Below are 72,089 nucleotides of genomic sequence, written 5' to 3' on the forward strand. Positions count from 1 at the left end.
AGAGCAAGAAGACGGGAGGAGGGAGGGAAGAAAAGTACAGGGTGGTAGGTGATAGGTGAAACTGGGAGAGGGTAGGGGAGAAGTGTTTGCTATTTCCTCAAAGAATCCTAACAGATTTGTCAAGCAAGATTTCCCCTTAAGGAAACCATGTTGACTTTGGCCTATTTTATTATGATCCTCTAAGTACCCCAAAACCACATCCTTAACAACCAACCCCAACATCTTCCCAACCATTGAGGTCAGGCTAACTGGCATATATTTTCCTTTCTTCTGCCTCGCTCCCTTCTTAAAGATCGGAGTAACATTTGCAATTTTTCAGTCCTCCTAATTCATTCCAGAATCAAGTGATTCTTGAAAGATCATTACTAATGGTTCCACAACCTCTTCAGCCACCATTTTCAGAACCACAGGGTATAGTTTATCTGTTTAGCTGACTTATCCACCCTTAGACTTTTCAGCTTAACAAGCACCTTCTCCTTAGTAATAGCAACTGCACTCACATCTGCCCCTGACGCTCTTGAATCTCTGACATATTTCTAGTGTCTTCCACAGTGAAGACTGACACAAAATACTTCTTAAGTTTGTCCACCATTTCTTTGTCCCCCATTACTACCTCTCTAGCATCATTTTCCAGCAGTCTGATATACACTGTCATCTCTGTTTTACTCTTTATATGTCTGAAAAATCTTTACGTATCCTCTTTGATATTATTGGCTAGCTTACCTTCATATTTCATCTTTTCTCTCTTTATGGCTTTTTAGTTGCCTTCTGGTGGTTTTTAACAATTTCCCAATCCTCTATCTTCCCATTATTTTATGCTATGCCCTCTCATGTATTTTTATGCTGTCTTTGACTTCCCTTGTCAGCCACAGTTGCCTCATCTTCCCTTTAGAATACTTTATCTTGGGGATGTATCTTTCCTGCACTTTCCAAATTTCCCGCAGAAACTCCAGTCATTGCCTTTTTCCCATCATTGCTGCTGGTGTCCCCTTCTAATCAGCTTTAGCCAGCTCCACTCTCATGTCTCCACTGTAATACTGATAAATTCAATTTTAGCTTCTCTTCAAACTGCAAGGTGAATTCTATCATATTATGATCACTGCCTCCGAAGGATTCTTTTATCTTAAGCTTCCTGATAAATCTGGGTCATTACATAATAGCCAATCAAGAATTGCCATTCCCCTAGATGGCTTATTAATCTGATATGTTAACTCTGTTTCTCTCCCTACAGATGATCTCCGACCTGCTGGGTATTCCAGCTATTTTGATTTTTTTTTCAGAATTCCAGCATCTAGTAGTTTCTTTATTTTAGTTTCAGTGCTGAACATTTCCATGCAGAACCAAATGAGCTGAACATTCTGAAAGGCATTGCTTTCATGTCTGATCTATGACATTGTTTGAAAAACAGGCAAATGTCTAATTCCTCAATATCTATTTCTTAGTTTCCACTGTCAAAAACAGATTATCTGGTTATGTATTGCTTGTAGGTCCTTGCTCTGTACAGATGAGCTACAGGGATTCCCTGGAATATTAACACTGCCACATGTTGATCAATGCTTAGGACATAAAAAAAACATACAAGTACAACACTTCCTCTCTGAAAGTTAACCAAGCTATTGAATGCTTTTTGTGAAACGTATATTTAAACAGAGCCCAAGTTAGACCTGCTCTGTAGCAAAATCTCTGACCAGTCATCACTTTTAGTCCTGATTAACTAAATTTTAGACATTTCAGTTATACCATGCCTTGGAATGATGTACAAGTGTAGTTAATGAAATAAATCATAAATTATGCCATGAATGTATTAAAATGAATAAATATACAAGAACTTATATTGGCTGGACATAAGAATCAGCCAATCGCTTTCTGGCAAATTACTAACAATGTTTAATATTAAAGTACTGAAATATATGATGTTCATCATCAACATTTTCCAAGGTTATTTTTGATTTAGTGCTGGCCTCCATCATCTATCTGCTATCAGTACTGATTACTACCTCAAAAAGAAAAAGTCTCTCTGGGAATATTCTCCAGCAAAACTAAGGGGAAAGATAATCTTTGGCTTGGCCCTGTTGAACCAAACATATTTGGTTTATCTTTATTTTCTGAATTTTATGCATTGGGGAGGGTGCTTTCTTGCTGAATCAATGCAAGTGGGATCAACTTCCAACGATAATAAGTTCTTTCTGGGTATGTATCAGTTAATCTCAGAGAAACTGGAACTGTCCTGGTCAGAGGTGCAGAGGTGGAGCCTGCTCATTTCATCACTCCAGTATTCTTGTTGAAACTGTATATTGGTTTATCAGATGTCGAGGTCTTAAAAAGGCTTGTTTGATTCCATGAAGATAAGTCTGTAGACCAGGGAAGATGTTAGGCTGACTTCAACAAAAAGAGTTACCACAACAGCAATGCGAACCATTTTAGAATCAGCAGGCTCTAACGTGTTTCTATGGACTGACTGCTAGTGATATTATGTGATGTAAAATTTAGGATGGGGCAGATCATTCAGCCCCCGACTCTGTTCAGTTATGCACTTGGAATCATCTCATTTGTATCTCTGTTCCCTCTTCATTCAGTGCATATTTATGTATGTTTATGTATATACAACTTATATTCAATTTATGAACACATTTCATCAAAGAAATGTAAATTTTCAATTATATTGCTGAGAGAAGTGAGCAGTTTAAACATCAGCAGATTCTATTTACGGATGTCATCAAAACCAATAGCATACATTTCATGGAATGAGTGTAAAGACAATAGATATCAAGATATGAAACAAGAGGTGTAGCCAAAAGAAACAAAACAAACTGCATCAGAACTGAGCATGGAGATGGAAGATAGCTAGTCTGCAGAGGAGAATGGGAGTGTTGAGACAAGAGCTGGCAGGTGACAGGTGAGGGAAGAACGGAAGAATGAGCCAGGTGGTGAGAAGAGGAGAAACAGAGTGTGGAAGCGGAGGCAGGTTGTATGAGGCGGAGAAGGAGGCACAGTGAGGGTGGAGACAGTTACACAAAGGCTACCAGTGCTGGAATCTGACAAGTAAGGAAGGTGATAATGCGAACAATGAAGAGAGAGATGAAGAGCAGATTGAACCATATAAAAGAGGAAGCCCAGTGGGATGAATTGCATGGGTGGTAGGTGGATGGAACCAGGAGAGGGACAGGAACAAATGTTAGCAATGATGACTGCATGAGCACATGGAAAAGGGAACAAAAGCAGGAGGGCTGGAGCTGGATTGGAAAGGAAAACAAGTGAGGGAATAGGAGATAAGGGTTCCTGAAAATAGAAAATTAGTGTTCATACTATTTAGTCTTTCAATTCCATTAAATAGACGTATTGCTATTGTAATTAACAAATAATTATTAGAAAGAAGAAAAGATTTATGTGCAAGAGATTTTTCTCACTGTATAATTATTGCCACTGTTACCTATTTGTGTTCTCTGAGTATTCCTTTTTGCATTATTAACATGCTATTAGTGAGATACTGTTGACATCTCAACCTCATTAACAGAAGAAGGGTCATCCTGCAGATGACTGAAAAAAGAAAATACATTTTCATGCAACTGTAGATTTATTTGTGGGCTTTGAAGTATTGAATTACTACAGGATATATTGCAGCAGGAAAAAACAGAATTAACCTTAGGCCCCCTCCATGCATGAGTTCCCTGAGCCAATCCATTTACTTATCAGTTTGAGTACACCAGACCAGACTCAAATACTATGGTGTCCTTTTCAACAGACTTGCAGTTGATACTCAAAAATTTTCAGATGTCAGATTTCACATTCCGTTGTCCCTCAACATAGTTTTTAAAGTTGTGATTTTTTTCCTTAAGATATGACATGCCTCTGCCATTCCTTTTCATTGAACGAACATATCAGTTTCCGAAACTTTTAAAGGATGTTTGTTTCTTAAAAACATCTAAGAGTTAGAAACATAGAAAATAGGTGCAGGAGTAGGCCATTTGGCCCTTCGAGCCTGCACCGCCATTTATTATGATCATGGCTGATCATCCAACTCAGAACCCCACCCCAGCCTTCCCTCCATACCCCCTGACCCCCGTAGCCACAAGGGCCATATCTAACTCCCTCTTAAATATAGCCAATGAACTGGCCTCAACTGTTTCCTGTGGCAGAGAATTCCACAGATTCACCACTCTCTGTGTGAAGAAGTTCTTCCTAATCTCGGTCCCAAAAGGCTTCCCCTTTATTCTCAAACTGTGATCCCTTGTTCTGCACTTCCCCAACATCGGGAACAATCTTCCTGCATCGAGCCTGTCCAATACCTTTAGGATTTTATACGTTTCAGTCAGATCCCCCCTCAATCTTCTAAATTCCAACGAGTACAAGCCTAGTTCATCCAGTCTTTCTTCATTTGAAAGTCCTGCCATCCCAGGAATCAATCTGGTGAACCTCCTTTGTACTCCCTCTATGTCAAGGATGTCTTTCCTCAGATTAGGGGACCAAAACTGCACACAATACTCCAGGTGTGGTCTCACCAAGGCCTAGTACAACTGCAGTAGTACCTCCCTGCTTCTGTACTTGAATCCTCTCGCTATAAATGCCAGCATACCATTTGCCTTTTTCACCGCCTGCTGTACCTGCATGCCCACTTTCAATGACTGGTGTATAATGACACCCAGGTCTCGTTGCACCTTCCCTTTTCCTAATCGGCCACCATTCAGATAATAATCTGTTTTCCTATTTTTGCCACCAAAGTGGATAACTTCACATTTATCCACATTAAATTGCATCTGCCATGAATTTGCCCACTCACCCAACCTGTCCAAGTCACTCTGCATCCTCTTAGCATCCTCCTCACAGCTAACACTGCCACCCAGCTTCGTGTTATCCTCAAACTTGGAGATGCTGCATTTAATTCCCTCATCCAAGTCATTAATATATATTGTAAACAACTGGGGTCCCAACACTGAGCCTTGCGGTACCCCACTAGTCACCGCCTGCCATTCTGAAAAGGACCCGTTTATTCCCACTCTTTGCTTCCTGTCTGCTAACTAATTCTCCATCCACATCAATACCTTACCCCCAATACCGTGTGCTCTAAGTTTGCACACTAATCTCCTGTGTGGGACCTTGTCAAAAGCCTTTTGAAAATCCAAATATACCACATCCACTGGTTCTCTCCTATCCATTCTACTAGTTACATCCTCAAAAAATTCTATGAGATTCGTCAAACATGATTTTCCTTTCACAAATCCATGCTGACTTTGTCCGATGATTTCACTGCTTTCCAAATGTGCTGTTATCACATCTTTGATAACTGACTCCAGCAGTTTCCCCACCACTGACGTTAGGCTAACCGGTCTATAATTCCCCGGTTTCTCTCTCCCTCTTTTTTTAAAAAGTGGGGTTACATTAGCCACCCTCCAATCCTCAGGAATTAGTCCAGAATCTAACTAGTTTTGAAAAATTATCACTAATACATCCACTATTTCTTGGGCTACTTCCTTAAGCACTCTAGGATGCAGACCATCTGGCCCTCGGGATTTATCTGCCTTCAATCCCTTCAATTTACCTAACACCACTTCCCTACTAACATGTATTTCCCTCAGTTCCTCCATCTCACTGGACCCTCTGTCCCCTACTATTTCTGGAAGATTATTTATGTCCTCCTTAGTTGAAATTTAGTCTTAGAGCAATTTGTGTAATCAATGATAAATGGAACAAGTGATACGAGTAAACTTGGTTACTAACAATATAGAATAGCAGCATATGCAATGCATTCCAAAAAAAATCAGGGTTCAACGGTCTAATCAGTACCGAGGGACAAATATAAATACAAATGAGCAACAGTTCTAAGTCAATTGGCTTTTCAAGCTTGCTCCCTGTTCCACTCTTCCAAAAGGTCATGGTTGACTCAATTGTAGCCTCAACTCCATGTTCTAGACTATCCCTGGAAGCTTTTCAGCCACTGACTGACTTTCACAGATAATATTTTCCAGGGAAGGTATTAAACCAATGCTACATTCAACTCATAACCATAAGACCATAAGGCCATCAGACATAGGAGCAGAAGTATGCACTTCGTTATGCACGTTAGCAGAAGAAATAAACCGGCAGATTATTAGCTAAATGGGGAGAGAAGTCAAAATTCTGAGATGCAATGGGACTTGGGAGTCCTCGTGCAGGATATCCTTAAGGTTAACCTCCAGTTTGAGTCCGTGGTGAAGAAGGCAAATGCAATGTTGGCATTCATTTCCAGAGGAATAGAGTATAGGAGCAGGGATGTGATGTTGAGGCTCTATAAGGCGCTGGTGAGACCTCACTTGGAGTACTGTGGGCAGCTTTGGTCTCCTTATTTAAGAAAGGATGTGCTGACGTTGGAAAGGGTAAAGAGAAGATTCACTAGAATGATTCTGGGAATATGAGGAACGTTTGTCCGCTCTTGGATTGTATTCCTTGGAGTTTAGAAGAATGAAGGGGGACCTCATAGAAACATTTCAAATGTTGAAAGGCATGGACAGTGTGGACGTGGCAAAGTTGTTTCCCATGATAGGGGAGTCTAGTACAAGAGGGCATGACTTAAGGATCGAAGGGTGCCCATTCAGAACAGAGATGCAAAGAAATTTTTGTAGCCGGAGGGTGGTGAATCTATGGAATTTGTTGCCACGGGCGGCAGTGGAGGCCAAGTCATTGGGTGTATTTAAGGCAGAGATTGATAGGTATCTGAGTAGCCAGAGCATCAAAGGTTATGGTGAGAAGGCAGGGGAGTTGGACTAAATGGGAGAATGGTTCAGCCCATGATAAAATGGTGGAGCAGACTCGATGAGCCGAATGGCCGACTTCTGCTCCTTTGTCTAATGGTCTTATGGTCTTAAGTAGGCCATTTGTCCCATTGAATCTGCTCTGCCATTCAGCCATGGCTGATCCTTCTTTTCCCTCCTTAGCCCCACTCCCCAGCCTTCTGCCCGTAACCTTTGATGCTATGTCCAATCAAGAATCTATCAATCTCTGCCTTAAATACACCCAATGACCTGGCCTCCAAAGCTGCCTGTGATAATAAATTCCACATGTTCACCATCCTCTGGTTAAATACATTTCTTTGCATCTCTGTTTTAAATGGACACCCCTCTATTCTGAGGCTGTGCCCTTTGGTCCTAAACACCTCCACCATGGGAAACATCTCTTCCACATCTACTCTATCAAGGCCTTTCAACATTCAAAAGGTTTCAATGAATTTCTCCCTCATCCTTCTAACTTCCAGTGAGTACAGTTCCAGAGCCATCAAATGTTCCTCATATGATAACCCTTTCATTCCCAGAGTCATCCTTGTGAACCTCTTCTGAACTCTCTCCAATCCAGCGCATCTTTTCTCAAATGAGGAGCCCATGAACAGGAGACGAAGGATGATACTGCAAATTTAAGAAACAGAGAGTCATAGAGTTTTATATAACAGAGAAAGGCCCTTTGGCCCAAAGATGACCATGCCAACCAAAATGTATATTCAGGCTAATCCAATTTCACAGCAGCCTGCCCACGTCTGATTCTGATTCTGATTTCCCCTAAACTCTTGTCATCCATGCACCTGTCCATCTACTTCTTAGAAGTATCTAATAGATCTGCCTCAACCATTTCCTTTGGCAGTTAGTGCTATGTGTCCACCAGCATGTGGAGAGATGATACAGATATCTCCAGTTATATTGTTGCCTGCCGAAAAATAAAGATCATATAGTATTCATTTCCTCTTTGCACAAGCATGACCATATAATTTTATTGCTGCATTTCCTCACAGGACAACAATGACAGCATTTCAAAAACTAAAACCCTGTGTCCTTCTGTGGCTGTGGACATCCGCTGGGTGGTGATAGATGGGGATGGATGTCACTGTAACTGTATGATGTACTGGCTATCATTCTGCAAGTGGCTCTAGCAATATGTACCTAACAATGTGCAAAAGACCAGAATCCCAATGAGGTTTATATATCACATAAAATATTCTAAGTAACCATAATTTCAATCAACCAATGTCTTTATTTCTACATGGACTTTGAAAGAGAATCTTCAAATTCTACTGGAGATTTGAAATTAAAGAGTAACAGTATGTCTTCTGATAACTAGGGTGTTTTTCTGAGTGCATGATAATTGGTTGCTAGTAAAAGTACAAGCTGATATATATGTACCAAAACCTATCTGAATTAAATCTATCATTCAGAATAATGCAATATTATGCGTGTTTATACTGAATTTGGCAACTGTACATTTACAACTTTGTTAATAAATGAAGAAAAATGCAGAGTTTATGTGGGGCTTAGAAAAGCAGAACACAATCAAATGAAACTTGTCCATTTTCTCCTTGTCACCTTCATTTTGATCCTTCTCCCTTATTCCTCCCCAACTGCCTCTTTTAATAATACCTCCTGGACCATGTGCCATCTACTCATTCTCATGTATTGGATTTCTAACACATGGAAACAACTGATGGTGCAGAAGCTGTCAAAGTAGCATAAGGTCATTTAGTATCTGCACAGAATTTACTGTAGACTTGTAAAATTCAACCTAAGATACAAAGAATCAAGCCCTGAAGTAAAAGATATCCATCCTAATTAACCAGCAAGCAAGTATTGATTTATTCAATTGTTTCGGCAGTAGCTTTTATTTCCAGTGGACACACTTACAGTATATAGAAACCAATGTGACATTGAGAATGATTGGTATCACTAACTGCTGGATATAGTCATCACCATTTGTCCAATTTTTTTTTTGCTTTAACTCCCTCATCCTGCCTATCTCCCACAACAACTGGTGCTGCAATACCTGACATCCCGTCTTTCCATTCCACGCACAGACCCAGGAGAAGACCATGGAAAAGGGGTACCAAACAGTCCTTTTCTCCTTCAGTCTTCTATTTTGTGCCTGTGGACAGGAATTTTCAAAACTGAATTTTGTTTGGGTAGTGACAGAGTCCTGTGTTATAGAAGTCCACTTCAGAGCTCCAATATCAATGTTCATGAAATGGTGAGCATCACTTTCCATTATGAGTTTTGTTGTCTGCAGTACTTATTTAGAACATGATTTAGAAAAGTTGCTTATTGCTGTTAGTAGACAATGTTGTTTTAGGTACAACTAGTCTGGCTTCCAAGGACTCACTTTAAAGAGTTCAAGAAGATAAACTCTGTAGCAACTGTTGCCTATTCAACAGATGCTCCAGATGCTCTGTACTTTGTGTCCAGCTTGAGCTAGACCACATCATATTTTCTTGGTGAAATCACATCAGGCATGAAATTAAATCCTGCCTCTCTCTGGGTGATTTCTACTTCCCTAACATCATCACACAATGAAAGGTATCATTCCCACCCTTACTAAGTTGAACTAAAGTTTAAAAAGGCAACATGCAACTTTTGTTGCACAGACTCCGTAGCACCAGGAGCACAAAATGCTTGCTCATTCTCAGTCTGAATTCAAAGAGACATTGTATAGAAGAGCTGACTGAGCACCTCTGGAGGTAACAGCAAGCCGATCAAACACTACCCACAAACCAGAGTGTATTCTTAAATGGACTCAGTGCTTATTTCAGTGTTTAGAAACTGAAGTACTTCTTTAATGCGTGCCACAGTAATGATACAACTGGAAGCTCTCTGCTACTGGAGGTAGTATCATGGCCTTACTGGCCACTCAGACTGTGGTCTGATATTTCAAACAGGAAGCAAAGGCATGACTTACCGTAAAGTCTTACCTGACTCTATTTGGATCTAGTCTTCTGTCACTCTACACATACATTTTTCATAAAGAGATGCTATTTAATGGCTGCTTGTCATTGCAAATATCCAGCCCAGATTTCCCAGCAGTGTAATCTCCTGAATGATTTATTGTTTTTTTTAATTTTAAAACAAAATTCTTCCATGTCAAACATCCTTAATACGCATGCATGCCAATTTTGAAACTGTACACTGTACCAAGTCTCTTTGCAATGAAACTATTTGTTTTTCATTCCAATATAGTTAACTGGTAGAATGAATAGAAATTTTGAAATGCATTCTTACAGCAAAATTTAAAGGAAATGCATCATTTAAACCCTATAGCTCATCCATGATAATGAGTGTGCCTTTGTGTTGCAATGGATATGTGTTTGAATTAGATTTTCTCTCATTTAAGTGAAGAATGCAGGTGAAATATTGGTCTTATGTACTAACACAGGACAGATGAAAACAAGCCAATTACATGTATCTGCCCAAAAATGCTTTCACATTTTATTCCCCTTACCTTTGAAACAAATCATATGCTCACCTTTGTTATAAAAATGTCTGCAATTGAATTAAAACATAAGATCACAAGACATAGGTGAAGAACTGGGCCATTCAGCCCATTGGATGTTCTCCACCATTTGGTCGTGGCTGATCCATTTCCCTGTCAACCCCATTCTCCTGTCTTTTCCCCATCACCTTTCACAGCCAGACTTACCAAGATCCTATCAATCTCTGCTTTAAATACACCCAATGACCTGGCCTCCACAGCCACCTGTGGCAACAAATTCCATAGAGTCACCATTCTCTGGCTAAATAAATTCCTCCTCATCTTCATTCTAAATTGATATCCCTCTATTCTGAGTTAGTGCCCTCTGGTCCTGGGCTCCCTCACGATGGGAAACATCCTCTCTACATCCACTCTATCAAGATACATCAACATTTGTTAGGTTTCAATGAGATCCCCCGTCATTCTTCTAAATTCCAGCTAATACAGGCCCAGGGCCTTTTCAAACACTCTTCATATGATAAGCCTTTCATTCCTAGAATCATTTTCATGAACCTCCTTTGAAACCTCTCCAATGTCAGTACATCCTTCACAATACTCCAAGTGAGGGCTCACCAGTGCCTTATAAAACCTGGGCATCAAATTGTTGCTTTTCTATTCTAGTCCTGTCAAAATGAATGCTTATATTGCACTTGTCTTCGTCAACGCCAATTCAAGGTGCAAGTTAACCCTTATAGAATCCTACACAAGGACTCCCAAGTCCCTTTGCACCTTGTTTTTTGTATTGTCTCCCCATTTAGAAAACATGCTATGCTTTTATTCTGTCTATCAAAGGGCAACACCATACACTTCCTAACACTATATTCCATCTGCCACTTTTTTACCCATTCTCCTGATCTTTCTAAGTCCTCCTACAGAATCCCAGCTTCCTCAAAACTACCTGCCCCTCCACCTATCTTTGATTTATCATCATATTTGGCCACAAAGTCATCAATTCCATCATGCAAATAATTTAATTAATTAATTGAAATAATTGAGAAGAAGTAGTTTCTTTAGAATACATCTTCTTCTTTAGGATGTATCTATCACATGCCTTCCACATTGCTCCCAGAAATTCCAGCCATTGCTGCTCTGCTGTCATCCCTGTCAGTGTCCCCTTCCAATCAACTTTGGCAAGCTCCTCTCTCATGCGACTGTAATTCCCTTTACTCCACTGTAATACATTTGACCTTAGTTCTCCTTCTCAAATTTCAGGGTGAATTCGATCATATTATGATCACTGTCTCCTAAGAGTTCATTTACCTTAAACTCCTTAATCAAATCCAGTTCATTACACAGCACCCAATCAAGAATAGCTGATCCCCTATGCGGCTCAACCATAAGCTGCTCTAAAAATCCATCTCAAAGGCATTCTACAAATTCTCTCTCTTGAGATCCAAAATCAGCACCAACTTGATTTTCCCTATCTACCTGCATATTGAAATTCCCATGACTATTGTAATGTTGCCTTTTTGACATGCATTTTCTATCTCCTGTTGTAACTTATATCCCACATCCTGGCTACTCTTCGGAGGCCTGTATATAACTCCCATCAGGATCTATTTACCTTTTGTAGTTCTTTAAGTCTACCCACAATGAGTCTATATCTTCCAATCCTATGTAACTGTTTTCTATGGGTTTGATTTAACTTCTAACCAACAGAGCCAATCTATCACCTTTGAGAATTGTGCTTAGGTCAACTGTGCAGACATTAAATCTTTGGAACGAAAGAATTTTCTGCAACCATTAGTTTTAGACTAACAGAAGTTTTCTGTACTTATGTAGTCCTACACTCTTCAAAGATTCTCACCCACTGGGAAGGCATATATCAAATGGAGATCAATAATTTTTTTTGTTTTCATTGAGTAACCAAGGTCATGGAGAAAGCAATGTAAGAGACCCTTACAAATCAATCTCTCCGCTGGATTTCAGGTGTACTTCCCACAAATGCTGTATGTGATTAAACGTCAAGAGCCTATTTAGTAAATGGGATAGAATTATTGAATATGTTAGATTTTAAGTCTGCACAGTTATTGGGAAGCTGAGAATGTAATTAGAAACAAGTCACTATCAGCAATCTTGTCATCTATGTAAAATGTCTTTGGCATGTCAATTTTAGGATCTACATCTCCTCCAAGCAGGTGTTTCTGTTGATGCAATGGCCTGAAATTTCTGCTTAATACTCCTGCTATTTATGGTTCATTCACCAATACTGGTCCAACAGACAATAAGCATTTAGCAAGAATTTGCATGCTTGTGGCAAGATACATAACACGGTAGTTTGTAGTTTTAGTTCATAGTTCATGGGAAAATATGATGATATGTAATCATCTCTGTACATAGATATTTTGCAATGATGGATTACAACTATTTATCATCAATAATGTTTGTTTTGTAGCTGTCTATTGACCATCATCTGCAAATATTGTACCCAGGCTGTACAAGTTTCACTGGAGAACATAGGATCGGAAGATTTACCATCATTGTGGGTAGAGTTAAAGAACTGCAATGGTGAAAAGACCCCAGTGGCAGTGATATACAGGTCTCTGAACAGTAGCCAGGAAGTGCAGAGCTTTCTGAATTAAGACAATAGAATATAGATGGCAAGTAATTAACAAAATTCCCAAAGATGAAGTGACCATATTAAAACACAGATGCTGCAGGTAATGAGCTGAGAAAATGGATTATACTGATACAGATCAGTGACAAAGCTGACTATTTAATCAATATCAGAATTTTATCACATTTATGAGAACGACTGAGAGAAGTAAAAATCAAGAGTTGAAATTCATAGTATTTCTTTTACTTGGAAAACAATCACCTTGTGGCACAACAGATTTGCATTACACTAATGGAAACTTTTCACTGAAGGCTTGAAGATGATGGCTTTTTCTCTTTTTCCATATTTTTGAAGGTTAGTAACAGATTTCCAGGAACATTATGCAACCTCAGGGAATCTGATTTGTTGTTCTGCCATCAAGCCAGTACCAAAGTGCAGAAGGAGCAAACTTCAGTTAGCAGAAACATCCCTCCACTGTTTGCCAGTGGAGGTAAGTAGAACAGGCTTCACTTGGGATCATTTTTCAACCATCACATTGAGGGCATTGTGCTGCCTTAGAGACAGGCGACGCCAAAGTAACACACCCCGGCAAGATGATAATGGTGTCTCAGATAGCTGAAAACTGCTTAAAAGCATTTTTCCTCCAATTGCATTCCTGTCACTCTGGCATTACCCTGAAAACAATTCTCCATTAGAGTGTTTTGTCAGCAAGTCTAATAGGAAGGAGTTAGTGTATCAAAGAATGTTGAAAGAAGTGCAACTTTTGTTCAGCTTTAATTTAAGACTTTACAGATACTGTACTTCTTATCAGGGTGGCCCCACTAAATTAGTCTCTTTCCTGTATGAGCTAATACCTTAATTTGTTCAGAGTCTTTTCCATTAATAGTTTCCTCTGGAGAGCAAAAGGACAATGGATGAAATTAAATGAAGCACGCACTTTGACTCAAATAATTATTACAACTATGTGTTTCGTTCGCTATACTACATTCTTAAATGAAGTGATAAAGGCTTCAGCCAAATGCAGGACGTGCAAGAAAGTGTAAGAAAGGTTGATGTATCAAGTAAAATAGACAAGTGAATATCTTAGAATCATACAATTAGTGAACTGGAACAAGAATAAAAAGATATTTATGTTGACAAATATTATTGCAATAACTTGACTATTGGTTGATTGATTAATGAAAACTTACATTTATTTAGCACGGCTCACATACCCTTGAGAGTACTTTAGCATTTTGCAGACAACTAAATGAAAGTTTCTATAACACTAATCAGTTAATAGAATTGGTATAGTAGGATCAGATTACTTACTCCTGAAAATATGATGTGAAGCATTCTGAGTAAACACGAAGTAGCATGTCATAAAGGTTTACAAGCTGAATGCTGGAATTGTAGGATAATTATAGCTAGGTAGTTGTTGGCCAGCCTGCTTCTATGCTGTTGTCTAAAGGAATAGTACTAGCCAGCACAGTAGAGAAATTCTTCCACTGTTTGCTAAAAATAATTCTCAGGTGTGAGGTCAAACAGACCTTCTGTCTGGCCTCTCACCTGAAAACTGGGCTCAAAGACAATGCAACACTGAAATGAGACATTGCCAATATTTTTGTTTGAATTTTACATCAAGAATTCTACGGATTGATGTTTGCTAGATTAGATTAAAATAGAGACAATTGCAGTTGATGATTAGAAATGCTTCATCTTTATGCGGTCAATAAGAAAAGATGTTGCTTTATTTTGTTGCAAAGAGTTTGCTGTTATCTTAATGGAATTACGTTCAAGAGGGAAGATTACCTGGGTAAATGAATTCTGAGAAATACTGGAAATTGAGAGAAAAATTATATTCATTCTCCCACTTTGAGCACTGAAATAGTAATTAAGTTTGATATCTTGAAGTAAAGTCCCATTTTCTCTCTGGTCAGAGGTTGTGGGTTTAATCCTCACAAGTTATATGGTGGTTCTTCTGTGCAATAATGGAGATAGTTCCTCACTACCAAAGATATCCTTGGAAAAATTTGAGGCTGTCCTTCTGGTACACTATTTCTGTTCTGAACCCTGACTATGAACTTCGTGGGAGTTTTTGGTCTGGGATCAGAGCTGAAAATACGGGAAGAGTGAAAATCAGGGACGGAAATCATGTGAATGTTGAGGTGGTCAAGCAGTCAGGGTGGGGTTTCTGTGTTCTAGGGAATCACATGTTAAGATGATTAATATCTGGCCAAAGCTTTGGATGTTTAGGTACATTGGATGGTTGGGAAATTTGAAGAGGGCTCAAGTATTGGGCAGATTATAGATTCAAAGGCTTAAGGGAGGCAATCATTGACTCCAAGTAACTGACCAGTGGATAACAAAATTAATCTCTTTGGTTGCTGTGGGTTTCGCCGGCACAAGGAAGTGATTAAATGCCACTGCATGTTGGAATGACTGCCATTTTCAGTGGAGCTCAGTTGAATAATAAGTAAATACATTTGCAGTTTTGTTTCCAGTTGAAATAATACTTCCTTTGTCCTATCATGCAATGCATCAGACTAACTAATATTGGACCCCAACTAATTAATGGAAAGAAAGGGTAGGTATGAGAAACAACCAGTTCATTTAATGTAATATCAATAGGGAAAATGCGCAGCCCCCTGGTGAAAAATGATATCGTATCCGTTAAATAGGGGCCGCGGGCAATTCTGATTTGATGGAGAGGGACGTGAAAGCACAGAGGAACATCTGGAGAAATTTCTGAAATGCCAGTTCACTGCTGTTGTTACTGCGTGATCGGGAATCTTTCAGAGGGAAGTCCTCAAAATCCCCGGCTTTGCCTGCTGTTGATGACCGAGATGGAGGTCGAATCGTTCGGATAGAGATGGCGCTCAGTACTTGGTGTCGGAGAGCTGATCGAAGCTCGAAGTTTTCGGATGACTCAGAGTCGGACCGTGGTCGGGTATGGCAGGGAGAGTTTTTCTTCCTTCTCCCGTCTGCATGAGATGTGGGACATTTGAGAGACTTTGAACTTTTTACTGTGCTCATGGACTTCTTCATCAAGTTATGGTATTGTTGCACTGTTGTAACTATATGTTATAATTATGTGGCTTTGTTAGTTTTTTTCAGTCTTGGTGTGCCCTGTGTTTTGTGATATCACACCGGAGGAAATATTGTGTCATTTCTTAATGCATGCATTACTAAATGACAATAAAAGAGGACTGTGTGTCTTCATAATCTAAATCTAAAATGGGAGTTTCTTTTTCGTCATAATGCACATAGAAGGAAAGATTTAGAGTTACATAGTCCTTTTATGGAATGTTATCTTCCATCTCTGTCTCAGCTAATACTCCTGTTTAAACAGTGAACTGTTACATTCTGGAAACATCTACAAAGCTGCATTTAATAGTATATAAAAAATATAGCCAGGTTATAGCTGACTGGCTGCATCATTTTCTCATATGAGGGGAGCAGGGGCTTCTGCACAAGATTGACATAAGTTGCAACAAGTTGTAAAATTAGTCAGCTCCATCATGGTTACTAGCCTCCATGGTATCCAAAACATCTTCAAGGAGCTGTGCCTCAGGAAGGCGTGTCCATCATTAAGGATCCCCACTGCCCAGGACATGCCCTCTTCTCATTGTTACCATCAGGCAGGAGATACGCAAGCCTGAAGGCACAAACTCAGTGATTCAGGAACAGCACCTTCCCCTCTGCCATCCGATTTCTAAATGGACATTGAACCCATGAACACTACCTCACCATATTTTTGAAATTTCTGTTTTTGCACTGCTTATTTTAACTTAATTATTTAATGTACACACATGGATACTTACTGTGATTCAGTTTTTTCCTGTATTTATCATCGATTTCATTGTACTGCTGCCATAAAGTTAACAAATTTCACAACATAAGGCAGTGATGGTTCTGATTCTGATTTTGAGAAATACCAGATATCATTTTTTTTCCATGTCAGAGCTTGCCACAGCCTCCAAACAGCGGAATAATTGCTTTCCCTAGTAAACTTTGTCTCAGACTTTTCTCATCGGTTCTTATTATTGTCCTTCAGTTGCCCTTTGACTGGGTTGTTGAATGCAATTTTCAGCATAACACCTTTTTTCATATCTAAGAGTCCTCTTCTGATCCAGTCAGGTTTAATTATTTGTGTGAGGATTGTGTTAAACCTCACTGCAGTCTTCCAGGCCTCTCTCCTTGCTCAAGAGGTGAAGCTAGTTTAAAATATTAAAGATCTCTTAAGTACAGACAATAAATTGGAAAACACTATGTTCCAGGCTAAAATCTGCTGAGAGTTCCTCATGAGCTTTCCTTCTGAAAGTCACCTCCACTGAGGCCTTTGATTTTAGAGAAAGGATGCATTTTATCTCATGCTGTCAGCTGCTAGAAGGAACAGGATTGTGACACAAATAAATTTATTATCACTAATAATTTCATTTTATTTTAACACTGATGCATTTAACAATATTTATATTTAACTATGCATATTTTATTTATTCATTTTTCAGGAACTGATAATCATTGACAAAACCAACACAAGCTTTCTCTTCTGAACTATTTTTGATAAAATGATGGTGAGCCATCTCCTTGAACTGTTTCATTCTTTCAGGGTGAAAGTATTCCCATAGTGCTGTTAGGAAGCAATCTCCAGTAGGGAATTGAAACTGGCTGAGGTCTGGTTTCTATGACTGGAAAGATCCTAGGAGAATAACCTTCAGCTCTTCTGCAAATGTTTCAGTTTTGTCACCAACCCTTTCATGCTGAGTCCTGTCTTTACTGAGGATGATGTGGAATCTGGGGCAAGTGGCAGTAATGACAGTAACATACACCATCAGAGACTGCAGCCAAGGACAAGACTGAGTGCAGGTTAGGCAGCCACACTTATTACTGCATCATTGTTCAATTTCATGGATACACAGTTTTGAGCTGTGCTCAGTCTTTATCATTAAGTTGCCTGCCATGCCACAAAACATGACAGAGAATACCCTCAGTACATTAGCTGAGACTGTCTACACACAAATGCATCTGCCAATGATAAACTGGTGAGGAAAAATGTCAAATAATTTTATCCCTCATAATGGTTCTCACGTTACCTGCTATGCACCCAGTGTGATTGCTAGTTCCTTCTAAATTTGATTTTCTGCAAGAACCGATTATTTTTGAAAAGACTTTGATAAGTTATTGAATGAGATTTACTTTGTTTAGAAATTATGATGTTGGAGAATTATCGTGAAAGGAGTTGAGCTGTATAGATGTATAATTTTTTGAATTTCAATTTCAATTTGTAGATATACTGAATTGAACTGAAACTGAAGTTAACCATAATAGTTAAAAATAGAGTTCCATTAGTTTTCTAACTAGGGATAAATAAAAAGGAAAGGTTAGTCTGTAAGCCTTTAAATAGGGAATAACACTAGATCTAATTAGTTCGAGAAATTGGAGTTACAAAGGTTGAATATCACTGATTCTAATTAAACAGGAATTTGTTTTTCTGTTGACATCTGAGATTTGGAACCTAAACAGAATGTTGGAATTTTGAATTGTTCTTACTCATGTAAATATTTTGTATATCTTGTTTTTTTTATATAAACAAAACATACCCCCAGAAATATATAGAAACATAGAAAATAGGTGCAGGAGTAGGCCATTTGGCCCTTCGAGCCTGCACCGCCATTTATTATGATCATGGCTGATCATCCAACTCAGAACCCCGCCCCAGCCTTCCCTCCATACCCCCTGATCCCCGTAGCCACAAAGGCCATATCTAACTCCCTCTTAAATATAGCCAATGAACTGGCCTCAACTGTTTCCTGTGGCAGAGAATTCCACAGATTCACCACTTTCTGTGTGAAGAAGTTTTTCCTAATCTCGGTCCTAAAAGGCTTCCCCTGTATCCTCAAACTGTGGCCCCTCGTTCTGGACTTCCCCAACATCGGGAACAATCTTCCTGCATCTAGCCTGTCCAATCCCTTTAGGAACTTATACGTTTCAATCAGATCCCCCCTCAATCTTCTAAATTCCAACGAGTACAAGCCTAGTTCATCCAGTCTTTCTTCATATGAAAGTCCTGCCATCCCAGGAATCAATCTGGTGAACCTTCTTTGTACTCCCTCTATGGCAAGGATGTCTTTCCTCAGATTAGGGGACCAAAACTGCACACAATACTCCAGGTGTGGTCTCACCAAGGCCTTGTACAACTGCAGTAGTACCTCCCTGCTCCTGTACTCGAATCCTCTCGCTATAAATGCAAGCATACCATTCGCCTTTTTCACCGCCTGCTGTACCTGCATGCCCACTTTCAATGACTGGTGTATAATGACACCCAGGTCTCGTTGCACCTCCTCCTTTCCTAATCGGCCACCTAATAAGGTGGATTATGAGACTTGGCGTGTTAGTGTTGAACTGCTCTTGCAAGACCCAAGTGTGTCTGATCTTCTTAGAACACGGAAAATATGTGAAAGTATTCTTCCACCATTTTCTGACATCATCAAGTCAATAAGCCTTGGAACTTTACCGGCTAATTATATACAACTCCTACATTCAGCTTGTGCCACCATGGAAGATGGTGATGAATTATTCACCAAATTCATGAACACAGTACAGAACATGAGTGAAAAACCATCCCCCTACCTACAACAGCTACAAGTAGCATTGACAATGACTGTAAAGTGAGGTGGAATTGCCGAAACTGAGGTTAACAAGCATCTCCTAAAACAGTTTTGTAGGAGAGGTTGGGACCACTTCCCAATGTTAGAGCTACAACTGGAACAGAAAAAACAAAACCCACCATCGTTTACCGAACTATTGGCCTTTCTATGCATCAAGGAAGACAAGCGTGCTTCCCAAGCTGTTATACAGTATCAGACCACAGGCGCCTGTAAAGATGATGATGTAGCACAGCTAACTTCAGTTACTTCTCAACTGACTAAACAGATCGCTGAGCTTCAAAGCCAGCTAGCTACTCCACAAGCTACAGAGCAGCAGAAGGTAAAAACGAGCTGTAAGACAGCAAGTAAGACAGCATCAAAAGAAAAAGCTGACGCAAAAGATAAGTAAGAGTCCACAACTACGAACAAACAGCCAAGTGTCAAACTAAATCCTTGGTACCGATTTAAATGTGGTGAAGATGGGCACATAGCAGCTCTTGCTGCTATGAACCCAATCCAGCATTAGTAACCAAAAAGAGAAGACAGCTTGAAAAGAGATGGAGTGAGTGGGAGAGACGTCATGGTACTCCTGAGCCTCATTTTAAACCAGAAGCGGTTCCAGTTGTAGAACAAATGGGGACAAATGTTGGCAAAGCATGTCCCAAAGTCGTTGATTGGTGAAACAAAGTCTCTAAAAGAGTAGTAACACATTTTGAAATTTACTAAAGGTATTTGGTGAACTCAGGTGGGTGATATGTTTGAAGTTAGTGCTGATGTTGTGCAAGCTGTATGTGAGGGTTGTCTTATCCAACAAACAGAACCTGCCGCAGATGTTGCCATTACATATGGTCGATCCTTAACAATGCATTCAAGTGCTATACCTGACAGTTACGCACAAGATGACCTACTAGCACATAGTGTAGTTCTATGTAATATGATTTTTTTGTATAAAGAGTGCAGCAACCAGTCATATGAGATAAGACAAGCACTACACAGGTGTTACAATTGCATAACCTTTCAGCTAACCTATTCGTTGCTGAGTGGTGAGGGACATGAAATGTCTGATGCCATTTTTCTTCATGAACAGTTGGAATTCTTCTGATGTATATTGTTGTCCGTTGTCACTCACAATTTGTTCTGGTAAGGCATTTTTGGGGAAGATAGTCCTCAGATTGAAGACAATCTTAGCTGAGGTGGTTGATTTCATTGGTATAATCTCTGGCCACTTTGAATGAACATCCACAACAATCAGGAACATGAAGTCAATAAATAGCCCAACAAAGTCAATATGCACTCTTTGCCATGGTGGCTGACCACTCCCTCAGGTGTAACGCTGCCTGTGGGGGTGCATTTTGAACTTTTTAACATCTTGAACAGCTTTTGGCCTAGTCTTTGATCTGTTTATCTATTCCCGTCTCAAATACCTTTTGATTAGAATTAAGAAGCTGTGACAGCCTTTGGTTACTGCTACCATTTGGGCTGCAGTTGCTTGTTGATGCCACACTGTGAGCTTTGATTGAATGCCAGTTTAATTGGATTTTTCTGAACCATTCACCTCTGAAAAGTGCTGGATCTTCATTTTTCAATACATAAGGCTCTAACTGCAGTGTTCGGATTTCACACATCACATTTACCTATTGTTTGCCTTTTGGAGACACTTTTTCACCTGCGTAGGTCTTTAGCATCACTGAGGTCTTCTCTCATGGTATCTTAGAAAGCAATCTGTTGTTGTCAGCCTCTGGAATTATGGAGAAAGCTGACCCTATATCCAGCTCCATTTTCAGTTTTACAACGGACACATCTATTGTGATCCAGTTGATTCTGTGATCTGCTTCAGTTATCCTATGCATTTTTATGCATGACAGTTCACCTTTGTCACACTCTATGTTGTCTAATTTGTTTTACATTCAGTAACTTCATGCATTTACTTAGTTTTGTATTTGAGACATTTCACTCTGTTGTGCTTCTTGTCTGCCTTGCACACTCTCCCTATGTGACCTTGTCTGTAACACTTTTTTTGCAGAGTTTTTCTTCTAACCAACAGTCATTTGGATCATGAAAGGATTTGCCACATTGATAACATTTTTGGCTTTTTGCACCATTCAAGGACATTTTGATCATTTCACATTCTAACCTTTCTTGTAGTTCTGCTGCAGTCTGTAATGATACTGCAATGGTCAATGTCTGTTCTAAGGTTAGGTCTCTTTCTGCCTGTAGCCTCATTTGAGTGTTTTGTCTGTGTATGCCACTTACAAGCCTGTTCCTTAATGATTCAGAAAGTCCATCTCTAAATTCACAGTACTGAGAAAGTTTGCACAGTTCTGCAATGTATTCAGAAAGACTTTCATCTTTTGATGAGTTCCTTTTGTAAACTAAATATCTCAGCTATTGCCAGCAGTTTAGAGCTCAAGTGATATTGTAAAATTGTAACAATTTTGTCAAATGTTTTACTTGCTGGCTTTGCAGGAGTTTCTAGATTGCATAAGAGACGGTATGTTCTTGCATCCATTAAGCTATGAAGCATAGGGGCTTTCTTTTGCCTCTCACTACATTACAATACAGTTCCATTCCCTGAAAATACGACTCCCAGCCTCCATTAGCGCTATCAAATTTGTCAACTTTCCCAACTGAAGCCATTGCCACATTATTTACACTTTAAATTCAGTGCATCTTTCACTGTTAGTCACACATCCTTCAGCTTTCTTTTGCTGTTTAACTCTCACTGTTTCATCCCGTAACTGTCATTGCAGTGCCTAATATTCAGGTTTGTACTCATCGCCACTTTGTGGTATCGGTGCACAACAACATATATAAAGCCTGCATGTGGGAGATTGCATTAAAATTGCAGCGAGAGAGAGAGAAAATGATGTGCATGCATGGACAACAGAGCATGTGCAGACTGCAGATCAATATGTAGTGCTAAGGGGGTGGGGGTCATTACTCTAAAAGAAATAGATCCATACATTAAAGGTTTACATTGGAAAAGTGAGGGACAATGCATTTTTGGGAAGGCAAATGCAAGGATCATGTTCAAGGTAAATTGGCAAGATCCTTTGAAGCATTGACGTACAGAGGGACCTTGAGGTACAAGTCCATAGCTCCCTGAAAGAGGGAAAACTGGTAAATAGCGAGGTAAAGAAGGCATATGGCATGCTTGCCTTCAGCATTCAGAGTGTTGAGTATAAAAGTCAGGAAGTAACTTTGTTGTTGTATAAAATTTTAATCAGGTTACATTTGGATTATTATGTGCAATTCTGGTTGACACCCTATAGGAAGAATATACAACAAGAAAAGGTTGGACAAACAGATTGTTTTCTCTGGAGCATCAAGTCTGATTGGAGACAGCAGAAGTATATAAAATTACGTAAGGTGTAGAAGGTGTAGATTCTAAGAAACTTTTTCCTAAAATGGAAATGTGAAATACTAGAAGGCAATGCTTTAAAATGAGAAGGACAAAGAGAAAGCTGCAAGGCAAGTATTTTTCACAGAGCATTTTACGTACCTGGAACATGGTGCCAGAGGAGGTTGTAGAAACAGATACTTAAGGAGCATTCATGAAACAGCTGAACAGGCAGGGAATGGAGGAACATGGACATACAGGCAGATGGGATTAATTCAGATTGGCAAAGTGGTAGAAGGGCCCGTGAAGGGCCTATTCTTATACTGTAATATTCTATGTTGTACCCTCTGTGGTCGACATCCACTTATTTTTTAATCTTGTATACAGGGATGGTTACAGAGAAATCAGACATCTTGTCTGTAAGGTGTGATTATATATGATTGATTATGTCAGACTTGGATAATCTCAGGAGCAAATCTTGTACTTAAGCACTCCTGCTACTAAGAGCCATGAGGTGTTTAGAAAGGCCTTTGCAAGATGAACTAAACTGGAACTAACTCAATCACATCCTAATTCAGTACATATAACTATGAGCAACTCAGTTTTAATCATTCCCTGTTTCAATATAGCAGCAATATGGCTATTTAGGGAATTCAAAAGATTAAAGATTGAATAGTAGTTTAATTTGACATATATACATCAAAACTTTGAAACATACAGTGAAATTTGTTGTCTGTGTAACGACCAGTATAGTCTGAATATGTGCTGGGGGCAGCCCACAAGTGTCGCCATGCTTCCTGAGCCAACATAGTATACCTGCAACTTGCTAACCCTTACTAATCTGTTCATTTTGAGAATATGGGAGGAAACTGGAGCACCTGAAGGAAACATACAGTTCTGTGCAAAAGTCTTAGGCATGTATATTTAGCTAGGGTAGTAAAGGCAGGATCTCCTAGTGGACACCCATTTAGGGTTACAGTGCTGTAGATGACTACAACACAAAACAGGCCCTTCAGCCCACCTGTTCCAAGTTCAAAGTAAATTTATTACCGAAGTCCATTGGTTACAAGATATGAGGACAAAAATATTACAGATACTCTGCTTTTAAGTTAGTACTTGAACAGATCTGTAATGGAAATCAGCCGGAATGTGAAAACATGCTTTGTTAACAAGCTTCTGTCATTATTTTGAGGACAGTTCTCATTAAGAGGGAAGAACACTTTTACGTTAAGTCATGAAATTTCTGCTTGCATGGAGGAGTTGCCCTAATTATAAGCCCTTAGACTTTGGACACATGAGGACTCTGGCACAGCTCCATATTGCTTAATGATAATATACTTATAATATTATTTTTGTCTTGTTATTACTTTCATTGAACCAATTAACTTGTGAAGAAAAATATCAAATACGAATCTGTAGCTTGAGTTGCAGTCAGTAAAGAATTTAGTTTCTTTAAGCTTTCTTATGGTGAACAGCTGTGGTTTTAGGAGGGCTGATTAAACACTATGCCTTATCTGAATGTTTCTTTTGTACTTTTTTGAGAATACAGTGGTCATACATTGTTTTTTAGAGATACAGTGTAGAATAGACCCTTCTGTCCCAATGAGCCACATCATCCAGCAATTTACCAGTTTAACACTAGCCTAATCACAGGACAATTACAATGACCAATTAACACACTAACTGGGATGTCTTTGGGCAAGGGCATGCAAAGGAATCCAACACGGTCACGGGGAGTATATTTAATCTTCTTACAGATGGTGCTGGATTTGAACTCCAAACTCCAGAATGCCCTGAGTTGTAATAGTGCTGTGCTAAACCCTATGCTACTCTGGCATACATGATTGCAAATTTGCCTGAACTAAATATATGGAGAGGACAGAGATTTAAATGCAGTTTGCTATGTTGACAGAAGCAAGAGTTTCCTCTCAGAACTAATCAATAAACTTCAAGATCTAGGCCTCAATACCTCCTCATGCAACTGGATCCTGGATTTCCTTACTTGAAGACCCCAGTCAGTTCAGATTGGCAACAACATCTCCTCCACATCTCCATTGGCACAGGTGTACTGCAAGGTTTTGTGCTTAGCCTTCTGCTTACTCATGTTGCACTTACGACTGTGAGGCTAAATACAGTTCCGAGGCATATTAAATTTTGCTGACAACGCCACTGTCTTTGGCCAAATCAACAAGTAGGAGGGTGATTGCAAATCTGGCTGAGTGGTGCCACAACAACAATTACTCTCTCAATGTCAGCAAGATGAAGCAGTAGATTATTGATATCAGGAGGAGGAAACTGGAAATTCATGAGCCAGTCCTCACCAGGGGATCACAGGTGGAGAGGGTCTCCTTGGTGTTATCATTTCGGAGGATCTATCCTACATCCAGCACATATGTGCCTTTATGTCGGAAACCTCTACTTTCTTAGAAGTTTGTGAAGATTTGGCATGTCATCTAAAACTTTGACATACTTCTACAGATGTGCAGTGGAAAGTATATTGACTGGTTGCAGCATGGCCTAGTATGGAAGCACCAGTGCTCTTGAATGGAAATGCTACAAAATTAGTGGATGCAGCCCAGTTCATCACAGGTAAAGGCTTCTCCACCACTGAGCACGTTTACACAGAGAGCTGTCACAGGAAAGCAGCATCCATCAGCAAGGATCTCCACCATCCAGGCCATGCTCTCTTCATGTACTGCCATCAGAAAGGAGACACATCAGCCTCTGGACCACCAGGATCAGGAACAGTTATTACCTCTCAACCATCAGGACCTTAACTTGAGGGGTTAACTCCATTCAACTTCACTCGCCCTATCACCATAACCTATGGACTCACTTTCAAGGTCTCTTCATCTCATGTTAGTTGTTTATTTATTATTATTATTATTTTTGCTTTCTTTTGGCATTTTCACAGTTAGTTGTCTTTTGCACACTGGTTGTTTATTCATCTTGTTGGGTGCTGTCATTCATTGATTCAATTGTGTTTCTTATATTTACTGTTAATGCCTGCAAGAAAATGAAGCTCTGGGTTGTATATGCTGACATACATAGTTTGATAATAAATTTACTTTGAACTTTGAGGTTGCCTCTTTGCTTGCATCTCAGTTGTCTCCAACTGTCATAGATGATTTCCTCAAATTTAGATAAAAAATAATGACATAGGTGCTTTGTTTTTTTCTGAGTTTATCATAAAGCTGAATGATTAGAGAAAGGACACAGAAGTAAATTGCTTGAATTGTGTCTGTTTGATGCCACAGTTATTGTTCAATTGATTTGAAAATGTTTATAAAGGGATGAGACAGTGTACGGATGTGCTAGAAGGAGAAGGGGAGTAATGCTGTCCCATACTATAGATAGGGAACCCTGTTTCACACACTTCCATTCACTTCTATAATGACTCATTGAAATGTCCATTAACAGTGAACTGTGAAATTAACAACAGTAAATTGACAATTTTCTGCTGTGTGCTATAGCAAGCTTTGTTTGTATGGATAGAACCATATTTCCAATCACCACCCCCACCCTCCCATCCCTCCACACACACACACACACACACACACACACTGGTCTCTGCCATTACTTTAGTTCAGGGCTTAAAAACTTTATATTCTTAAAAATAGTAGTCATAAAAAATGTGATTCTGCTGACCAATTTTGTCTTCAAAATTCACAAAAGCCACTTAAGCAAACAATTTGATTGGATTGATGAAGGAAAAAATGGTTTCCTCAGTGTTAAAAATGAGTGGATGTATCAAAATTCGAGTGAGAGTTCAGTGGAGACATCTGTGAATACCAGTGTGCAAATAATACTGAAAAGCCGAAGCTCTTGCCCCAGCAAGGTTGACTCTGCTGGACCAGAGTGCGGAGGGCCCCGCTCCAAGTCTGGAGTATGGCAACTACCAACTCGAGCTTTTATAGATGTCCTGACAGACTCCATGGAGTCCATGGCTGGAACTAGGTGGATTCTGCAAGGACTGAGGAAGCTCATCAACTGGACAAGAATGAGCTTCAAGCCCATAAAATCAAGATCACTGGTATTGAAGAAGGGCAGAGTCATTGATAAATTCCTTTTTAACATCGCAGGAACACTCATTCCAACCAACTCTAAAAAGCCATCAAGAGCCTTGACAAGGTGTTTGACAGCAGCCTGAAATCAATCCAGGCAACCTGTCAGAAGCTGAAATGCTGGTTGAAAGCAGCTGACTAGTCAGGACTATCTTGTAAGTTCAAGGCATGTATATGCCAGCACAGCATACTACCAAGGATTCTTTGGCCACTGCTGGTATATGAAGTTCCAATTTCCACCCTCAAGAACTGAGAGAGAAAGGTCAGCAGCTTCCTGCAGAGATAGCTGGGATTGCCCTGGACTCTCAGCAGCATCGCCCTCTATGGAAAAAACACCAGTCTGTGGCTGCCCTTGAAATAATTGGATGAAGAGTTCAAGGAGATAAGAGTTAAAGAGGTGATGCAGTGTAGGGAGTCCAGTAACCCAAAGTGGCCCAGGCCGGGGTCATGGAGAAGACTGGGAGGAAGTGGAGAGTGGAAGTGGCCGTGCAGCTGACTGAAGCTCGGCTGTGCCACAATGACCCGGTGGGAGCGGTGACCCAAGGAAGAGCTGGCCTGGGAAGCTTCTCCAGGTATGACACAGCTAAGGGGAGGGAGAAGTGCAAGTTCATCCAGGAGGAAGTTAGTGCAGCCGTGGACGAAGAGAGAAACACCAAAGCAGTGGGCGTGATGCATTAGGGAGCTTGGACCAGGTGGGAGCATGCCATGGAAAGGAGAGTGATATGGACTGATCTCTGGTGAGCAGAGCCACACCAAATCAAGTTGCTTGTCCGGGCGGTGTATGACATCTTTCCCAGCCCATCCAACACGCATAGCTGGGGGAAGTTTGATACTTTATACTGTTTATTGTGATCCAGGAGAGGAACGTTGGACCACATCCTGAGCTGCTACCTGAAAGCTCTTGGAAGGGGATGTACCTGTTGGAGACATGACTGCTGAAGACCCGCACACAAGCAATCTTCGTCAGAATCAGTAACAGCAAATGATCCATTGCAAGAGTGAGAGCTGGAGAGCAACCAGAAGCAAGAGTAAAGCCACCCACATGTATACTGGCACCCACTCATGACTGGCAGCTCAATACTGACCTCGAGAAACGACTAAAGTTCCCACAGCACATCGTCAAGACCACTTTGAGACCAGACATCCTCCTGGTCTCAGACACAGCAAAATACAACACCCGCTGGAGCTGCTAGTGCTGTGGGATGAGTGTCTGGAGGAAACCCATGAGAGGAAGCTTGTCAGGTACGAAAGGCTGGTTAGTGACTGTGGAGGCAGTGATGGAAGGCAAAGTGCATGCTCATTGATGTAGGCTGCCGGTTCTTTGCTGGACAGCTTCTTCACAGAGCCCTCAGTGCATTGTCTTGCTGGTACAAGGAGGCAGAGAGACATTAGCAACATCATCAAGGCAGAAGAGAAAGCCTCAAAGGGGCTTTGGATAAAGAAGTCAAGTCCATGGAGATCTGTAGCACATGCTTCCTGAACACAAGTTGAGCCTTGATCAATCACAGCTAGGGCGTCTTGGCGAGGGTGTCTGATGTTGAAAGACCCGAGGCACTCGATAACACCAGGTACATCACTGATGATGTGTTCATGAGATGCCTTCTCCAAAAGAAAAGGAACCAAATAAATGAAACTTTCAAAGTTGGCACTGATGGATTTTTGAGCTCAGGTTTTCTCTGTTCCAAATACACAAAAAAAACTCATTGTTTACTAATGATATAAAAAATATTTTCACTCCATCAATTATTTTAATATCAGAGCGGGTGCCTGCTGACATGTTAGAAACGCAAATATTAATGAATTAATCCCTTTCATCTTTCTGCATGACTACATAAGAAAATGAGAGGATCCTGATTACCAAATGACTTCACAGCATTAATTGATAAAACTTTTGAATTATATTATTTAAGTCTATTGATGGCAGAATGTCAGTTTATTAATATCCAATATGATAGAGTGTTTCCCACTTTGATAAACTGTCATAGATCATGTGCAAACAGGTGGAATTAGTTTCCTTCGGTTTTGTGGTTGGCACTAACATCTATAGCCAAGGGTCTGTCCTAGTAATGATGGTGCATTTACTTAATTTTCTTATACTCATCTAATTCTGCCGCCTTCTTGATAGGAGGTGAAGCAGTCCTATTAGTCTATGTTACACATATCCTCTTATTTAAAAGGGAAAGCCTATCTAGCACAGAAGTGCTTTAATCAAAATTGAGAGGTTTGAGAATGGAAATGTAGGAAAATTAGGTGGCCATTCTATCCCCTCGGCTCATGAATGGTTTCTCGGAAAGAGAGAATCATTGAACATATACAGCACAATAGAAGATCATTCTCCTGTAATTGCTACAGCAGGTAAAAAAAAAATTGGTCACACCAGGGCCATCTATGGGCACAGCACTTGGAGCCCTACGGAGGTCATGGCTCTGCAAGACCACATCCAAGACTGCTTAAAGATGATGAGGCCTTCTGAACCTCCTACCCTTCTGTTAGTAAATTTCAGAACCCCACCAACCTCTGTGTGAAACACATTTATTTCATCTTCTCTCATCCTTTCACCAATTAATTTAATGGTATGCCCCTTGGCTTCTAATCCCACTGCTAAAGGAAATAAGTCCTTCCGATTTAATTTATCATGGCACCTCATAATTTTATATCTCTCAGTTAAGTATCCTTTTCAGTCTCCGACTCAAAGGAAACAACCAGAATTCATTAAACCTTTTATAGTAGTTACAAATTATTCAATCCTGGCAACATCTTCATTAATCCCTTCTGCACCCTCTCAGGAGCAATTATATCTTTCCTGTAATATGCTGAGTAGAACTGTACACAATACTGAATCTGTGCCCTAATTAGTGTAATATACATTCCCAGCATAATCCCCATGTTCTTACATTTTATCCCTTGTCTAATGAAGTAAAACATCATGCATGTCTTTCAAATCAAATTATTGGGCTGTCCAGCTAAATGTACGGGTCTGTGGACACATTCTCCAAGGTCCTTCTATTTCTCCTCATCACTCAGTTTCCTCTCATTTGTTGTATAATCCTCGGTACTATCCCAGAAACATTGCATAACACATGGAACATAGAACATAGAAAAGTACAGCATAGTACAGACCCTTTGACGCAGAATGTTGTGCTGACCTTTTAACCAATTCTAACATCAATCTAGCCCTTCCCTCCCACATAGTCCAGTGTTCTTTCATTCATGTGCCTATCTAAGTCTCTTAAATATCCCTAATGTATCCTGGCAGCACGTTCCATGTACTCACCACTCCCCGTGTGAAAAAAAACTACTTCTAACATCCCTCCTATACTTTCCTCCAATCACCTTAAATATGGTGTGTATGATGTGTGTTGCTTGAATTTCCAGCATCTGCAGAATTCCTGTCATTCCTGGCCTGCTGCGTTCACCAGCAATTTTGATGTATGTACCTTAAATATATGCCCTCTTGCACTAGCCATTTCCACCCTGTCTGGCTCTCCATTCTACCTATGCCTCTTATCATCTTATACCACATTTGTCAAGACACCCTCTCATCTTCCTTCTCAGTGTTTGCCTCTTTACTGCTAACTGACCAAGCAACACACATAAAATGCTGGAGAAATGCAGCAAGCCAGGCAGCATCTGTGGAGAAAAAGCACAGTTGACGTTTCAGGCCAAAACCCCTTTGCCAGGACTGGAGAGAAAAAGCTGAGGAGTAGATTTGAAAGGTGGAGGGAAGAGAGAGAGAAATGTCAGGTGATAGGGTGAAACCTGGAGGTATAAAGCAAAGAGCTGGGAAGTTGATTGGTGAAAGAGACAGAAAGCCATGCAAGAAAGAAAAAAAAAAGGGAGGAAGAGCATCAGATGGAGGTGATGGGCAGGGAAGGAGATAACATGAAAGAGGGACAAGGGGATGGGAAATGTTGAAAGGGGAGGGGGTGGAGGCACTAGTAGAAGTTGAGAAAATCAGTGTTCATGCCATCAGGTTGGAGGCTATCCAAATGGAATATAAGGTATTGTTCCTCCAGCCTAAGTGTGGACTTATCCCAACAGTGGAGGAGACCATGGATGGACATATCGGAATGGGAATGGGAAGTGAAATTAAAATGGGTGGCCACTGGGAGATCCCGCTTGATCTGGTGGATGGAGTGTAGGTGCTCAGTGAAGTGGTCTCCCAGTCTACATCAGGTCTCATCGATATATTGGAGGCCACACTGGGAGCACTGAACACAGTATATGACCCCAACAAGTGAAGTATTGCCTCACCTGGAAGGAATGTTTGGGGCTCTGAGTGATAGTGAGGGAGGAAGTGTGGAAGTGTAGGGGCAGGTGAAGCACTTGTTCCCCCCCCTTCTTCTTTCTTTCATGGCCTTCTGTCTCTTTCACCAATCAACTCCCTAGCTCTTTGCTTCATCCCTCCTCCTCCAAGTTTCACTTATAACCTGGCGGTTCTCTCTCCCATTCCCCCACCTCTCAAATCTACTCCTCAGCTTTTTTTCTCCAGTCCTGCCGAAGGGCTTCAGCCTGAAACGTCAACTGTATTTTTTTTTACAGATGCTGCCTGTCCTGTTGAGTTCCTCCAACATTTTGTGTGTTGCTCGGATTTCCAGCATCTGCAGATTTTCTCTTGAAAATGAGCATTGATTTCTCTAACTTTCAGTAATTTATTACCCTTCCTCCTTCTCTCTTTTTCTAATCCTGATTCAGGCTCACCTCTTACTCCTTCCCTTCTTTTCACTTGCCCATCACCTCCCCTCTGGTGCCCTGCTTCCTTTTCTCCCATGGTCCACTCTTCTCTCCGAACTATCCCTTCTTCTTCAGCCCTTTGCCTTTTCCACCTGTCGCCTCTCAGCTTCTCACTTGATGCCCCCTGCCACAGCTACCCACCTTTCCTCTTGCCTGGCTTTGCCTAACACCTGCCAGCTTGTGCTCTTTCCCCTCTCCCACCTGCTCATTCCGTATTTTCTCCTTTCCATTCCAGAACGGATGCAGGCTTCAAGCCCGAAATATCAACTGTTTATTCACTTCTATATATGCTGCCTGACCTGCTGAGTTTCTCCAGCATTTTGTGTGCGGCCCAACACAAGTTTGAAGAATGGCACTTCATCTTCTGTCTGGAATTGTTGCAACCTTCTGGACTCAGTGTTAAATTCTACAACATTTTTTTGTCTGTATCGGTAGTTCATTTGTGATACTGGCTCAGCGTTTTTGTTTCTTTTTATCTTTTCTCTGTACAAGTGGAGATCATGCCCAGATGTGTTTAGCACTGCTGTATTCTTCTGTCGATGCTCTTCTACCTATACTCTCATTCAGTCTGATCCCATTTACTTATTGACTAGATTATCTTCTTTACATTTTATACCCATGTTTACTCAAGAGTTACTGTATCAGAAGTCAGATTCATTTATTCATTACACATACGGTGAAACAACACAACCCAAGATGCGCTGGGGGCAGCCTACAAGTGTCACCACACATTCCAGTGCCAACATAGCATGCTCAAAATGTTCTGCAGAATAACACTAGCAACAACAACATGGCAATCATAAACATAAGGCCTGGACTTGCAGTTGCAGACTTGCAGACATAGGGCCTCTGACTTCTAGACAAACCAACTTTGGTTCTTTCCCTTCTGGCTTTGGCCTCAGGTATTGACCCCAGGACTCACAAATTATGGAATATTGAACTCCAGTCCTCAAACATCCAACTTGCAAGGACCACCAGCCCCGGAACTCACCAACCGATGGGTTCACCAATCCTTATGCCTCCTGGACCTCTGAGCCTGGGGGTTACTAGTCCTCGACCTTGGCCATTTCCCTTGGGGATTGATGATCTTCATCGTGAATGCCTGACGACCCAACATCCATCCATGGGGTTCACTGGCCTTCAACTACGGAGCACTCTGACAACTGCCTCCTGCCCCTGACTCCTTATTAACCGTCTTGACTTCTAATTCTCTTCATTCCTGTCCCTAAACCCTAACACCCCATATTTCCCCAAAAACCATCTCTACAGACTTAAAAATCAACTAAATCAGAACCATGACCTGACAGCTCAATACTACCTTAACTGTATGGAGTGTGGGGGTGAGATTAGAGATGTCCTCTCTTCCCCACTCTCCATGCAGGTTAATGATGTCCTTTTGTCTTCTGAAAAATTACCTTTGACCTGAAATGTTAATTTCTTCACACAAATGTGAGCTAATTTGATGAGGACTTTCAGCATTAAAGTTATAATTTTAGTTTTCTAGCACCTACAGTTTTATTTCTGATCTTCTGAGTAATCCCTCGAAAGTACAGTATACAGAATCGAAGTTAGAGAAAGTTGAAACTATATCTACAGTTAAGATCTATAACCTTGTAAGGGTTAGAGTATAAAAGTTACAGCATGCAGAAAAATTTCCTGTGGTTTATATCATATTATCTTTTACTTTCGTGTAATCTTTCATGCAATGTTATTTTTAGTTTATTATTTTTATAGTGTTTATTTAGTTTTAATAAACGTTTTAAAGAAGATTAAAATGTTGTTGTTCTTTGAGCCTTGTTTGGTGTTATGCCAACTGGATGGAATTAGACCAAGTGCTGTGAGAGCCAACATTATGCTGACTCTTTGAAAGACAATATTGCATCTAACACTGAAATTAATCCAACTGGCTGGTAATGTTTTTTTGTGCTCATTGGGCTAGAGGGGGCTGTATCTCGAAATAAATAAATTATTTCATATTCTGGTGTCTTTTTATTAACATCCTGGGATAATAAAATTTTCCTATGGATACATCTTTTAATTCACTTCCTTTTATTGTGTTTATCTTATCCAGTTACAGGGCACATTGTTTCCTTAAGGTTGTTATAGCCGAGAATGGTAATGGGGATAAGGTACCACTGCCTGTTAAATGCTTCCAATGGCCTGGGACTTAAATAGCCTCTGACAGACAAGTCCAGCTCCTGGCCTTTACATGTGGCTTAGCTACTAAGCCTGACTGAACTGTTTCTACTGACAGGTGAAGGGGCAAAGGCAGGTTACTGGCACCTTAAACCATTCACTTTGGGCAGATGGGGCCCATCAGCTGGGTTGGTAGCTCATCTAGCAGAAGGAAAACTCTGATCTTAAACCTCCAATACTTTGAAGCTATACCCATTCATGGAGAAGGCTTCATGAGTAAAGCTCGAGGGAAAAGTGCAGAGCTGGAGTCCCTGCAGCAGTCCTACATTGAGTTCAATGATGACTGGCAACTCCTGTGAAGCTGCCAGTACCAAACTGTTGCTTTGGGTTCATCAGATGCATGGAGAGGGGGAGTTTGCTACATGGATAACAGCTTGCTTTCCATATTGTACTCCCCAGGCTTGTGTATCTGGACAGCTAGGACACAACATCCATGGTCAAACCTGACTAATGGAATAGGGGCACTGCTTCATCATGTTAACGATGCTTAATAGTAGGAGCAAGTTTAAATCACTCTTCCACGTGGTAACCAATTATGAAACATATACTTCAATACTTATGAGAAAATCTACAGATGCTGTAAATTCAAAGCAACACACACAAAATGCTGGAGGAACTCAGCAGGCCAGGCGGGTTCTATGAAGAAGTGTAAAGAGTTGACATTTAGGGCTGAGATGCTTCATCAAGACTGAGTGAAAAGGTGAGAGGTGAAAGCAAGGAGGTGAATATTTATACCAGTTTGATCCTTCTAATGAAACTGGCATGCGAGGAGTTAATTGAAATTAACAGACTAACAACCTATTAATTGTTTCAGGAATTAATGTGAATGTCGAACCTTTTTCTGTACATCCCCTTTTAAAGAGCAGTTGAGCTAACCTTTCTTCCCAGTCTCCGACTCCTTTGCATCTTCCATTATCGCTCCAACTCTGCGGACAATCTTCCACCAAAATTTAGTCTTTCAAAGACTTAGATTATTTACTTTCTTTTTCTAGTTACATGAGAGATATTCAGCTGTAAATTGAAGTGACCTACTGCACACGGGTGGTATTAACATGTTGGACATTTCCAAACTATGGCCTACGCTACCAATGCTTCAGTGCTTTTTATATAAACAAATTATAAAAAAAGCAGCCGTTGGAAAAGAAATAAAATAAACTTACACCTCTTTAAATTAGTGTTTGACCATCATTGCCAATTCTTTGAAGGAAATCCTCACTTTATGCAACGCTGAAAATAAATGATTCATGTCACCCAAAAAAAACATTATACATCCTGCTTCGCCTACACCAGGATGAGTTCATGGAAGCTATTAATAGCTTTGCCTATTTGTTTTCTACTATTATCTCCAATAATCACAATAGATCTCAAAAGTAATAATCGCTATTAAAATAGATTTATTTCATAAGTTGATTTATAATTATTTGCAAGGAGCTATGGGGAAGTTGACATGAGTAATATGAAACTTTATGCAAATGATCCACCTATAGTGATGAACTAGGAAAGAAAGCAATTGCAATATATACACATGCGAGTGAAAACCAATTGCAGCGTGGGGTCTCTAAATCACCATCTCTAAAATACCTAAGGATATAAGTGCTTCTGAACATATTGGCTGCATATTATTAAAAGCGTGTAAGTGCTCCCCTTCAAAGACTGACAAATTGAAATTACAGTGCACACCCCTGGATATACACATGAAAGTAATGAAGCTCAGTGACAGAGTGTTTACAGCAGAATGGAAACCCACATCCTTAATTTTAATAACTTCTCCCTTGTACTTCAGCTCTTAAATCATCTCCTTAGCATTCTAATGCTGCCCTTAATACTTTCTGTTTCTCTGACTTTTTCAAACACTCTCACAGATTCCTATATGTTTCATCATCTGCCTAAACCATTTTCTGTAGCTCAGTATCCAGTTTTATTTGATCCTTGCACCTATAAAGCACCAGTAGCATACATGTACATAGAGACTACTAAGCACCTGCAGTGTACTCAAAGTCATGTGCATGTTTAGTGTCACTTGTGCAAAGGATTTTGTGCACTTTGGAAGCTAATGAACATTGTGGGCCACACACACCAAAGTGAACCTTAAAGGGAGGGCTGGGGCTTGTTTTGTCATTTGTTACAGATGCTAATGTGGGTTCAGAAGTGGCTTACTCATAGAAAGCAGAGGGTTGTAGTCAATGGATCATATTCTCCTTGGTTGGTGACTTGTGACTGTGGTCATTATCAATGGAGAGAAGGCAGAGTACAGGTTAATTGTAGAATTCTGGAAGAACAGAGGGAAACAAGCGCTTACTGTAGATCCCTGAAAGTCGCCATACAAGTCGATACGGTGTGTTGACCTTTATTTGTTAGGAGACTGCGTTCAAGAGCCATGAGGCAAATTTGCAGCTCTATAAAACATTTGTTAGAACATACTTGGGGTATTCAGTTCTCATCACCTCATTATGGAAAAGATTTGGAAGCTTTAGCAAGGGTGCAGTGTAGATTTACTACTATTATAGGCATCCATTAGTCTCATGAGACCAAGGATTTGCACCTTGGAAGGTTTCCAGGGTGCAGGCCTGGGAATGGTTGTATGGAAGACCGGCAGTTGCCCATGCTGCAAGTCTCCCCTCTCCACGCCGCTGATGTTGTCCAAGGGAAGGGCATTAGGACCCATACAGCTTGGTACCGATGTCATCGCAGAGCAATGTGTGGTTAAGTGCCTTGCTCAAGAACACAACACGCTGCCTCAGCTGAGGCTTAACTAGTGACCTTCAGATCACTAGACCGACGCCTTATCCACAGCCCAATGATTTACTATGATACCTGGAATAGAGAGCATAAGGAAAGGTTAAGCAAGCTAGGGCATTTCTTTTGGAGTAGAGAAGGAAGAGAGGCCATTTGCCGGAGGTGTATTAGATTATAAGAGGTATAGATACTATAGATACTGGAAATAGCCAGAGCCTTTTTCTAGAACAGCTTGAGAGGACACATTTAAGATAGAGTAAAGTTTAGGGGAGATGCCAGAAGAGGTAGTTTTTTTACACAGAGAGGTGGGTTTTGGAACGCATTGTCAATGGTGGTGTTAGAGGCTGATATATGAGAGACATTTAAAAAAATTCTTAGAAAAAATGGATGTAAGAAATGGAAAGTTACAGGCTGTGGAGGTGGGAAGGGTTAGAATGATCATGGAGTAGGCTTATATGGTTGGCACATTATAGTGGGATGGGAAGTTCATACTGTGCTGTACTGGTCTATGTTCTATAGTAATTTTTTGCAAATAAAATCAATGTGAGAGGTTTTATGCTTCGGAAAAGCTGTAACTTATTGTACTCAAACACTGAACACAGAGCACAGTAAAAGTACTTTACATAATTATGTTATCACGTCAGATCAGCCTCTTAAAGTGAACCCCAACTCAGTGTTGGTGGTTGTGAATTATGTATGTTTCATGTTACCCTACCCGACCACCCCCACTCCCCACCTAGGATTCACTAAAGCTGGATTTTGAGCCTGTCTGGAGCTCAGACAAACTGGCTGGCTCAGGTCCCATATTCCATGTGTGGAGGAACAGCAAAGGCCTCTGGCTCATCCAGAGGTGTGTTGACACACACATGGTCACGTCATGACAACAGGGGCAGGGTAGCAAAATCTTCAATATCTTGATGGGCCAGTTTAAGGAGACATACTGAAATACATTCAGGTTTACCCCTCTTATCTATGATAAAAACCTTTTCCCTCTGTTCCAAAACATGAAACAGGTCATTATAAGGGGGCCTAAGAGGATGCTGGTCTGCAAAATGGTGGCCAAAAACAAATAAAGTCAACAGGAACCCAAGTACGCTGTGCGTGATGGGAGGTGGGAATGGGTGACAAGGAATTGAATTTACTGAAGAGGGTGAAACACGGATGGAAGGTCGACCAGACAGTCATGGCATCTGGAATGAAATCATCTGGCACTCGTAACAGCTGCCTATATAACAACTCAGCTAAGGATGACTGCAGGTCTTCTTTTGTAGCTATTCTGAGTCCCTGTAGGACTCAAGGGAGATGATCATGCAAATATTCACCATTAAGGAAACCCTCAGAGCAACATTCAAGGAGTGGGGAAACCGCTCGCATTTGCCATAGGACTGCGGATGATATGCCGTGGTGTAATGTAGCCTAACACTGTGTTTCTGGGTCTTTGTAGCCCAGTGGTTTGTTATGAATTGGGGACCGAGTCAGCAGAAATATCAGATGGGGTGACAAACCGAGCACGTCAGGTACTGATGAATGCCCGAGCCACATCTGTGGCCATTGTTGATGCTAGAGGGATGACATTTGGCCACCTGATGGTACAGTCTACCAAAGCAAGGGGGAAGGGGACCAACAAGGTCTGCATTGACGTGGTCAAACCATTGTTCAGAGATCTCAAATGGTGCCAATAGTGCCTGAACAGGACGGTTAATTTTTGCCCACTGGCACTCCACTCAGGCTGCTGCCCGATCACGTACATCCTTTCTAAGGCTGTGCCACACAAACTTTAATGCAACCAGTGTCTGTGAGGCCTTCCATCCCGGATGTGAGATGCCATGTATGGAGTCAAAACAATCAGCCTCCAGTTTGCCGGCACGATGGGGTGAGGACAGCCTGCTGAGACCTCGCACAAGCGAGAAACCCCAGCTTGCTTGAACTTAATATCGGCCAACTGCAAACTCAAAGAGGACAAACAGGGTTATCACAGCCATTTTGGGAATCTCCGCTGAGCACAGAGGCACCTAATGGTAGCCTCTAACTTGATCGACTTTGGAAAAAAAATTAACTTTCTGGCTAAAGGTGCCATAAAAGTCTTGAATGTGTGGGACCAGGTAATGACGGGGTTGATGGCCTACTTAAGGCATTGGTAATCACCACATGGGCGGCACCACCATTGGACCTAGGAACCATATGGAGGAGTAATACTCAGGGGACTATTAGACTGTCGTAGAATTCCAAGACTTTCCATGTTGGCAAAGTCAACCCTTGTGGTTGCCAGCTTTACTGAGTCCAGTCAACGTGCATGGCATAGACTAGTGGGTCAGATGCAGAAATGTGGTGCTCCACCCTATGTTTTGTGACTGTAATGGAGAATGTGGGCTTGGTGAGGTTTGGGAATTCACTCAGCAATCGAGTAAACTCATATGGTATGGTCCATGCGCTTGACAGAGTCAATGTGGGGAACTTACTGGGGGAGCAGGGTAATGCCACAAATTCCTTGACATCTACAAGCCAGCAGTTCTTAAGATTGACTAATAACATGCCTTTTAAGATGAGCCATGGACACACAGGAAAACTCCACTGAACAGAGGTCTAGCTAATTTAGCCAGGATGAAGTCCCATGTGTAACGTTTCCCACTGAAGCAAAGTGTCTCCTGTTGTGTCCCATGAGTCTAGATCCTGCTGCTGTTGTTGTCCTCTAGTGAGATTTATTCGTCTTTGCCTTCTCATTGATAGCTATTTCTGGCAGCACACTCATTTGAGCACTCGTGTCACATATAAAGTGTTTCCTGAAAGGGGATCCATAATGAACAGAGACTATCCTGGCAGCTGGAACCCATGGTGTTCACAGAGCTTTGATGTCCAGTCATGCTGACGCTTGTCGAAACTGGAAGGCGGTCGGCATATCCTTTCATTCCTACCCAAGTGAGCATGGTAAAAGCACAGGCCGAGGGTCATCTGTTTCACAGCTGTGGGTGTCCTTATGTTGAGGACCTTGCTGACCAGGCTTATTGAGGTAGGGAAAGGAAGGGGAGTTATGCACCGCTGCCTGGCTGAATGTAAACTATCAGCCATTTTAGCAAGCTCCCTATAGTCCTTCATGGATACATTACTGAGGGCAATACAAACTTAATCAGGGTAAGCTGCAAGAAGAGTTTTTTTTAAACAGCATGTTTTTAGCTTCAATGGCTTAGCACCACTGAGGCCGAGCAAGGAGAGCAACTGTTTTGTGCTCTCAGACTCCAATTGTCCAAAAGTCTGTAAAGGGAGTGTTTTCAGCGATCAGTATCTATTATGTTCAGGCAGGTGCTCTAGTAGACTCACCGCTCTTGTAGCCTTGTAATAGCTGAGCGATGCTACCACATAGATATATTTTGTGTCATTGGCGGTGATTTCTTGCTGCGCAAAATGGGCTTGGCTTGTACAAACCAGGCAATGCATTTTGTTTCCAAAACTCCAGCAGTTTCAAAGTGACTGTATTGGCTGAAATGTTCAATAACTCTTGAATCATCCTACAGCATCGGGGTCACCAATGTATCACAAATAAAAACAGCAGAGGTGTTTTATGATTAAGAAATACCATAACAACTCATTTATTGTACTCAAAATGCGGTAAAAGTACTTTATGTAATTACAATTTCATGTCAGAACAGCCGCTTAAAGTGAACCCCAACTCAATGTCGGTGGTTGTGAATGATGTATATTTCCACCAATTACTTTACCCTACACTATGTTCTAATCTACTTTCCCTATTGTCAGGGCATCCAAGATATCCACTATGTTCCAGACAGAGCCATTTCTAACCAATTTTCCTAGTGTTTGCTTTCAACAATTCAATTGACTTATCAATACCCTCGGGGCACCACGTACATCCTTAATCTACACCATCTGTCCTGGTCCAAATTGTACCTAAAATTGACAACAAACTTCACATAAACTTGCTGGGCATGGATTTCAAACTGCTAAAGGTTTGTAATCCATGTTCCAACCTATACTTGCACTGCTCCCCAACTCTTTACCTCACTACATTGATGACCGGACCCATGCAGATCTCATGAACTTCAACAATTTCACTGTCAACTTTCACCCCACACTTAAATTCACTCAGAACAAATCCAATACATCTCTCACCTTTATTGATCTCTCTGTCTCCATCTCAGGACAGAGATTACTTACTACATCTTCTACAAACCCACCAACTCCCACAGTTACCTTAACTACACCTCTTCCTACCCTGTCACCTACAAGTACACAATTCGTTTGTATCAGCACCCCCAATTATGCCTCATCTGTACTCCTGATGAGATTTTCCACTCCATGTCATATGCGATGTCTGATTTTTTTCAGAAAGTAGGGCCTTCTCCCTCACTGCATCAATGGAAACCTCACCACATCTCTTCTATGTCCCATATGTCTGTCATCACTCCATCATTCCCAAGACAGAACAGGGATAAAGATCCATAGTCCTCAACTGCTATTGCACCACCCCATGCCTCCAACACATCATTCCCCACCACTTTCACCATCTCCAATGGGATTTCAACACCAGGCACAGCTTTCTCTCTTCTCCATTCACCACTTTCCACAGGAATTACTTTCTCTATGATTCCCTTGTACCTTTGTTCCTTCCCACTGATTCCCCCTCCAGGCATGTAATCCTGCAATCACACTAATCGTTAAACCTGACTTTCAATCTCTTTCCTCACCATTATTATGGGCCCTAAGTAGTCCTTCCAGGTGAAACAGTACATTGATGTTACTTATTGCATCTGGTGCACCGAGTGCAATCTCATATCATTGGTGAGACCAAACGCAGACTGGGGGATTGCTTCATTGAGCAAGTTCATTCAATCTGCTGCAACATCCAAGATCGCTCTGCGTCCAGGCATTTAAATTCCACTAACATGAGAAAATCTGCAGATGCTGGAAACCCAAGTAAGACACACAAAATGCTGTAGAAATTCAGCAGGCGAGGCAGCTTCTATGGAAAATAGCAAACAGTTGATGTTTCGAGCAGAGACAGTTCGTCAGGACTGGGCAGGAAGGGAAATCAGAATAAGAAGGTAGAGGGAGGGGAGAAAGAAATACACAGTGGCAGATGATAGTTGAAACCAGGAGAGAGGAGGGAGTGAAGAAAAGAGCAGGCTGATGCTTGGTGAAAGAGATAAAGGACTGGAGAAACATGATGGGAGAGGAAGAAAGGGGAGGGAGAGAAGCACCACAGGGAGATGATGGGCTGGTAAGGAGATAAGGTGAGAGAGGGAACCAGGAAACGGGAATAGTGAAGGAGACGAGGAGAGGGGCAAAATACTGGAAGTTTGAGTAAGCGATGTTCATGCCATCAGGCCAGAGGATACCCAGACAGAATATAAGCTATTGCTCCTCCACCTTAAGTGTGGCCTCATCGCAACAGTAGAGGAGGCCACGGACTGACACATCGGAATGGGAATGGAAGGTAGAATTGAAATGGATGGCCACTGGGAGATCCCATTTTTTGAGGCAGACACAGTGAAGCCGCTTGGCGCGGCGGTCACCCAATCTACTTCAAATCTCACTAATATACAGGAGGTCACCCTGGGAGCATGAGATACAGTAGATGACTCCACAGATTCACAGGTGAAGTGTCGCCTTACCAGGAGGGACTGTTTGGGACACTGAATGGTAGTGAGGGAAGAGGTGTAGTGCGAGGTGTGGCACTTGTTCCACTTGCAAGGCTAAGTACCAGGAGGGAGATCAGTGGGGAGGTACAAGTGGACAAGGGAGCTGCGTAACCAAGTGATCCCTGTGGAAAGGCCTCCTTCCCCTTTTCCAGTAGCCCACATTTTTCCATCCTCCCCACTTCCACTTTTCACAGTGTCAAAGATTGTCATGAATGTGATGAGCCAAGAGGTTTGTTTCTGCTCAGTGATACTCAATGTCTCTATCTTTTATTATCATCTGAAAGGCAAAACGAAGAAGCAATAAATGCAGGCCTTGGTAGAAATGCTCACATCACAGCAGATGGTTAAAAAAATTAGCATTTTCATACAAATATAATGAAAACTTGGAAATTTGCCCATAAAGGACAAAGTAATTGCTGGAACATTTCAAGACAGAAATAGGCAGTTTTCGTAATAATGCTATGAATATGGAACAGAAGTGTGTAAATAATGTTCATCTGTAGCAATGATTTAATTCAGTAGTGGAAATGGGACCAAGGTGGAATGGCATGGACTTGCTCCTAATAGTTATGTTCCCTGTGTCTTTGACATGATTTCCAACCATTAGTTTCAGTGAGAGCAAATATTCTCATATAGGCATCAGAGGGAAATTCTGTAAGGAAAACTGTGCTGGTTCTGCTATACTGGAAACAGATGTGCTTATGGCTTTCATAATACTTAGAGAGCATGTTCAGGAAGCATTTAAGTAAACAAATAACCTATGTGTTATTTAGATTAAATCCAGGATGGCAAATTGCATGGATCTGGAGCAGTAGCACAGCTTTGGATTCTGAGTTGTATCCTCATCTTATGAATTTGCAAGAAAAGTTGCATTTCTATTTGAAGAGGATAGCAAGATGGAAAATGCATGTGGGGGAACATGACACACTTTTTTCTGAAAATAGAACATCTTACATTTGTTGCACTTCAGGTGACTCACTTTGTGCACATTATGACAAAATATACTCGACTTTAACATTTATTTGATTTTAAGGTATGAAAGTTTAAAAAGTGTCCTGCAATTGACTTTTACTTGGTTAAAAAGTCAGTGGTTTGATTCATCACTGATACTGTGGAGTATAAAATATGCATCTTAATAATTCATCTGAAGTTATCTTTACCCATCAGTGCTCTAACTTATTCTGCCATAGAATATTCTGTGTTATTCTCAGAACTGCATACTCACCCATGTACTTGAGTAGTAAAATCTTTGGATGTTATACAAGAGAAAACTGAAATAAAACACTGCCTTTAGTAAAACATTGGAAAAATTAATGACATCGAATTTCAAAATCAGAAAGAGGTATTATTGGCATATGATGTGAAATATGTAGCTTTGCAGCACTGGTACATTATAATACATAATAAGCAACTATAAATGACTATAAGAAATAAATGTATATATATCAATACTCTTCATGGTACTCCTGTAGAATTTTGTAAGAATCTTTGGTTACATACCAAGTCTGCTTGAACTTCTAATCAAATATAGTTGTTGACATGCCTTCCTTGTAACTTAATCAATATTTTGGACCCAATGTTCAAAGTAAATTTATTATCAAAGTACATATCTGTCACCATATACAACCCTGAGCTTCATTTTCGTGCAGGTATGCTCAATAAAACCATAATAGAAAAAAAAATAGTAGAGTAAATGAACGAATGCACTGACTTGGGCATTCAGCCAGTGTGCAAAAGACAAAATTGTGCAATTACAAAAAGAAATAAGTAATAATAATAATAAATAAATAAACAATAAATATCAAGAACCTGAGATGAAGAGTCTTTGAAAGTGAGTCTATAGGTTGTGGGAAGATTTCAGTGATGTAGCAAGTAAAGTTGAGTGAAGTTATCCCCTCTGGTTCAAGATCCTGATGGGTGAAAGGTAATAACTGCTCCTGAACTGAGTGGTGTAAGTACCTTCTTCCTGACGGTAGCGGTGAGAAGGGAACATGACCTGGATGGTGGAGATACATGATGATGGATGCTGCCTTTCCACAGCAATGCTTTGTGTAGATGTGCTCAGTGGTAGGGAGAACTTTACCCATGATGGACTGGGCTGCACTGTTACTTTTTGTAGGATTTTCTATTCAAGGGGATCAGTGTTTCCATACCAGGCTGTGATGCTGCCAATCAATATGCTCTTCACCACTCATTTATAGAAGTTTGTCAAAGTTGTAAGTGCCATGCCGAATCTTCACAAACTCCAAAAGAAGGAAAGGCACTGCCATACTTTTTTTTTTTGAAATTGCACTTATGACCCAGGATAGATGTTCAGAGATGTTGACACCTAGGAACTTTAAACTGCTCACCTTTTCCACTGCTGATGAGGACTGGTGTGTTTTCCCTCAACTTCCCCTACCTGAAGTCCATCATTTAATTCCTTGGTCTTACTGATGTTGAGTGCAAGTTCATTGTTGCAACACCACTCAACCAGCTGATCTATCTCACTCCTATACACTTCCTCGTCATCTTCTGAATTTTTGCCAACAATAGTTGTATCATTAGTAAAAGTATAGATGGCATTTGAGTTGTACCTAGCCAGACAGTCGGTGTAGAGAGAGTAGAGCAGTGGGCAAAGAGGTGCGCCATGTTGATTGTCAGTGAGGAGGATTGTGCAATAACTGTGGTCTCCCTGTGAGGAAGTCAAGGATCCAGTTGCAGTGGGAAGTACAGAGGCCCAGGTTTTTGGAGCTTGTTGATTAGTACTGAGATATGATTGTGTTGAATGCTGAGCTGTAATCAATAAACAGCAGCCCGATGTAGGCATGCTATGTTCGACGGCTGATTGGAGAGCCAGTGAGATTGAATTTGCTGTAGACCGATTGTGGCGATAGGCAAATTGCAGCAGGTCCAGGTCTTGAAGTTGTTCCTGGCCATGACCAACCACTCAAACATTTCGTCACAGTAGGTGTGAGTATAACTGGGTGAATATCAGTGAGGCAGCTCACTCTGCTCTTCTTGGGCACTGGTATGATTGATGCCCTTTTGAAGTAGGTGGGAATTTCCAACTGCAGCAGTGAGAGACTGAAGATCTTCTTGAATACTCCTGCTAGCTGGTTAGCACAGTTTTTCAGTGCCCTAGCAGGTACATCTTCACAGCGTGATGGCTTGCAAGGATTCATCTTGCAAAGATGTTCTGACGTCGGCCTCCAAGACAGAGATTACAGAGTCTCCAGATGCTCAGGGACTTGTACAGTTATAGTTTTATTCTCCCTTTCAAAGTGTGCACAAAAAGCATTTAGCACATCTGAGAGTGAAGCACTAAGCCATTCATGATGTTAGGTTTTGACTTGTAGGAAGTAATGGCCTGAAAACCTTGCCATACATCTGATCCATTTCTAACTTCAATAGCAGTTTTTGTTTTTGCTCTTAATAACTCCCTCCATAGGTTGTAGTTGCTCTTTTTGTATCATTCTAGATCACCGGTCTTAAATGCTACAGATCTAGCCCTTAGCAGACTATGAATCTCCAGGTTCACCCACAGCATGTGGATGACTTCTGAGCAGTTTTTCAGAGCTTCTGACCCACCACCAGATGAAATTCTTCATTTGTCAATAAATACAAAAAGTATTTCTGGAGCCCCAAAGATGAGATTATAGCCCAAAGTCTTGTGCAGTTTTATGATTCTTTCAAGATTTGCTGGTCATTCCAATTTCTGTCTTACTTATTGGTGCAAATAATGTTACTGACCTAGGAGTTATGTTTAGAATTGTCATCCATGACATTTGGATTTGGGCACTCTCAACAACTCCGGTCACTAGATAACACTTTCATCTCCTTTTTTGGCTACTGCTTAAGATGAACCAGGTTTTCAACTTGAGGTCATTTTCCAAACCTATATCTCCATACTCTAGAAGATATATTAATTTCCTTAATAGTTTCCATTTTCATTATTGTTGAAGTCCACCTAATGCTGAAAACCTGAACTCAACACAGCTGCTGCTTGTAATGCATTCACTATGCCAGCTATTGTATGCAGTTCGATATGCCATTAGTTTGAATTTAGGAATTTTCCATTCCTGTTCATTTTAGGCATAGTCAGAAACCCTTAACTCTATCCTTGTTAAATTAAACCTGATAATTACAATTTTCCACCTTTGATAACCTTGACTTTATCCAAACCCATAAGCTAATTTCAACCAATGGCAATATCCATCTTTCTATCATGAAAGCTGGTCCAAGAACACTTTGAATTTAAAATGCTCACACTCATGAATTTTTCCCTGCATGACCTCACACTCCCTATCTCTGGAACCTCCTCACACCTGCAATTTGTCAAGTACATAACATCTGTTTAATTTTGTGCACACTAATATCCAGCAGCTCAACATTGCTGGCTCTGGTTTTATCCGCCTACCTATGATTCCTTACTTTATATTTTTCACCCCCACATTTTTCTCTTTTAGTTTAATAATTTACTTCAAACCTAACCTTGAAATCACCTGTGCAAATGTGTCCTTCCTTGGCTTAGTACAACTGATTTTGCTCCTAATGCTTGCCCTAATGCTCCTGTAAAACATCTTGAGATAGTTAAAATGCCATTAAATTTAAGTTGTAAAATTTAATGTATGGTGTGAAGAACAAAATATGCAATATTTATAATGTTTCCAGGGATAGATTCAACTGGAAATATTAAGAACCAAATTACTAAATTGATGTCCCAACTTTGAAGATTCAATCATGACCTGCTTAAATATGATTTAAATTACTAATTTGCTAATAAAAGCTGCAATGATCTAAGTGAGTAAAGCAAGATGATTTCCAGATCATTGCTATTTCCTGAAAAATTAAGAACATCTATCCATCCAGCTTTGTATTGACTTCTAACTTCTACCCTAAACTTTTCCGTGGGGGTTGGAAGAACTTTAGAAAAGAATGAATACAGTCCTCAAGGTTGCTGGTGAACTCAGAAGGCCAGGCAGCATCTCTAGGAAGAGGTACAGTTGGCGTTTCAGGCCGAGACCCTTCGTCAGGTCCTGACGAAGGGTCTGGGCCTGAAACATCGACTGTACCTCTTCCTAGAGATGCTGCCTGGCCTGCTGCATTCACCAGCAAATTTGATGTGCGTTGCTTGAATTTCCAGCATCTGCAGAATTCCTGTTGTTTGAATACAGTCCTCTCTGCTTTCGATGTGTATGTGATATGATTTCTTTGCAATATGTAACAAGGGTGAAACCAACTTAATAAATTTCTTAGCTCTGTTTACTGAAACTTTGATAAATGTGTCCATGTGCAACTTACTGTAATTTACATAACAGTAACCACTGTATAAAGGCAACAATGGAGACTTTGCACAGTGATAATTTGTTTGCGCTGTTGATTAACATGAGTGAGTACAGTTGAAAACTGGAACAATCACAAGCAGATTCTAATATTCAATGTTCAAAGTTCAAAGAACACTTATTATCAAAGGATATATACATTTATACAATCTTGGGATTCGTCTCCTAACGGGCAGCCACAAAACAAAGAAACCTCCAAAGAACCCATTTAAAAAAAGACCATCAAATAGTCAATGCCAATGCGCAGAGAGAAAAGAAGACAAATCATTCAAACAATGAAAGCAAGCAAATTGCATTCGGGGCTGGAGCTTTATGAAAAACATGAAGCAAAGCATACAGTCACAGTTCATCGCAAACTGAGTAAATGTTGCGAGACCACAAATGCAAAACTGGGCATTACAGCTGCCAAAACTGCATTTTAGTGTAGGGCTGAGCAAACATCATTGATCGGTGAACAGAACTGGCCCTTGCCTCACCTCCGGTCCCAACACCCTGACCTTCTCAATCTGGCCCAGCTCTTAAATTGTCATTAAATCAGGTCATTCCTTCCCCTCAGACTGTTCTGGGCCTGTACCCTGCCACCACCATTCAGCCCACACCCAACCTTTCCAATTCAGTCCAGAGCTTAAGTCAATCAAACATCGACACTTTCCTCGCTCTCGAGGACGTCATGACTCTGCTTCGACTCTGACTCTGCTTGCCATAATCAGGCCTTCCCCACACCTCTGTCACTGCTTGTCTCTGCTTGCCTCGACCACCCTTTGCTTGCCTCCCCACTGTCAGCGTTGTTAGCACCGATTGCTATTAATGAAGTGTTATTAATAAGGTATATGGTAGTTACCTTTGTTTTGTTTTCTGCCACCCGTTAAGTAGTCACTAGGCATCACGAGTGCCAACTTAAACTGGAATCTCCAATTTTCACTTTCTGGTGGCCTTGGACAATTGTTAATTCTGTGGCCAATATATTAATACTGCCAGAAGATCTGAAGGTGCCCCAAATCTCTGGAGCTTTTGATTAGTGACTACTTGCTAAGAACTGTTCATAGTTGCTGGCATGTTTAGTATATTGCAAGTGTTTTTTTTATATAATCGAGGGTGATGACAAATCCCTAGTGAGCAGAGCCAGTGAGATTAATCTGCTCTAAAAATATTGATATGTATTTTTGTGAATTCTTTGCATTTTGCAATGCATTTAATTGAAACTGATCTGAATCCATCTCTTCGATATTTGACAGCCATTTTCTTTTGATGACCAAGATTATTTGCGCCAAGAAGTGAAACAAAAATCGGAATGACCGACAAATCTTCAAAGAAACATGAAACTGCACAAGGCTTCAGGCTATAAACTCAGCTTGGGGCTCCTGAGATACTTTCTGCATTCATCAACAAACCAAGAATTTCACTGGTGGTAGGTGAAAAGCAATGAAAAAATGCCCAGAAGTGTGTAGTAATAAGAGAAATTTTGAAGTTATTGCCAGGTGTATCAGCAACATTATCACTGCTGTCTGTTTATCCTTTTATCTGGATATTTCCGTTGGACTCACTGACAAAAGTAAATCTTACTGATGCTCAGTTTGTCTATCAGCAGAGTAATGTGCTGCCTGTTCTCGTATCTCTTTCCTGCCTTCCATATGTACATATTGTTTTTGTTTCATACTGCATTACTCTCTTATATTCTCACTTACGATATGTTTTGGATTGGCCTTTGGGGCTTTCAATTTTGTGTCCTGTTACTCTCTGCCAAGTTGTTCCTGATATGCCTAATCTTTATTTCCTTCTGTCTTCAATTTTGCCCAAGATCCATTAAGGCAGTGCTATTTAAATAGATTTTTTATGAGTTTCCTGTGCAACTGTTTTGCCTGTGGAAAGATGCATAATAGGAGAGAGCAACATGTACTGTAACCTTCCTGCCGACATGATTACAAGCTTTGTTTCTCATGGCTAAGTGATTTTATTGTCATGCTTTTAGTCTTTCCCACCCTATATGGCAAATAAGCAATTCCCTAATCCGAAAGGATCAATTTTCACTTTTTACTGTCTTTTAAAATAAGGTCAATAGTTTTGGTGCCTTAAAACCAGCAGACTTGCTGCCCAACTGAATGCAGCAAAGAAGCTAAACTGAGCTATTGAATTTCCTCTGCCATTCGATAGAATCATCCCTGATCATTTACCTCACTAATCTCCCTTCCTACACTAATCTCACATCTCTTCAATCCCCAAGTTTTCAAAAACTCTTGAATCTTAGTCTTGAATATACTCAGCCAGTCAGATGCTATGTTCTTTTTTGGATAGAGAATTAATGACCCCGTGGGGGAAGAAATTTCTCCATTTATATCCTGAATGGCCACTCATGTATATTGAGATGATGCTCCCTAGTTTCAGATATGTTCAAACCGACTACTATTCTATCAAGCTATGTTAATGTGCTAAAGGCATGAAATTGATTATCGGGGATCAATTTATTAACCCTTACCCATGCAATATACTTCATGAGGTTTCACCAGGGGTCAACATAACCACTCTACTCATTTACTCAATCCTATTGAAATAAAGTCTAGCATAATACCTGCCTTTCCCATTGCCTCCTGATGACCAATATTAACTTTCAGTGATTTGTGAATAAAGTTGTCGAGATTCCTCAGAATAGCAAGATCGTTCAAACTCTTACAGTTTAAAACTCTACTCTCCTATTGTTTTTTCTCAGCCAAGTGGATGACCTCACATATTTTTTACATTATGTTCCACTTGTTGTGTCAATGTCCGTTCACCTAACTTGGGTATGTTATCCTTAAATGTTCTTTGCAACCTGGCTCCTGGCTTGGTATCATCAACAAACCTGGATTATTTACACACAATCCCCTCATCTAAATCACAGATACATGCTGTGAGTTGCTATGACTCTAGCAGTCACCCCATTTGCCACAGCATCTAATTCAAAACTTTCCCACTTACACTGAGTGGCCACTTTATTAGGTACCTTCTGTACCTAATAAAGTCACCGAGTGTCTGTTCATGGTCTTCTGCTGCTGTAGCCCATCCACTTCAAGTTTCAATGTGTTGTGCATTCAGAGATGCTCTTCTGCACACCACTGTTGTAACACATGGATATTTGAGTTGCTGACACCTTCCTGTCAGCTTGAACCAGTCCCACCATTCTCCTCTGACCTATCTTACTTACAGAACTGCCATTCATTAGATTCTTTTTTGTTCTTTGCACCATTCTCTGCAAATTCTAGAGACTGTTGTGTTTGTCAAGCTGACAGGAAGGCAACAGAACTCAAGTAACCATGTGCTACAACAGTGGTGTGCAGAAGAGCATCTCTGAATGCTAAACATGTTGAAGCTTGAAGTGGATGCGCTACAGTAGCTGAAGACTAGGAGATAAACAGTTTCTGAGATACTAAAATCACCCCTTCAGCCACCAACAATCATTCCACAGTCAAAGATATTTAAATCACATTTCTTCACCATTTTGATATTTGGTCTGAAACTCTTGACCATATTTGCATGTTTTTTATATTGCGTTGCTGCCACATATTCGGCTGATTATATATTTGCTTTAACGATCAAGTGTATAGGCGCACTTATCAAGTGGCTAATGAGTGTATATCCTCAGTTTTTTATTAACCAGTCTTCAATCCAAGCCAATCCATTTTACTGGATACCATATATTCCAATCTAGTGTAATCATCTCTTCTGCAGTATTAATCAAAGAATTGCCACTTTAAAAAAAGGTGTCCAAATTAACCAATGCTTCAGACAAAATATCCTTTTTAATAGATAGGTAAGGCCTTTTGGTATACATGCAGTCTACTTCAGGTAGTAATTGACTGGACGCAATGCTGTGGAAGCTCAATTATTCTCATGACTGCATGATCAATGAAGCAAAGGTTAAGTCTTGATTTATTTGTGTAGACTTTGACTTTTAAAAAATGTAGGCTTCTGTTTCACTGGGTTCACAGCTTGAATAATTATAACCATGCCAAGCCTTGTGACTTATCCAGCCAACAACATTTCCAAACCCCAGCAGGATCTGGACTGGCTGGAAAATGAGCTGAAAAGTGGCAGATGGAATTCAATGCAGACAAGTATGAGATGTTGCACTTTGGGAGGAGAAACCAGGGTAGGTCTTACACAGAGAATGGTAGGGCATTAAGAAGTGTGGTACGACAAAGGTGTCAGGAAATACAGATCCATAATTCTTTGAATGTAAAATCACAGGTAGATAGAGATGTAAAAAGAGTTTTGGCACATTGGTCTTCATAAACCAAAGTATTCAGTACAGGAATTGGGATGTTATGATGAAGTTGTATAAGTTGTTGGTGAGGACTAATTTGGAGTATAGTGTGCAGTTCTGGTCACCTACCTACAGGAAACTAATCAATGAGATTGAAAGAGTGTAGAGAAAATTTACAAGGTTGTTGTAAATATTACAAGGAAAATTTAAGGACCTGACTTATTGGGAAAGGTTGAATGGATTAAAACTTTATTTCCTAGTGTGTAGGAGAATGTGGGGAGATTTGATAGAGATTTACAAAATTATGAGAGGTATTGATAGGACAAATGCAAGCAGGCTTTTTGAACTGAGTTTGGGTGAAACTAAAACTAAAGGTCATGGGTTAAGAGTGAAAGGTCAAATGTTAATTGGGACCATCAGGGGAACTTATTTGCTCAGAGGGTGGTGAGAGTGTGGAACAAGCTGCCAGTGGAAGTGGTGGATGCAGGTTTGATTTCAACACTTCTGTTGAAATGATAAGATTGTACATGGATTGGAGGGGTATGAAGAACTATGTTCTTGGTGGAAGTCAATGGGAGTAGGCAGATCAATAGTTTGACAAGGATTAGATGAGCTGAAGGGACTATTTTGGTATTCTTTTGTGACTCTGTGGGTTCTTTGTGAGGATAACTGTTTAATCCTTAAGACCTCTCATGATGAAAGCAGGAGGAGACACAGCCACTAAAAGAAATGCTGGGGTGAGATCACTTTAACAGCCTGGTGAGTGGTGTGTGAGCTCTTTTAAAATTCAAGAAGAATTACTAAAATGTTCCATTACCCGTGCACTTACTTACACAATTAGCTGCAGGGCAGAAAATAATTCAGGATGAGTACATCAAAGCAACATTTTGATTTCTTGCTGTACAAATATACCATGTAAACCACTGGAAGCTATTACATGTTTGAACATTAGCAGCTAAAATAATGTTAATATAAATGTATATTTTAATCAGTGAAATTGAATCTGTAGGAAGAAGCATACTTTCATAAAAGAGGTCAGAATCAAGTTGACACACAAGCGTTGTCGCATAGCCCATGTTAGAGTGTTCAATTATCCATTCAGGCAAAAGCTATCACCTGATGTTCTGACTGAAGTGTAAAGTTGAGAGTAGGAGCTTCCCATATTTCTGTCAATTTCAGAATAACAACACATACAGCTAGAATTTCAACTACTAAGTGACCTCCAAACTTGTTTGAGAATTGTTTAAGATCTGTTTAAGAATATATTAAAAATCAGAGCAGAGGTGGGCTTGAGGTTGTTTGGGCTTTCAGTGAGAATTTTGTTGATTGGATCTTTAGCCTCAGCTTTACTTCCCTGCTTGAGATCGTGCACCCTTGTTCTAGAAATGCCCTACATCCAGTTTTCCTGTTCCTTTCAGCATTTCCTAAGTAGCATTCTGATCCTCTCTCCACCTTCTAAGCCGTAGTGAATACAAGCTTGCTCAACATAATTTCTGCCCCTTTGGAAGTCCAAAATAAGGCCATCCCAAGAATCAGTCTGGTGAACATTTTTTACACTCTCTTGATGATGAGTTTATCTTTTATTAAGGTAAGAAGCTCAAAATTGCACTTAATATTCTATGCAACTTCTTACCAACATTATACATAATTGTGGCAAACTATCTAGCTCATTTAATTAAATCTCATAGCTATAAAGACCAACGTAACATATCATCTTAAACTCTTGCTATGCCTGCATGCTCACTTTTCAATGACTGGATTAGAATAGCATTCACTCTTGTTATACATCAACACTCCCTGAGCTAACTCTTCCAAATAATAAGCATCTTTATGTTTTATCTGTTGGGCTGACACTGCTAATTCGTCTTGGATTTCTGCTACAGTCCATACTGACTGAGATTGAAATGCTATAATGGGGCTCTGGGGGCCTCTACAGCCAACTGAAATATTGGGGTGAATCTGAGGAAAGATTTTATCTCACTGAATCAAATAAATCCATTCTACTTCAACCACAATGAAAATTTTTATGAAGAAAGGCTACAATACTGATGCTTTGTTTTGCAATAATTGTGCATTAAAAAAATGAAAGCATCAGTGGCTTTGACCCTCTAAATATGCTTTTTATTTTTGCATAACTTTATGTTCTTCTTTCCACTACTGGCTATTCTTCCAGCTCTCAATTTCCCACTTCTGAAGTTCCCTCCCTTTTCCAGATCTCATTTTTTAATTCCTTAAGAAACAATTTCCAAACCAACTCCTTGACCTAGCTGTCTATTTTATTGTGTTGCTCAGTGTTGAACATATATTGTTATACTCCTTCAAAGAACCCTGGGGCAGCTTACCTCAAAGGAATCATAAAAGCATAACGGCTTGCATTCAGATGGTGCCTTTCACAACCACAGAATGTTTCAAAGCAATTCTCAGCTAATGGACTTCTGAAATGCCCTCACTGTTACAATATAGGACTTACAGAATTGTATCAAATCCAATTTATCATACAAATAGAAGGGACATTCAGAAATGATTCCCTATGTTACTGGAGACAACATCATTCAAGGACAGAGCTGTTTGAGCATGACTCACCACCAATGGACAAGAGATGGCCAATGAATGCCAGTTACTGCTTGTATCACCTGTCACAAGAACAACGCAAAACATAAACGCTATCAGGACTTATTGTTACTACCAGTTGCCTAAAATAGTAAGACTACCCCACCTCTACTCAAACAACAGGAAGGCACACAGGAGGCTATAGAATGAAACCTCCCAGTAAGGAAATTAAGTTTAAATATTAATTTTTACTTATTTTACTAAATGCTGATTCTATTTCATTTCATTTGCAGCACTGACTGAAAATAAGTTCCTTAACAATATTCTTGAAACACCAATTTTTTTATAACCTGCTGTGGCCTCTTTTTATGTTGTCCTGGTTTTCCTGGAAATAGCTGGCATGATGTTAGCTACAATAGAACATCCTGAATTTGCAGAGAGGAACGCTGTTGCAGTAAGTGTCCATCTTACTTGTTCATCAAAAGCCGATCACCCATGCTAGCCCATTCAAGAAGCATTTCTACCTTTTCACTAGCAGCCGCTAGAAGAGTATAAATCTAGCACGCTGTAAACATGGGGTCTCTTTTCACTCTCTGGGTCACCACAGACTTGGGTCGTAACAGTTGCCTGGAAACGGTGAACAGTAGAAGTGTACTGTAATAGGTGGACTCGAGCACATATTTTAGATAAGTACTTGCCACTGTGTGTAACTTAAAGGGTATACTGAATGTTTGGTGTTTGTCTTGTCCTGTAAATAAATGGTTAACTTACTTACCAGTAGTGAACGTCCCCACTCACTGAACCCCAAACATGATTTCACACAAGAACACAAGAAGAATGGGGTACAAGTGGGCTGACCTTCTATTTAATATGATCACGACAGGATTTCAGTAATGCCCCCGTGCAAAGGGAAAAACACAGACTTGGAATGAACAAGAAAGGAGGGAGGCAGAAAAAAAGAAATTATAGGCCAGTTAGCCTGATCTCAGTGGTTAGGAAGATGCTGAAGTCAATCGTTAAGGGTGAGTGAGGTCTTCGGGTAATTGGAGGCACACGATAAAACAGGCTGTAGTCAGCATGGTTTACTTAAGGAAAAGTCTTGCCTGACAAATCTATTGGAACTCTTTGAAGAAATAACAAGCAGGATAGACAATGGAGAATTGGTGGATGTTGTGTACTTGGATTTTCAGAAGGCCTTTCACAAGTTGCCACATATGAGGCTGCTTACCAAGTTAAGAGGCCATGGTATTACAAGAAAGATACTAGTATAGTTAGAGTGTTGGCTAACAGGCAGAAGGCAAAGAATAGTAAAAAAGGGAACCTTTTTTGGTGGGCTGCCAGTGGCTAGTGGTGTTCTGCAGGGGTCAGTATGGGAACCAATTCATTTTACATTGTATGTCAATGATTTGGATGATGCAATTGATGGCTTTGTGGCCAAGTTTGTGGACGGTACGAAGAACGGTGGAGGGGCAGGTAGTGTTCTGCATGGAGACTGCAGAACTTAGACAGGCTCAGACAATGAGCAAAGAAGTGGCAGATGTCAGGAATAAAAGTGTAGACTATTATATAAGCAGTGAATAAATTCAAAAATCTGAAGTACAAAGGACCTGACAGTCCTCTTACAAGGTTGAGTCGGGGTGAGGAAGGTAAATGCAACGTTAGCATTCATTTTGAGAGGACTAGAATATCAAATCAAGTCAAGTCAAGTCAAGTGAAGTTTATTGTCATTTATTGCATGAATATAATGTATATAACCATATACTATACAGTATATAGAAACAAGACGTTTCTCTGAACCAGGGTGTAAAGCAAATAACACGATAACATGTGAAGGTAAGAATAAAATCTACAGATGAATCACACATTAATAACAAAGTAAAATGCATTAATATTAAATTAAAATATTGTAAGGTACTGAACATATTAACTAGTGACAGTTCAAATATGATGTGGCTGGGAGTTCAGAAGCCTAATGTCCTGAGGAAGAAATTGTTTCCCATCCTGACCATTCTTGTTTTAATGCATTGGAGTCTCCTGCCTGATGATAGAAAGTCAAAGAGGATGCTGAATGGATGGGTGGGATCCTTAATAATATTAAGGGCCCTGTGAATGCAGCGCTCTTGATAAATATTCCTGACGGATGGTAGGGGACCCCTATGATCCTCTCATCTGTTCTCACAGTCCTTGAAGGGACTTCCGGTCCAATGCTTGACTGCTCCCATACCAGATGGAGATGCAACTTGCCAGGATGCTCTCAATGGTGCTCCTGTAAAACATAGGTAAGAGGGGGATGGGATCCTTGCTTGCTTCAATCTTCTTAAGAAGTGAAGGTGCTGCTGTGCCTTCTTGATCAGGGAGATGATATTAAAGGACCAGGTGAGGTCATCCATTGTTGGAACTCCCAGGACTTCGGTGCACTTAACTGTCTCTACGGAGCAGCCATGGATGGTTTGCCTGCACCTTCCACAATGATTTCCTTTGTCTTCTCCACATTCAGGATTAGGTTATTCTTTTCACACCAATCCATCAGCCGATCCACTTCCTCTCTATACTCCAGTCTTATCATCATTCTTGTTAAGGCCAATCACTGTAGTGTCATCTGCAAAACTTGATGACATGGTTTGAGCTGGATCCTGCGATGCAGTTATTTGTCAGCATTGTGAACAGCAGTGGGCTGAGCTCACAGCCTTGGGGAACGCCAGTGCTCAGTGTAATGGGTTGAGAGACCTTGCTGCCCACACAGACTGACTGTCCCCTTTTTGTTAAGAAGTCCAATATCCAATTGCAGAGGGAGGTGTTGAGACCCAGCGAGGACAGTTTCCCCAGTTTCTCCGGTATGATAGTGTTGAACTAAAGTCTGACATATAAGACCCCATTTATAAAACAGTACAAAAGAATATAAAAGCAGAAATATAATGCTGAGGCTTTATAGGCACTGGTGAGGCCTCACATGGTGAGCAGTTTTGCAGGCCCTTACTTAAGAAAGGATGTGCTGACGTCGGAGGAGTTCAGAGGAGATTCACGAGAATAATTCCAAAAGTGGAAAGTTTATTGTATGAGGAGTGTTTGATGACTCTGGGCCTATACTCACTGAAATTTAGAAGAATGAGGGGGGCTCTCATTGAAACCTATTGAATGTAGAAAGGCCTCGATAGAATGGATGTGGAGAGGGTGCTTTCTATAGTGGATCAGTCTACGACTAGAGGGTACAACTAGAGGGACATCCACTGAGAACGGAAATGAGAAGAAATTTCTTGAACCGGAGGGTTGTGATTCCATGGACATTGCTCAGGCAGCTGTGGAGGCCAGGTCACTGGGTGTATTTAAGGCAGAGGTTGATAGGTCCTTGATTAGTCAGGGCATGAAGGAATATGGAAAGAAGTCAGGAGAATGGGGTTGAAAGGCAAAGTGGGTTAACCATGATGAAATGGCAGAGCAGACTCGATGGGTCAAATGGTCTAATTCTGCTCCCATATCTTATAAAGCGTTCACTTGAGCTTTAATAAGAACTGTACAGAACAAAGGAAAACATTAAATGCTGTGCCAACGGGACCACTAACTAAAATCTCTCAAGCTAACTAAAAGACAACGGCATCACTGTGGATTGAAAGCAGTAACCTAGAACTAAATTAATACCACTTCTTTAACAGCATCTACCTAAATCACCAACCTTCTGTCCTGGGACATAAACTAAGGTAAACAGGGATTGTTGCAATTGCTGTGCTTTGATTAAGACCTGACAAGACTGAAGCAAAATGAAGGGAGTTAAATACATTTGCAAAGAAAGCCTAATTGGCTGGAATGTGTAGTCTCATGTGTATGATTGTCACCACATTTCAGCTGCCTATCTAAAGAGAGCACCCAGACTCGGTGGCTGTGACATGATAATGGCTGATCTCTACTGGCCTCAATTCCTCTTGTGTGTCATTCCTCTTTACCCCACTATTCTGCAGTGAGACAAATATTTTCTGTATGTTTCTCCATTTTAAGTTCTGCTCGTGATCGGCTTCTACCATGTTCTACCAAGAATACCAGAGACAATTACAAAACACTCCACAGATAAAGTATAATCTGGATAACTCTGTACATACTGATCCAGATGACATTGTAGATGTGGTAGTACAATTTGTTTTGATAGTTCGGGTTAGGAAGTGAAACGATTTTTAAAATTCATTTTGCAGACCAGTATCTTATCAGCACAGAGTGAAATTACAAGTTATCAACTCCATGCACAGAAAATGAACTGCTAATCTATATAAGCACATATTGTTGCTCAACAAACTTTATTTTGGCAAGTAAGAGTATGCAAGTTACTCCTGATGCTTAAGAGTAATGAACATTCTCTATTATCTTACTCTTTAATTCTTATGGAGAGTGAGTACGTTTGAGTACAATCGGGAAATATGTCCTGGTGAAAGGTCTCGGCCCGAAACGGCAACTGTACTCTTTTCCATAGATGCTGCCTGTCCTGCTGGGTTCCTCCAGCATTTCCTGTGTGTTGCTTGGATTTCCAGCATCTGCAGATTTTCTGGTTTCGGAAATATGTTGAGTGTTACTGTGATCTCTGGTTAGTTTCCAATGGAGTTGTATTCACTTTATCTTTCATGCTCATGCATACTTCAAAATATTCTTCTGAGTGACCACCATCTGGAGACCAAATGTGTAGTTGCACATTTCTGCTTCGACAAAGTTTACACCCAGGCTTTCAGTCAACCTAAAGTGACCTTTACCACCATCTGTGCACAACAAGCAAGGCTATTGAATGACTCCACCCAGGCAGTGCGATGCCTCTATAAAAATAGCATCACAAAGTAACAGCAGGTTGCAAGCTTTCCTGTGGATGATACTTGAAGAATGAACAGAAAACAAGTACTCAAAAAGAAAGGGCTTCTGAACGACAGCAGTGTTCTGGATGAATGGTTGCAAGCTATAAAATTCAAAATATACTGGTCTTCATGGGGCAGAACAGGTTGGCAAAGAACAAAAGAATTGTATTCTGGCTCAAGAGGAAGTGATAAAAATGGAAACGTGAACGATTTGAAAGCTCTTCAATATTTCATTCTCATATACATGTGACTCTAAATGTTCCCTGACAGATTTTTTAAAAATTCATTCATTAGATATGGGCATCACCGGTAAAGCAGACATGTGCTGTCCCCTGTGGCGATGTGGGGAGCTACCCTCATCACTCTTCAGACCATGGAGTGAAAGTTTTTGCACACTATTATAGAGCTGAGAGATTTCAGGCTGGGAATACTGAACAAATGTCATTATATTTCAAAGGCTGCATTTAGAGCACTGGAGAACATTTCATTACATTTCTATTGCAAATATTTTTTATGATGGAAAGTTTCAAAACTCACGATGAATCCAGCATGATATTTTAAAAACTTACTTATGGGTAGAGGAAAGAAAAACACAACTATTGGTCTTCAGTGTTCCAGTCTGTCATTATATTTAAATATCCACAGTCATCGTGAACACCTAAGTTGAATAAAATGAACACTTCCTCATAGACTTCTTCTCAATTTCAATTGTAGCACGCCAACATTGAACGTATTTTTATTGAACTTTAAAGTTCAAAAGTTCAAAGTTCGAAGTAAATTTATTATCAAAGTACATATATGTCACCATATACTATCCTGATATTCATTTTTGATGGTATATTCAATAAATCTATTGAATAATAGCTATAACAGAATCAATGAAAGGCTGCATCAACTTGGACATTGAACCAGTGTGCAAAAAACAACGAAGTGCGCAAATATAAAAAAGAAAGAAATAATAATAATAAATAAATAAGCAATAAATATGAGTCAATTGATTATGGGAACATTACAATGATGGGGTTTGAAGTTGAGTGAGGTCAACCCCTTTGGTTCAAGAGCCTGATGGTCGAAGGCTAGTAACTGTTTATGAACATGAGGCTCCTATATCTTCTTCCTGATGGCAGCAGTGAGAAGAGAGTACGTCCTGAATGGTGGGGGTCCCTGTGGTGGATGCTGCTTTCCTACGACAATGTTTCATGTAGACATGCTCAATGGTGGGGTGGGCTTTGCCTGTGATGGACTGGGCAATATCCACAACTACTTGGAGAAAATTTAATTTAAGAGCATTGTTTTTCCCATACAAGGTTGTGATGCAGCCGGCCTATATACTCTCCATTACATATCTATAGAAGATTGTCAAAGCTTTAAATGTCATGCCAAATCTTTGCAAACTCCAAAGGAAGCAGAGGTGCTACTGTGCTTCCTTTGTAATTGTAATTATGTGCTGGGCCCAGGACAGGTCCTCTGAAATAATAATACCCATGAATTTAAAGTTGCTGACTCTCTCCACCTCTGATCGTCTGATGAGGACAAGGTCATGGACCTCTGGTTTCCTTCTCCTGAAGTCAATAATCAGCTCCTTGCTCTTGCGGACATTGAGTGAGAGGTTGTTGTTATGGCACCACTAAGGCAGAGTTTTAATCTCTTTCCGCCTCTACAGATTCATCACCACCGTGGGTTCGGACTACGACAGTGGTGTTGTCAGCAAACTTGAATATGGCATTGGGGCTGGGCTTAGTCACATGGTCATAAGTGTAAAGTGAGTAGAGCAGGGGGCTAAGCACACAGCCTTGTGGTGCACCTGTGCTGATGGAGATCGTGGAGGAGATGATGTTGCCAATCCGAATTGACTGGGATCTGCAAGTGAGGAAATTGAAGATCCAATTGCACAAGGAGGTATTGCGACTAAGGTTTTGGAGCTTATTGATTAGTTCTGATGGGATGATGGTATTAAATGCTGAGTTGTGATTGATAAACAGCATCCTACTGTATGCATCTTTGTCATCTAGATGTTGCAGCATTGAGTGAAGAGCTAATGAGCAATCAGCAGAGACAAAAACTTCAGAAGGAATACTGAATTGGGAAGTTGTCCTACTAGATTGTACAATATTGTTAGTTCCTGAAGAGAAATAAAATATGGAAGAAGCCTGCCATCCTGGAAGAGGAAGTTTCAAAGAAATAAGCTAATAGGTGTCAATAAAATACCTCAGTACTTGGAACAGTATCGCAATAATAAGGAGATTAATGCATAACATTCCATGTGAGGCAAATTCATCTTTGTACTCCAGAAATGGTTAATATCATTTCAGACCCAAATGAATAGCATGGCTTTATAAATGTGCTGTCTGTCAAATTAGGGCAGTCTTTCAACCTGCTCTCTGGGCATGTCTCATGTTATGAGATACCTTATAATTCTAGAAAACACATTTCCAGGCAGAATTTAATTACTGTGGATGCTGGAAATCCAGGCAACACACACAATGTGCTGGAGGAATTGAGCAGTCTAGGCAGTAGCTATGGAAAAGAGTACAGTCGACATTTCGGTCTGAGACCTTGCATCAGTATTGGGGAAAAAAGATGAGAAGTCAGAGTAAGAAGTGGTGGGGAAGAAATACAAGGTAGTAGGTGAAAGCTGAAACTGGGAGTGGGGGTAGGGGTGAGGTGAAGAGCTGGGAAGTTGATTGGTGAAAGAGATTAAGGGCTGGAGTGGGGGTAAACTGATAGGATAGAAGACCATGGAAGAAAGGGAAAGGGTGGGGATGGGGAAGAGTACCAGAAACAGATGATGGGTAAGTAAGGAGATAAGGTGAGAGAGAGAGAAATGGGAATGGGGAATGAAGGAGAGGATGGGAGGCCATTACCGGAAGGTCGAGAAATTGATGTTCATGCCATCAGATTTGAAGCTATCTAGACGGAATGTAAGGTGTTGCTCCTCCAACATGAGTGTGGCCTCATCACGGTGTTAGAGGAGGCTACGGACTGACGTGTCAGAATAGGAATGGGAAGTAGAATTAAAATGGGTGGCTACCAGGAGATCCTGATTTTTCTGTCGCTCCTTAGGTGCTTGGTGAAACCATGTCCCAATCTATGTTTGGTCTCACCGATATATTGGAGTCCACACCAGGAGCACCGGATATAGTAAATGACCCCAACAGACTCACAGGTGAAGTGTCGCCTCACCTGTAAGAACTGTTGGGGCCCTGAATGGTAGGGAGGGAGGAGATGTAGGGGCAGTTGTGGCATTTCTTTCGCTTGCAAGGATAAGTGCCAGGAAGGAGATCAGTGGGGAGGGTTGAATGTACAAGGGAGCAATACCTGTGGAAAGCAGAAAGTGGAGGGGAGGGAAATATGTGTTTGTTGATGTGATTCCATTGGAAATGGCTGATGTCATGGAGAATTATGTGCTGGATGCGGAAGCTGATGGGGTCACAGGTAAGGACAAAAAGAACCCTTTCCCTGGTGGGGTGGCAGAACGATTGGGCGAGAGCAGACATGCACAAAATGGAAGAGATGTGGTTGAGGGCAGCATTAATGATGGAGGATGGGAAGCTCCTTTCTTTGAAGAAGGAGGACATCTCCTTAGTTCTGGAATGGAAAGCCTCATCCTGAGAGCCAATGCAGCAGAGGTGGAAGAATTGAGAGAAGGGGATGGCATTTTTACAAGTAACGTGGTGGGAAGAGGTATAGTCCAGGTGGCTGTGAGAATCAATGGGTTTATAAAACATATCAGTAGATATTTTGTCTCCAGAGATAGAGACAGAGAGATTGAGAAAGGGGAGGGAAGGAAGTACCAAGATTTATTTGTACCAGTACATTTTACAGTACATCTTTTGACCGTCACTCAAGCAGGAAAACTGGATTGGAGAATATTGTCAAGAAGCTATTCCTTTCGTTCACCCTGCATATTAGATTATGAAGACACGCAGTCCTCTTTTATTGTCATTTAGTAATGCATGCATTAAGAAACGATATAATATTTCCTCTGGTGTGATATCACAAAACACAGGACAGACTGAAAATACTAACAAAACCATATAATTATAACATACAGTTACAACAGTGCAACAATACCATAACTTGATAAAGAACAGTCCATGAGCACAGTAAAAAGAAAACTCTGAAATAAATACAGGCAGGAATAGTGGACAGTAAGACAAAATGAACACCTCAACTTGATGGGTTTTCATCAGATGTCCTAATTGCCACTGAAATGAGGAAGCAGATGACGGCAATCATGAATGAAAATCAAAAAACAGCTGCAGATGCTGGAAATCTGAAATAAAAGCAGGAAGTTTTAGAAACACTCTGCAGGCAAGGCAGCATCAGCAGTGTCTAAAATAACACCAACAATGCTAAAAAAAAAAAATGCTCTCTGGGTCTGGGTTCACAGATGCTTCCTGTCCATCTGATTGTGCTTCCAGAATTTTTGTGTTTATTTTAGGTTTAACCACATTGGTGGGGCTGGAATCGCACATTGGTCAGACTGTGTAAGAATGATAGCTTTCTTCCTCTGAAAGATGTTAATGAACCAAGTGGATTTTAACAACAACCCAGAAGTTTCATGATTACCATTACTGATGCAAGTAATTTAATCTGAAATGTATTTATTTATTCAAAACTAAATTCTCAGCTGTGTAATTGGGACAAGGATTGGAAAATTCGGCATGATAATTGTGAAACGTTGCAATTTGGGAAGTCAGTGAAAAGATGGATTACACAGTTTCTGGGGAGTACTGTGGATCAGAGGAGACCTGGGAGTATAAATAACAGCTCATCGATAGTAGTGTCACAAGTAAAATGGGTGCTGAAGAAGGTGTTTGGCATGCTGGCCTTCGTGAATCAAGGAAAATGACCTTCAGAGTTTTGTTGCTATTCTGCAGACAGCTTTAAGGGTGCACTTAGATATTATGAGTGGTTCTGGTTTTCCTGTGATCAGAAAGACATTATTAAACTGGATTGGGTGCAAAGATTTATGAAGACGTTGCCTAGACTCAAGAGCCTGAGTTATAATGAGATCTTGGACAGACCAGGACTTCATTCCTTCGAACAAAGGAGATTGAGGGCAATCTTATAGAGGCGTATAAAATCATGAGGATCATACATTCAGTAAATGCACATAGTCATTTTCCCAGGGAAGGAAAACAAAAAAAACTAACGAGAAGATGTTGAAGATGAGAAGTGACTGATTCGATAAAAACCTGAAGGGAAACTTCTTAATGCAGACAGTGGTACGCGTAGTATATGGAATGAGCTGCCTCAGAAAGTGGTTGCAGCCAATGCAATAACAACATTTAAAAGGGATTTGAATAAATACATGGACAGGAGAGGTTTAGAGGGATATGGGCCAAATGTGGACAAATTAGACTAGCTAGGAATTAGCATGGTTCAATTAGGCATCTTAACTCTATCCAGATGCTATAATAGGATTGGAATCTGTGTTTCTCCGATCAATGGTCCTAATACTTTTACTATTACCAAAGTGATATAACAATCATGCTATTTGCAATTCAAGGATAGCTGTGGAAGCTGCAATTTATTCACTGTAATGCCCTGGTTCAGATTTCTACTGCTATGCTGTAGATATCTCATTTTTTCAGTTCCTGCAAAAGCAGTGTGGCCTGCTGGCAAAATGCTTTGGTTTTAGCTAAAGTAAGAAGCTCTCCTGTTCATCTTAGAAATGTTGTGTCAACCAGTGAGGATGGTAGAATCGGGAGAAGGTTCTAGAGAGTGTGGAATGGAGAAAGATTTATGATGGACAGTGGTCTGATTCTTGGTCTTCTTGGCAGGAGCCTTGGAGAGGACTGGAGTGAAGATACATCAGAATGTTGTGGGAATGTGAGACCTGTTGCAAGAAGTACTTTATGTGGATGAATGGCTCCAAGGAGGAAGGGCAATACTCCTGTTGAGAGAGAGAGAGACTGCTTACTTGAGATGGTTTTCGAGGGAGTTCGAAAAGATGGTGGGTGTTTTCACACAGACCGTGGGTCCTGAGCGTGAATAGGAGATACACCCTTGAATACCCAGCGTTGTGTGCACATTTAGTTTGGTTTAACTCTAATGGGTTATTTTATTTATTTTCTTTCTCTGAGTAACCGTTTGATAAAGCTGAAATTAGTATGCATACATTCTTTATAATTTTATGCAGTGTACGATCTGTTATTTATTGCTGACCGATAACTGTGAATGGGCATACTTACACACCATTCACTCCAATAGAGGTTTCTTTATTCAGAACATCACAATGTTACTGTTTGGTTGAACGGATATTTGTTTGTGGAAGATAGCCACCTCATCACTGAGTCCCGTGGCTGTTAGCAGAGCCGGTAAACGAGCCAAGTTTGCTTACAAGCCCAGTGATGGGGCTACACCAATATCAATACATTTCCCAAGATTCTTCCATAAAGTTTTCATGGGAAAAGAATTGGATGAAAAAATTAAAGTAAGCAGATATTTATGACCCCAAAGGATTTGACAGTCACCTTGTTTACTGATTCAAAATCAGACCAAGCCATCCCATGTACTGCTCTCTGTCTGTATCACTGTTCCCTCTTTTAATCTGCCTTCCATTCGTATTTTCACCCATGAAAATCCCTCTCCATTTCCCATGAATCTGCTTTTAAAAAGTCTGAGCTGTACACCATTTTCCCTCCAAATACCCAACATTCTGATAGCTACTAATCTAAATAACCACATGTAGCTTCATCTATGGCACTTTAGTCCTTTGATGACAATTACACTCTCTCAGAAAGGTTGTGTTGTCTGTGTTGTAGCTCTCATCTTCACCCCTTTGTCCAATGAAATCAGATCTGATGAGGTATGGCAGGAAGCTGCTCAACTGATTCACAGAAAGATCTGGTTGTTAAGTCAGTAAATTGATTTATTATTGTCCCATGTACCAAGGTACTGTGAAAAATTTTGTTTAGCATGCCTTCCACACAGATCATTTCATTACAACAATGCGCTAAGGTAGTATCGGTTGAGTACCCCATATTTGAAATGCTTGGGGCTGGAAGTGTTTCAGATTTTGGATTGTATTCAGATTTTGGAATATATAATGAGATAGCTTGGGAGCGTCATCATTCCCAGCTCTGGATTTATGTGCTACCAGTAAGCAGTCTTTGTCTCACACTTGCTGATCACACATATGTACTTAACAGTAAAAACAATTTCATAATGAGAAATATTGTGTGCAGGGTAACAAAAGCAGCACAGCGGCATCAGGAGAATATCTGAATCAGCTGTTGCACAACAAACAACAGCAGGCTTTCCGTCTCCATCTATGTTGCCATGTTTTGATTAGAAGGTTGTGCTTTACTTTTTTGGGTTTTATGTAAGGTATAAAAACAATCAGCACTGTAAACTTGCTCTGGTGTTAGGTTTTCATTAGTGATGATCTTCATAAGCATATCAATGCTTCATGATCAGCACATACTTTACATTTAAAATGTTTAAAATCTTTAAAAAATTAATGCTGTACTTTTCCTTAAATTCCTGCAGCTAGCCTGCTGTATATTCACAATTATCTTCAATTTTCAGTTCATCATGTTAGATCTTCGCTTTTGTAAACCTTTCTGTAGGGAAACTTTTCAGTAACATGCCCTTCAGATGAAGATCCCTTAGGCAGGGTGGACAAGTTTTAGAAAGGCTATAAAAGCATCATACGCACACCATCCTGTGCATTGCGTTTACCGATATGTCAGTTTGCGATCACTTTGATGTGCCTGCTCCACACGCAGAGCACATTGTGTGTTCTCATTATAATAAGGCAATTGTATTTTCAGAGCAAACAACAGGAATTCTGCAGATGCTGGAAATTCAAGCAACACACATCAAAGTTGCTGGTGAATGCAGCAGGCCAGGCAGCATCTCTAGGAAGAGGTACAGTCGATGTTTCAGGCCGAGACCCTTCGTCAGGACTAACTGAAGCAAGAGTTAGTAAGAGATTTGAAAGTGGGAAGAGGAGAGGGAGATCCAAAATGATAGGAGAAGACAGGAGGGGGAGGGATGGAGCCAAGAGCTGGATAGGTGATTGGCAAAAGGGATATAAGAGGATCATGGGACAGGAGGCCCAGGGAGAAGGAAACGTGGGGGGGTGGGGGAAACCCAGAGGATGGGCAAGGGGTATAGTCAGAGGGACAGAGGGAGAAAAAGAAGAGTGAAAGAAAGAATGTGTGTATAAAAATAAATTGCGGATGGGGTATGAGGCGGATGTGGGGCATTAGCGGAAGTTAGAGAAGTCAATGTTCATGCCATCAGGTTGGAGGCTACCCAGACGGAATATAAGGTGTTGTTCCTCCAACCTGAGTGTGGCTTCATCTTTACAGTAGATGAGGCCGTGGATAGACATGTCAGAATGGGAATGGGATGTGGAATTAAAATGTGTGGCCACTGGGAAATCTTGCTTTCTCTGGCGGACAGAGCGTAGGTGTTCAGCAAAACGGTCTCCCAGTCTGCATCGGGTCTCGCCAATATATAGAAGGCCACATCGGGAGCACCGGACGCAGTAATTCACGCCAGCCGATTCACAGGTGAAGTGTTGCCTCACCTGGAAGGACTGTCTGGGGCCCTGAATGGTGGTAGGGGAGGAAGTGTAAGGTCATGTGTAGCACTTGTTCCACTTACAAGGATAAGTGCCAGGAGGGAGATCAGTGGGGAGGGATTGGGGGGACGAATGGACAAGGGAGTCGCGTAGGGAGTGATCCCTGCGGAAAGCAGAGAGTGGGGGAGGGAAAGACGTGCTTAGTGGTGGGATCCTGTTGGAGGTGGCGGAAGTTACGGAGAATAACATGTTGGATCCGGAAGCTGGTGGGGTGGTAGGTGAGGACCAGGGGAACCCTATTCCCAGTGGGGTGGTGGGAGGATGGAGTGAGAGCAGATGTGCGTGAAATGAGGGAGATGCGTTTGAAAGCAGAGTTGATGGTGGAGGAAGGGAAGCCCCTTTCTTTAAAAAAGGAGGACATCTCCCTCGTCCTAGAATGAAAAGCCTCATCCTGAGAGCAGATGCGGCGGAGACAGAGGAATTGCGAGGAGGGGATGGCATTTTTGCAAGAGATGGTGAGAAGAGGAATAGTCCAGATAGCTGTGAGAGTCAGTAGGCTTATAGTAGACATCAGTGGATAAGCTGTCTCCAGAGATAGAGGCAGAAAGATCTAGAAAGTGGAGGGAGGTGTCGGAAATGGACCAGGTAAACTTGAGGGCAGGGTGAAAGTTGGAGGCAAAGTTAATAAAGTCAACGAGCTCAGCATGCGTGCAGGAAGCAACGCCAATGCAGTCGTCGATGTAGCGAAGGAAAAGTGGGGGACAGATACCAGAATAGGTTCGGAACATAAATTGTTCCACAAAGGCAACAAAAAGGCAGGCATAGCTAGGACTCATAGCTACATCTTTAGTTTGGAGGAAGTGGGAGGAGCCAAAGGAGAAATTATTAAGAGTAAGGACTAATTCCGCTAGACGGAGCAGAGTGGTGGTAGAGGGGAACTGATCAGGTCTAGAATCCAAAAAGAAGCGTAGAGCTTTGAGACCTTCCTGATGGGGGATGGAAGTATATAGGGACTGGATATCCATGGTGAAAATAAAGCAGTGGGGGTCAGGGAACTTAAAATCATTGAAAAGTTTAAGAGCGTGAGAAGTGTCACGAACATAGGTCGGAAGGGCTTGAACAAGGGGTGATAAAACCGTGTCGAGGTATGCAGAAACGAATTCGGTGGGGCAGGAGCAAGCTGAGACAATAGGTCTGCCAGGACAGGCAGGTTTGTGGATCTTGGGTAGGAGGTAGAAACGAGAAGTGCGAGGTGTGGGAACTATAAGGTTGGTAGCAGTGGATGGGAGATCCCCTGAGCGGATAAAGTCGGTGATGGTGTGGGAGACAATGGCCTGGTGCTCCTTAGTAGGGTCACGATCGAGGGATAAATAAGAGGAGGTATCCGCGAGTTGTTGCTGTGCCTCGGCAAGGTAGAGATCACTATGCCAGACTACAACAGCACCGCCCTTATCGGCGGGTTTAATAGTAAGGTTAGGATTAGTGCGGAGGGAGTGGAGAGCAGAGCGTTCCGAAGGAGTGAGGTTGGAACGGGGACAAGGTGCGGTGAAGTCGAGATGGTGTATGTCCCGTCGCCAGTTAACAATAAAGAGATCCAGAGCAAGCAGAAGACCAGAGCAGGGTGTCCATGAAGAAGAGGAGGGTTGAAGACGGGAGAAGAGGTCATCGGTGGTGGTGGAAGAGTCCTTGCCGAAGAAGTAGGCTCGGAGACGGAGACGGCGGAAGAAGAACGCATCATGGCGCACGCGGAACTCGCTGAGGTGTGGGCGAAGGGGGACAAAGGTGAGGCCCTTACTGAGGACAGAGCGTTCTGCCTCCGACAGTTGAAGGTCGGAGGGGATGGTAAAGACCCGGCACAGATAAGAGCTGGGATCAGAGGGGTGAGGGAGGAGGCTGGGGGTGTCAGTGGAGAGGGGAGGGTTGGGGTGAGAGGAAGATGGAGCCTCTGTACCCAGGAGCTGACGATGGGATCTGAGGGAGACGGGATTGCAGAGTATTGGTGGGGGAAGGGGAGACGGGAATCACAATAGCAGCACATAAAGACCCGGCCTGGAGTTGCAGTTGGAGGTTGCGCAATCACTTTGAATGTGTCCATGGTGGTTGCTGGAGTCCGGGTTTTGAATATGCCCTGAGGTGTTGGAGCCGGCGAGATCAATGGTAGAGGCAATCTGAAGTTCATGCCTGCTACCTTCAGGGCCAGCAGGCCCTGGGGTCCGCAGATGTAGGATCCCCATTCGTTATTTATTTTCATACATACATCCCCCCTCCCACTCTCCCCCCTCTCTCCCCCTGCCCCCCTGACCACACCCCCCGCCCATCCTCTGGGCCTCTCCCCTCCCTTTTCCCTCTTCTCGGGCCTCCCGCCCACGATCCTCCCACATCCCCCCCCCCACTAACCACCCGCCCAGCTCCTGGCCCCATCCCTCCCCGTCCCTCCTCCCCCATCACCCTGGATCTCCCCCTCCCCCTCTCACCCCCAAATTTCCCAACAACTCCCCCTTCAGCCAGCTCTGACGTAGGGTCTTGGCCCGAAACGCCGACTGCCCCTCCCCCCAGAGACGCCGCCAGGCCCACCAGGAACCCCGATGTGTGCTGTCTGAACCCCAAGCATCTGCAGACTTCCTCTTGTTTGGGATAATCAAGTTGGTACTGGATCCCAAGAGGGGGAGTTTCTGGAATAAGTATGAGATCTGTTTTTAGAGCAGCTCATGGTTGAGCACACGAGGGGATCAGCTATTCTCGATTATTTTGGAGAGCAAAATGTCTCACTAATGTTGTGATAAACATGACACTTTCTGTTATATTTGCGGTGAGTATACCCTTAAATCTCAAAGACAGAGCATGACTCCTCATTTTAAAAAGCCTATAAACTCTACTTTGGGTGTAAAATTGGCAATCAAGACTAAGCCTGGGCTCCTCACATTCATTACGCAACATGCGCTGTTGATCTAAGAGCTTGGCTTAGAGGTACTCGGAAGTCACTGCTGTTCGCTGTCCCGATGATGTGGTGAGAAGATCATGTGACAGACTGCTTTATCTCTCTGACTAGTGTGTCTGGTTTCTCTGCTAAAAACAGGAAATCCATCGAATACCCAATATCCTTTCAGCCACGAGACCTGTGCTATATGATGATGGTCTTCCAGTACTGAAGCCATCAGAGACATGGTGTCTGCAGGAGGCAGACGAAGGTGCCATGGTGCATAGGCCAGGAATAGAAAATGACACTGATATTGATACAGATTTTGAACCCCTTATGTTGAGTGAGCCTCATTTTATAATTCAGAGTTAAATGTCCTGGTCAGAGTCTTGGGTTTGTCAAAGACAGAAGCAGAATTACAGTGTCCAAGACTGCAAGGATGGAATCTGCTGTCACCAGGCCCAGTGCTTAAATCACTCAAACAGTGAGTTGTTCCCACGCCCAGGACCTGCTGCCTCTATTCCGCTTACACCTGATTTTCCAATCTGTCCCATCACTTAAATTGGTCAAATATCAGTTGCTCCTCACTCCTGGGCCCAGACCCCATCGCCCCACCTCGGATCTGCCACTTTGAATCGGCTCCATCTGATCCAAAAATCGGCCAAATTTTGGCACATTTCCCTCTCTCAGGCCTGGGTACTGCCACCTTGGGAAGCTGCTTTCCATTATATAATGAGTGTAAAGGCTGATTTATACTTCTGCGTCAAATGGACGCTGTAACCTACACAAGTGGCCTACATGTGTTGTGAGCATTTATACTTGTGTGTTGGTGCGTTTGCGCCGCTCTGCAATTCGGGCATGTCACGCATGCACACACATCTGCCCGTGCAAGGCCAATGGGAAGCTATTGTAGCGGAGGAGGAAATGCAATGCTACCAAGCGGACCAATCACAGTTGTTGCGGTCTGCGTTGCCATGACGGGTAGTTACATTTTGGGAGAGGTGCGCGTCAGGCTACGGTGTAGAGATCCGCGTAAGCTCTGCTTAGGGTTCGCGGCTACACCGTACGTACGGCGTCCATTTGACGCAGAAGTATAAATCAGCCTTAACTCTGCAACTTCTTGCAGTCTTAGGTAAAGCCGTTACAGTGCCAAGCTGTGATAGTCCTAGATAGGTCACTTTCTATGATGCATCGAACAGGATCCGTCAAGGTCGAAGGGAGCAAATTTCATTAGTCTCCTGAGAAAGTAGAGTAGTGCGTTATTCGACTATGGTGTCTAAATGTTTAGACTAGAACAGGCTATCGGTGAAGTTTACTTCTCAGAACTTGAATAATGTCCACCATGACACTTGTTTTGATGATAAGTAAATTGCAGTGTGCCAAGGTTTACTGGAGTTAATGTGTGCCATGACCAATTTCTCAAAGCACTTCATGATGATGGCTGTCAGAACCACTGGACAGCAGTTAGTAAACCATGTTGTCTTAGTTTTCTTCAATGCCAGGGTGACAGTGTTCTTCTGAAAACAAAATGGAAC

This window comes from Mobula birostris, chromosome 7 (assembly GCF_030028105.1).
Source record: "Mobula birostris isolate sMobBir1 chromosome 7, sMobBir1.hap1, whole genome shotgun sequence".
NCBI classification, from domain to species: Eukaryota; Metazoa; Chordata; class Chondrichthyes; order Myliobatiformes; family Myliobatidae; genus Mobula; species Mobula birostris.